This window comes from Apus apus, chromosome 2, assembly GCF_020740795.1.
Source record: "Apus apus isolate bApuApu2 chromosome 2, bApuApu2.pri.cur, whole genome shotgun sequence".
In the NCBI taxonomy this organism is placed as follows: domain Eukaryota; kingdom Metazoa; phylum Chordata; class Aves; order Apodiformes; family Apodidae; genus Apus; species Apus apus.
In genome coordinates this window covers 33,794,182-33,866,270 of record NC_067283.1, presented here as the reverse complement: position 1 = coordinate 33,866,270, position 72,089 = coordinate 33,794,182, and the positions used below count along the sequence as shown (strand labels likewise).

Below are 72,089 nucleotides of genomic sequence, written 5' to 3'. Positions count from 1 at the left end.
CCAGGGGGAAAAAAAACAACATTGGAGATTAAATTCAGATAGGGGAGTAAGAAGCTTGCATTAAAAAAGACATCAGTGGGAGTCTCTGAGTGTAGCTCTCTAAAGGGGAAAAGCAGAGCTGGAAAAATGAACACCTCCTTAATGAATATCAGAAACAGGGGGCAGGAGAAAGACAAATCAGAGGTCATGTGTTGTATCACCTGTGTCAAAAAGAAGCAAGAAAATAAATGAGACTTGCAAGAGTAGACTAAAGCCATTAGGGCAGTGATGGCTAGGGAGGGAGGGTTGAGCACAGGGCTAGAAACTGTCAGTGTGTCTGCAGAAAGAAATGAAGACTGATTTACAAATCTTTGGCAATTACTATAACAGAAGACTTCTGGCAGAAATGGCCTTCATCTGTGTTAGGGGCTCCAGAGTGGGAAGGGGGATTGCACTGTACAGGCAGTGTGGGAATAACAGCAACAGCTGCTCCAGAAAAGTGATGTTACAGGACAGAGGTCTGAAGCCCACTCTCTGCTGGGCATCCCTGCTGGGAAGAATCAGAGGAAATATCCATGGAGAAATCCAGAGGAAGAATACTGTAAATGCTTCAGCCTGACATATTTTGTTTAATATTAAAGGACAAACTTATGCTGACTGTTAAATCGATATCAAATCAAGACTGGAATCTCTTTTATGATCATGGACAGTGAACTCCTTACTACTGGAGTCATAAATGATGTCACATTTCAGCAGTCCTGGGGCTGCCAGTATGTGGGCCAGAAATGCCCATTTTAATTAAAAACTTTAATCTGAAAGGCAAAATGTCTCTTGCTGATAGTAAGAAATACTCTTTCATGTTCCTCATGTGCTTTTGAGGTTCTATGCAGAGCAGAAGCCAGTCTACCTCCTGCTCAGCACCATCCCATCCCTCTGACAAAGTCCTGCCTGAAGACAAACCTACCATTTACACTGTGAAAACAAATCTGATGAGAGAGCTAAGTGCACAGGTCTTGACCTGGCACTTAGGGATGAGGGAATACCACCCACTTGTGTACAGAACAACCTAAAAGTAGCCTGTGCACTTCAAACAGCCTTTGAATCAGATCCCAAAGGATGAATTTTATCAAGGATTTCATACCTTAGAATGATTAAAATCAACAGAGACCCTTGCCACTTTCTTATTTATGTTGCCCCACTTGGTGAATACATGCCAATGACTGGGAAGGCTGCACTACAAGGTCATTTTTTATACCTTTCAAAGTGAAGCATTATTTAGGCACATGTCAAAACTTTCACAGGTCTTAAGGATTAAACATAAGCCACAGGTGTTTTCTCAGGGATGAAAAGGTTTTCTGGCATGGGGGATGTTGAAGCAATGTCTCCCATAAATCCAAAGACTGTCTGGAGGCCCGTGAACAGGAATGTCAGGAACTGACTCCCTCTTGCTGTACTCCAAATCTGTGCTATAGATCCATGAAGACACAGAAACATCAGGACCTCATCACCACCAGGTCAGGATACCCTGCACAGCCTGTGACTGACAGCCAACCGCAGCCAAAATCAACTCATCCTGTTCACTAAAACTTTTCCAGCACAGTAACAAATAACAAGCTCTTCTGCTCGATCAGTCTCCTTAGAGACACAGCAAACTTGGAGGAGATTTCTTCAGACAGAAACAAACTCAAGTCAGAAACTTTGCATTGCTCTTGTCTAGTAAGCCCCTCAAAGTAGCTGAGGATGATTATTTTGCTGTTGTGAAAGGTAGGTGTTTATCCATCAAAGCAGCATGAATAAGGAGGATTTGCCTAGCTCTTTGTCTTCTTCAAACAGACAAAAATTTATGCCTGCTTATAAATTCTAAGGCTAGCTGTCTCCTTTGCTTTTAAATCTGCCCCAGATCTGTCAAAATTGCTTTCCCAAGTGTAGGCTGACATGATGATAATCTAAAAAAGACAGTTTCTAATTGGAGCAGGACGTATGTTACAGTCATGACATTTTACAAGGGGAAACTAATGTTTTCTAGTTCATGTGTTATGATAATTCCCCTTGAGAAATTGCATTGTTTCTCCTAGATCACATCTTTACCTATACGGTGTAGATCTTCTTGCAGTAAAGAACTGGAAATATTCTGGGAATTTCCACAAAAAAGTTTTGTGGAAGAGATTATGGTTTAGCATATTACACATGTTCCACAGAGAGCATTCAACATCTACAGCAAAATGTGTCTGGTGTATAATTAACACCTCATTTCACCTCTGCTTTTCAGTTCAGAAAAAATGATAGAAGTATATTTAGACAATATTAAAATAAATTTTACAGATCTCACAAATAAAAAGTAGAGTTTATTACTGCAAAATTTAATTTGAAAATATCTGCATTTTACTTCAGATAGGGTTGTTTGAGTTTAGTTTTTTTCCTATGGGCAAACTTCTTCCCCCTTTGCCTAAAATAATTTGTACTAGACACTCTTTGACCAAGAACATTGACTAAAATAAGCTGAAAATCCAATGCAGTGTGATCCTCCTTATCAGTAATATAAGAATATTACTTTTAATTGCTTCATTTGAAACTAGCCATAACAGCCTATTAACCTGGAAATTAACTTTGGAGAACTGTTCTTATGAGATAATATATGGATTTGATTTCATTGAAATCTCTGTCTTTATGCGAGCTGCTTTTAGCTAATTTTGTTGGCTGCAAATGGGTCCCCCTATTTCATTTAAATGGGGATAGAAGTAAAAGAAATGGAGTTTCAGAATGAGATCCAGGCCTTTGCCTTTTTTCTCCATGAAAAATCTTTTTCCTCACAGTGTAATGGTTACTCTAAAAATTATGATGTTATTTTTCTCCAGCAAAATTCTTTGCTTTTGCAGCATTAGCTCCCTGGTTATGCCAAGAGCCAAGGGCCAAGAATGGCAGGTGACACCTATACTGATTCAAGCTGGTACTTGCAGATCTGCCCTGTTTTATATGGTATTTGAGTACCTTCAGTAGCAGCAGCCACAGGGTACATGTTGATCCAGCAGTAGCAACACTGCCAGCTTAGCCCTGACCTGATGCTCACTGCACCCTGACTTGTGTCTAGGGATGAAAGTTGCTCCTTACCTTGAAATAAAACACAAAAACTTCAGTGTTTCTTCTACCTGCTGGGTCCCCCAGCTCTGAATTCCTTTATTTCCCCCTGATTTCCATTTAGTCCATCTTTTCTCATTCCTGGTGTCAAGTCAGCTTTAACAACTTGAAAGAGTCATCATCTATTTCCTTTAGGTCTCTCTTGTATGTGCCTATAGGTGGTCCAAACAGGTCCTGGAGGACATACTGCTACACACTGAATACAGTGAGAGTGCACAAGGAGGGCAATGTGACTGCAGCCCTGCTCCTGCTCTCCACATGAGAGTGATAATCCCCATGACAATTACACCATCTAACAATCCAGTGAAGGAAATAATGTTCTATGATCTCCATTCAACAAAATTCTTAAGTACCTGCTTAAGATAGATGCCGTTGTCTCTGGAGGCAGAAAGATTAGTCATGAACTTGCAGTTTAACACATGCAGGAGTACTGAATACGTTTTAATGGTTCTCTATGTTCATTTGTCTGTTAAATGGCTGCAGTCCTGGACGTCCCCACTGGAAACAGGATTAAACTCATACATCAGATGCATTCAGCCCACCAGACTCTGTCCCATGGCTGGAAAGGGGTGCATAAGCAGAGATTTTGTATCATGCAACAACAGGTGATGTATTTTTCTGTAGATCGATATTAAGTACTCATATTTGCTGTTTCTCTGAAAGAATGCTCTGAGGAACTGTTAAGAAAGGGACTAGAGAAAAACCGGGCTGTACTTGAAATGCTCTTTTCCTGCTCTCTCTATGCTGTACAACAGACCACAGATTTGTATGTGGCAACTCACACAAAGTGAGAACCATCAAAATGGGCTTTCACCATATGTTGTAATTTTCAGCTTCTGGACTTTCTATATTCTATAGTTTAATCTATTAAACAATTTTCAAAACATCAGCTATTATTCTGATTTTATTCTGAGATTTACAAAGTGAACAATAAATAGTGTGGTTATCATGGAGCTAAATTAATCCTATTTTACGTAAATGGTCTTTGACTATTATAGTTCACAATCAAAATGTTTATTTCTATTGGAATATTTCTAGCCAGCAGCAGCTTCAAGAATTATCATTCTTTAGGTTATACCAAGTAGAAGACAATGTTATTTCACAGTAAGTTGGTAATTTCAACAGAACACTTATTTAAACAACCTACTGTGTAGTGCAAGAGGTGGCTTCAGCAGTGCATTCATTTAGGGTGGCTGTAGACCTGACTTAACCATCTACTTAAGGTGAGTTTATGACTGCTTTGCATTGCTTAGGCAACACAGGTAGCTAGAACATACCATCTGGTCAGGCCCAGGATATTCTAACATAAAGTGCCATATGGTCATTTGCAGATGTGGATGAAAATTCGACTGAGACTTTAAGCAATTATCTGTTAATGAGATGCCATATCAAGAGTTGTGCAAAGTGTTATTTTTTATTTTAGAAGCATCACCTTGCATAAGACTAGAACAGATTACTGTTTCACTGCACTGCTAATGTCCCTTAAATCTAAGCAGCAAGAAGTCTCTTAGGAAGGAAGATTTGCAGTCCAGTCCACTGGACTCTGATTCAGGTCAAAATATTAATAAATGCACCAGCTGAGCCAATGATTTGAGCCCCGTGTACCCTAAGGTTCCACTCAGAGGATGTCCCAAAGCACATGTACTCATTTAAGAACTGCAAAACATTCTCCTTATATTTGTCAGTGGACTTATTTGCATACTTAAAGTTACATGCATGCTGAAGTACTTTGTTTTAGCTGAAGGCTATCCATGATAGGAACATTCTACTCATTCCTTGTTGTCGTAATTAAACAGCCATCACATAAGACCTCTGCCCTCACCGAGTGAGCTTCAAAGCAAGAAATTAGCACTGACAGACTCTACTTCCAGATACCTGTCCTCATAGCCAGAGAAGCCTCTATTACTTATTTTCTTCATTATCTAATAATACTTGAATGTTTACAGTCTCTGCTCAAAGAAGTGAAGGCTTTCCATGCTGGATTTTTGTCATTGCTCATGCAGGGTTGAATTGTCATTGAATGGCAATGGTAAAGGTCCCATCAACTTCCATAAAGAAGGAGTGGGACCACAAGTCAATCAATGTGTATGAAATTTTTATCTCCTTAGCTTCCTCTTTGCCCTCTCAGTCCCCCAGTATGACATCAGGAGAAACATTTCCCTGTATTTCTCATGTCTGAATGTTATATCACTTAAGCCTGCACAATAATGTTCTAGAAGTGGCTGGTTAATAACTGGCACAGCACAAGGGAGTAGCTTTGATCGATCTTAAATTCCCATCCCTTGACACTTTAATCAAAATAATTTAAAATTCTATTAAGCACAATATGCAGAGTATTAACACTCTGAACCAGTAAGCATTTAAGGGTGTGGACTGAGTGATATGTCTGAATAACAGCCTTGTTAGGAAGGCTATCATGTTTTGCTCCTTGCTGAATCATCAGTGACGACAGTGGCAATACCACTCTTTCATTGTTAGTGTATGGCTCCAAGGATCTGACAAGGAGCTAAACATCTGGTTACCTGGAAGAAGCTGCTTTACTGAAGTGTAAGTAAAATATTCCCTCTTAAGGTGGACTCTGGAGCTGCCTTTCACCCAGGAGTCAGGACAGTAAGCAGCCACTTCAGCTTTACTCCTGCTCCTGTGCAGTCCCTCAGCCTCTTCAGTCTAGCTGCTGCCATCTCATTTAATTCAGATCTGCTGCTCTGTCTTGAGGCTTCTTCTGTTTCTCACTGTTTCTCCATTGTTTTCCTCAACACCACAAAGCCCTATCCAGCATCCCAAAGGAGAGCACGAAGCAGCACACCCACCAATCACTGGGCAGCTGCCACCTCCTTCTTACAATTTCAAAATTGAAACGACTTAACTGCCTTTCAAAGCTTTGTGTTGAGTAAATGTACCCATACTGATCCGATCTGTTTAGAAGTTTGGGGCTTTTTTTGGTGGTAATGCAGCTGTCAATCTGAGTAATGACAAAGGAGGGTAAATGTTTTGGGATGATTTTTGCTGTGTCTCTGTGGCCAAACACATAATGAGAAGTGCACAGAGAAATCACAAATATCCTCACAAGCCCCCTTCCTTTGGACTAGAGCTCTGGTTTTATTTGTGGAATGCCAGAGGCTGGCAGATCTGAGGTAAAGTTCATCTTTCAGAAAATATATGCATATAAAACCTCATTTTTGTCTCCTTCTTTTAAAATAGCATGGGGTAGATTTAGGTGATCTCTCCAGGTACTTTCAGCCCAATTTTCTATAATTCTATGAAACCAGATAAACATGACACCTACCCACAAACACAAGCATGGGTTTCCTATTATGTTATAAGCTGGCCAATACTTGCATATAGATTGAGTCATGGAGGGTGATGGAGAGGAATTTAGATTTAAGAAATTAAGGGAAAATGAGAATTACAATAATTAACTATTTGAGACAGAAACTAGAGTAATATCTCAGTGCTGTTTACGTAATGCAAAGCATCACTTGCTAAAATACTATTGCTTTTACCATCAAATGTCATACTTGGGAAATGCAGTTATTTCAGTCCTGTGTATATAAACATTTTTAAAGAAAAAAAAAGTTAAGAAAAGCTTTGAAACCTTTCTCAAAAAAAAAAAAAATCACAGGAAATGCCAAATTGCAAAATTAGCTCAACTATTACAGTGCAGCTTTGCCACTGGAGTATATAACAGCAATCTCCCACGAATTTTTTTAGTTGCAGAGTTAGATTAGCAATTGTGATTATCAGAATCCAAACCTTTGAACACAGGGAGCTTTTAACATAGCAAGTCAAATAATTACTAATTCCCCACTGTCAAAACATATACCTCAGCATGCCTGTGAGCACAGACTCTCAGGCAGTTTTTTCTTTCCCAGCAAGATTTGGCTAAAAGCTGCTTCACTAGGTTTTAAAGCCCACTGGAGGTACTGTACATTAACTGAGAAGACTGATCAACACATACAGTATTAAAAAGACATTTGTAGACTCATTTAATCAATAACGTACGGTATTAGTGTGCAATTTAGAGGGAGAGAAGACAGCTGTAAGACTATGATACATCAGCTAATGAAAAGGCAAAGAGAGTGATTCACATAAGAAGAGAGGCCAAGAGGCAACTCGTCAGCTGGTGGGAGCAGTGATGGTAGCACCCCTGTGTCTCTGAGCCCATACTTCAGCTGAGGATTTCTCCCAGAGCAAAGGGCTGGGTGAGCTCTCTCTCACACAGCATCTTTTCCATGGGTATAAGAAGGAAGTTTTTGGAACCACAAAGGCACCAGGCTTCTAAAAAAGTCAGGTATGATGATAAATTATCCCTATTTGACCTTGAAATGCTGCAGAAGTTGACAGCGACCCAGGATATGTCTAGATACATATGTGCCAGCCTGATCTGAAATCCTCTCAGATTTCAAGACTCTTTTAAGAAGGATTTCTGTAGGAAAAAGAGCAAGAGGGAGAAGAGGAAATCCTGCGCTGTTCATGTGAATTTTCCTAAAGCAATATAGCAAACTCTTATGGTACCTTTCAGTGCCATCCTACACAAATGGTTACCCAGTCTTAAGGGATGAACTTTCTTCAAGATTTGGCCCTTTTTCCTGCTAGAAAACTCACAGTTCTCTTTAGGTGTGAATTTCCCCCAGTAGGCATCGCTGGCTTCATGCCCTAGGTCCTAAACCAGTTTGGGGTAACAAGCGAGCTGCCACGCAGGGACTGGGAAAATGCAGAGAAACATCCGGGCCCTCATCCCTAATGCATGGGGGTCAGAACCTGCTTTGTGCTGCCTAGGAGTTTCTTCCAGGATTTATTCACAAGCAAATATAGATTTTCATATACATTCCCTACCCAAGTGCTTGCTCCATTAATGAGGCAGGTACATTTCAGCCTGCAAAACATGCCAGGCCCTTGGCGGTGACAACTGCTTCATGGATGCACCATCTGCTGCTCTCTCATTGTGACTGGTTACCTGCTTTTCATGGCACATTTCTTTTTGCTGGCTCACTGACTCCCAAATCCATGAGGTGCTCTTTGAGAAAGCTGTGTAGTCTCCTGATGTAAATACTTAGGCAAACATGTATTTCCATGAGAATAGCCTTGCTCATCTTCATGTTCTCCTATGGAACTGTGATACTTTTCCTGTCTGCAATTTCTCCTAGCTGAAGTCTGCTCCTTTCAGTTGTAGGTAGGCACAGGTAACAGATTATCTTCTACCACCAGTGCTGAAGAAGCTAGCTGGGATTACAAGAGAGGAACTGTTAGAGATGGATATTTGGAAAAATGGGAAGACTTTCCAAATTTTCCTAGTCTCCTGAATAAAAGACCACTTGCCTCTCTGGTGTGCCAAGCATCACAACTCCATGAAAGGCACCTTAAAGGGAGGTGGTGCGGAGGGAAGGTCAGCTGCAAAGATGTTATTTTCTTGAGATGCCCAGGAATTTGCTGCAGATAATGAAGATTTTCCCTGCATGAAAAAGTAGGGATTTGGACTGCTATTAATACAAGCTAAAAATAACTGGGGGGGGGGGGAAAAATCACATTCCTAAAATTTCAAGTTTTCTGACATTTTCTCTAATCACTAATTCTCGGTAATATTCACTGTCTTTACAGTAAAATCACTGCTGATGCAAGTTTAGTTTTATGTAATACTCCATATGGTGGATTCATAAAAACCTTCTACTGGGAATACCACCATAAACTACTATTTTCTGCTATAAAAAATAACCGTTAGAGTCCAGACATGCACAAACAAGGCAATCTGCCATAAATTTTGAAATGGTAAAATGCTACAAATGTAAATGTATTCGACTCCCACTGCAATGCATGTAATTTCCGTAGCTTTATTAGAAATCCTGCAGTTGCAGTGGTTTGGCGATAGGTTATAAATATACTAGGAATGAGTCAGCATGCAAATCCCTCTGTGGAAAACAATTTGAGACATTTTATAGCCGTTTATTATTTTGTAAGAATAGTAATGCAAGTTCATGTTCAAAACCTGCTGAGAGAAGAATTTGCAAAACATCCTATTATGGAACAGGCAGAAAAAAGCGTAAGACCTGTGTAATAGCACTGGGCTAGAACATTTCCACATCCCCCATTTAGCTGCTTTTATTTTTTTTTTTTCTCATGTACTTATTAGGGTCCTTCTGAGATTATCGCTATAACACACTAATAAAATGAGAGCACAGCTAAGACTTGGGATTTCATTTCTCAGTTAATGCAACAGTCCTTAGAACCTGAGACACGCAGAACAAAAAAAGGTTTCTGAAGGTTTGATCCATATAAGAGTTGCAATATATTTGGAAAGATTTTAGTGGCTTGTGTTTGTGTTTTGCAAAACAATTTTCTTTTTTTTGGTGAATAGTAATGAGGTGAGAATATATTTCTGATGATTGCAAACTCCTTTGTAACCAGCTGACTCAAACACTTCTGTTTTACATGATAGATTGCAATGAACAAATTCTATAAACATGACCTAATAATGTTGCCTAGGTATAGCAGCAAGGGCAGAAAGCTATTTACTTTCAAGGCTGCCTCCATTATGTATTTCTCTCCAAAGAGAAACACTTTTGTTGCCAATGAATACACAAAGAGGCAGGTTCTTCAACTTGACTAGGGTTGCCAGTAGAGGCAGAAGGACATTTCTCTGGTGTGAGATCTGCTCAGGTCCTACACATAGTGCAATGCTGGCCCAAGACCATATAGACCATGTAGACTGCAGCCAGGCTGGCGCTGACAAAGCACACGGCTGAGCTGTGTTACACCACGCTCAAGCACGGCGATCTTCGCTACTTGGGGCATGCTGACCTCTGGCAAATCTAGGCAGGGCTTATATGTTCACTAACTTCTGTAGATTAAATAGAGCTGTCAGTGTAGCTATCAGAATTAGTTGTATTTTTTCTTCTTTTTTTTTTTTTTTTTTTTTTTTTTTTTTTTTTTTTTTTTTACCAGAGCCATCATATCAGGACCATAACGTTGCTACTAGAAGTGAGTTTTATCAGTTCACTTGAAATCTGGGAGAAGAAAGACAGAAATCAGGTCCAAATTTTTTTTTTTTTTACATTTTAACAACATTTTGAAAGGAAAATGCAAGCAAAGTGGCAAAGTGTGTAGTTTGGCAAGGGCAGCTTGCATTGAATATTTGGGGCTTTTTTTCAAATCAAAAGAAAACATGCTATTTTTGATCAGTTTAAATTAACGGGGGTTTAGCTGATTGCTACAATGCTTGTGATCAGAGTGGTCATTTGGGTTTTCCATATTCCTGATTGTCTCTGTAGGCTGGACAACGTTGATCTTTCCTTATGCAACCTTGCCACTTGCTGTTTGGCATCAAGGGAGTCAGATGCTCCCAGTATATAATGACAGGTATGGCCTCACTCCTATAAATCTACACAACAGCCCTGAAGAAATGCTAAAGATTTGGAAGGTACCATTCAAGTGGAGTCAGACAAAAACCCCCAACAAATAACCCCCACCTGATCCAATTTGATTTAAAAGAAAAATCAAAATGTTGTTACTCAGGAATACCCATGTTTTATTTTCATCAAATATAGTCTGATTTTTTTACTTTTTTTGGCTATTTTGAACACTTTCTTATTTTGAGTTCTCAGAGTGATTTGGGAGAGATAGTAGAAGTGTTTGTAAACTGGGTGCACAATGAACCATCTAAAATACAATTATTCACCTAGTTGAAATGAAGAATATAACCTAAGAGAGCTAGATAGTGATGAGATACAAGAAATGTCTATTTAGATGAAGACATTGATTTGGAATCCGTGTATGAAGCAGTCATAGTTATAAACCAGTAACTTAGCCAACACTGGAAGACAGTAATTCCTATGGCATATCTGATTTCCACATTATTTTTATGAAAAGCTTTTTTTTTTACTTCAGAACCAGTAAGAAAAGTCTTTTTAAGAGCTTTCAGTTCTGTTTTTTTTTACTGTCTCAGAAGTTTCATAACCATAAATCAAATCTAAATAATAATATCCAAGACTAAAATCAACAAGGGCCACATCTGTAAAATGTATCCAGAATGAAAGGGGCAGGAAGCCTCCATTTTCTATAAGCAGCTAACATTTCCCTTTCTAAATAACCAAAATCATTATTGTAATTTCCTTCTCCAGTTTAAAGGAAAGACATATTTCCATATGTATGCCAGAGTAAGTAGGATTTTTTCTATTAATAAGAATAACAGGTCTTGGGTTATTCCAGTCAAATGCTCATCCCACAATTCATTATCTTACTATTATTTTTCTAAAGAACATACTTTCCCAACAATAGACAGAATTGCGTGAAACTCTATTCTCCCTCGTGGCAGTATGAACGCAGACTAACCCCATCATTTCTAACAGGACAGAGAAAGGTACAATAGGAGCTGAAAGTCACTAAAATAATTGCCACTCAGCTTGCAACTTCAGCCTCAGCTCCCAAATTTAATAACATTTTGCCCCAATCTCAGATCCACTATGCACTTCTGCACTTTGCTTATCACAACCCTGGTATAAATAACCACATAAAGTTCCTGTTCTCAGGTTGCAAAAGACATGAGGACAAAGAGCTGCAGATTAAAACAGCTTTCAGATTACATTGTCCCCCAATTCCGTATTTTCCTCTAGATAGCCAAACCCACAACAGCTCTGTGTAACCAATATTTCTTAGGTCTTTAATTCCTGAATAAAGTCAGGGCATGTTGGTGCTGACAATCAAAACAGTAACTTCCTGAGCACATTTTGAGCTAATTGTTGCCAATATCAAAAGTAGGTTAATAGAATAGCAGAAATTCATTTTTTTTCTCCTCATCAGATATAAAACCACATAAAATTCCTTACTTATATTTCTAGAACCTTTTGAGTGTGTAAAATATTTTTAAAATATAAGGCCTGTGGCCAAATCTTCAATTGCATGCAACTCTACCTTAGAACAGCTCAGGAGGAGAGAAAAGAAGGCAGCTTTGAGCCAGTTTTCATCTTTTTTTTTTTCCTTACAATGTCCTGAACTGTTTTGTATTATGCTGTTGGCAGAACTCCTCAGTGGGACTGCCAGTTTGGTGGAGCCCTAGGAGATGTGTCATGCTCTCATCCTGCTTTTACCCTCAAAAGCCCCACTTCTCATGCACCTCTTGGAACTACTGCCCTGCCTCCCTGCCGAAAGACAGGAAGCAACGAGAGGAGAATTGCCACTGCTGCCCTTCTGCCATCTCAATGTCCTTCTGAACTGGGGACTAGGATGTGAGCTCTTCTTGAAAATTGTATCACAGAGTGTGCATTTGCAGGAAGACCTCCAAAAGTACCCCCATCACTGATACACACACCAGAAAAATACCTAAAAACTAGACACAGGTGTAAGGGAGCAAGACGCCTGAGGACAAGTCTGTTGCATAGGGGTAGGTCAGGTTGCCTAGAGGTCCCCTGCAAATGTGGGAATGCCAAGACACAATCAGAAAGGTATTTGAGAACTCTCCTTTTCAGCTGTGCTGTCAGCCCTGCTACCTATTATTATTTCCACTCCAAGAGACTTAAGTAGAAAGTAAGCATAGACATGAATCTGGCTTTCAAAAATTTTATCTCTGTTCTCTAAGAAGGGCTCCATGAGCCACAACACTATGGCTTCGAAAAAACGGTGTCTGAAATCGGCAGGTTTCCACCAGCAGCTCACATATGTGCAAGGTTTTTTTTCAGGCCTGTTTAACAAAATTTGTGATTTCTCATTTCTTTCCTCTTCCACTGTATCATAATTTAAGATCCATCATTCAAGACTGCCTGATCTTGAGCCATGTCCATATATCAGACAGAACATTAAAACCTGACCTTTATACACAGGATAATAAATACCTCTGAGTCACTCACAAGGTAGTAACTCACTCTCATAGTTCAGTAGAGAGGAAGGGATGAATCTCAACACGAAAACCCTCATTTGTTGCCAAATATGAGGGGGGTTTATAATAATACTTTTACATTGGGAATTCAGTAAGGAAAGCTAAATGTATTTTCATGACAAGACATTAGCAAACAGAAATAGAGATGAGTAGTTGACAAAAAAACTGGAACAACTAGGCTGCTGTAATTTCCACCTGCATAATGCAAGGAATTACTGGACTTGTGCTAGAAGCCAGGAGGATCTTCAGCCAGCTGGGCTGGTCTGACTTCAACACAACAGGCAGTGTGTCAGCAAACAGTCATTTGCGAGCTTCTTCCCTTCTACCTTCTGATTCAGCAGCCTATGCAGGTTTGCAGGAGGACTACTTGTCCCTCAAGCTCTGCTCTTTGACGCTGGAGCTAAACCAGCTCTTCTGAACCAGTGGCTCATGCACGGTTGGTGAGCAGCCAGAGGGAGTCACAGGCAGTCTCAGTATCTGCAGATGTAGCCCTTGGACCAAAAGGAAAGACAAGCCTTGTGTTTTCTTAGGCTTCCATCAGGCAGCTCTCTCTGTGTGGGGCAAGCACAGGCATAACCTTTAAAACACTGTGCAAGAAAAAGTATCGTCATGATTTAAAGGGTTGACATCCAATGGCCAGGTCTCTTGAAACGCTCCTCTGCCTCGTCCTAGCTATAGTTAATATTTACACAGAGAGCTCTTGAATCAAAGAAGGGGAAAGAAAAAGAGAAGCCTTGATGATGTAATTTCAGCAAACAAACACTCAGTGCAATAATATTCTGTGCATTCATCAGCACACAATTTCTGTGTGACATTAATATTCTTCCCTCTGCACATTTAAAGGGACCAAGAAGCAAGAGGGCACAGACAGTGATTCTCTGCTCTCCAATGCATTTTCCCACCTTGGAAACAAGGCAGTGGCAACAATGGGTGTATGTCTTTTGTGCCACTTGAGCCATCATTTTTCTGTCTTGTTCTTGTTCATGCTATGCAAATATGAGCTGAGATCACCAGCTATTCTCCTATAATTTTGACAGGGAAGTGGAAAAGGGGGAGTTACTGCTGCTCGCCTAGCAGTGAATTACAGGCTTTTGCCTCATAATTTATGCTATCCTGAGACGAGACTCAAGAAAAATTAATTTATACAGCCTAGAGAAAAGACCACTAAGGATCCCCTGTCATGGGTCAGGTACTGATTGCATTCACACTGGTGCAAATCCTACATACCATGACGAAAACCAAGGGCATTATGAAAGGCTTATAAGTAAAAGTAGACTTTGGTTCACAGTTCCTAAATACTAGCAGCCAACAAACTTGGAAGGTGAGGAGACCATTATTTTCAGTATCAGAGCAAGAAAAAGGAACAGCACTAAATGAACAGAAGAAATCCTGAAGTGAAATAAAGGGAAATGTTCAATGAGAAGGATCAATGACATATTGGAATGAATTGCTGAGGGAGGACTGGCCAGGGAACCTAGGAGATATTTAAAGAATTCAGTGTTGACTAAGCCCTGTGAGGCAGGCCACAACGCCAGCCTTCTGCTTGACTCACAACAAAACACCTTCTGCCTGCCCACAAGGGCACTGGAGGTCCTTGCTCATAGATGCCACCTGGTTGCTAAGCTGCAGGCAGCATGTCACAGGGACAGCATGCTGGCTCCTCTCACCTATGGTGCCAGGGGTGTTGGGACAGAGACCACAGGAGGGATCCTGTCTCCTCTCAGACTGTAAATCTGCATTGTCTTTGTGCAGAACAAGATGGGCAGAGTCTTCACAAAGAGACTATTTTTTTTCACCCCATACAGTTTCTTTTCCACCAGTAAGGTACAAAATGTACCTTTTCTTCCTGGGGGCTTGAGATGATTATTTCCCACTGTGAGTGCTTTGCCTTCATTTTGTCAACAGAGTGAAAGCCTTTGGTCCAGGCAGGCATAATTTTGAAAAGACAGCCCCTGGCATTAAAGGGTAGAGACATTTTAAAAACTAATGGAGAATTTTGCTTCATTAAGTAGCCCATAACATTAGGAATCACTGAGCACCACGGGGAAGATGGCTGAATTACTCAACATTATAAATGCCTGGTTTCAGAAAGGAGCACATAAAGCTTTTGCTACAGCTCTACCTGCTGATCTGCTGGCAGATATTCCAGGATGTGAACTACTCTTACCTGAGCAGGATCCTCATTCCTTTCAATGCCACAGTAGCAAACCTCTTTGAGTTAGAAAGGGCTTATTCTACATTTCAGTGACAGTGCTGAACTTAGTTATTAAACTCTAATGTAAGAAAGCCTTGGCAGAGCTGCTCTTGGACTCTACCAAGCTGGTGCCTCGCAAGGTACAGAAACTTGTAGGGGAAGCTATGCTTATAATTTCCTGCCTTAATACATTCTATACAGTACAAAAATGTATGTAGTGCAATTTGTTTCTCTCAGAATGAAAACAGGAACACTGTGGAACAGAATCAAACCACGAGTAAGACTATTATGTATATGTTTTTCAGCCTGCAAAAGTCAGTTCTTTCAGTGGTCCCACAGATAGCTCTGCATGATGCTTTCAGCAGCAATGCTGAGGGAGGGACAAATATTTAATTAGGAATAATATTTTGGTCCTTTTCCTTTTGATGTCAAGAGAACTTACAAGGACTTTGCTTTACACCAGTAATTCCACAATAAAAATTTATGGGTCCTAGTCTGCACTGCTGGAACAGATGTGTATTTACATTGTTCCATCCAACGCAGCATAAAATAGCTTTTTTGAAACAACTGCAATATCTATTATTCTTATATGGCACATACTCAGTACTTAAATAAACAAAAAAATCATTACCATTCATAATTCATTCTCTATTTATTCAAGCTCTGTAGCAATCTTGCTGAGCTACCATCTCTTTAGAACAGCTCTTTTGTAAGCTGCTGGCACCCCTGCTTTCTTTTAAGCATCTAATGCAAAATAATAATGATCTTATGAACACAAATAACATTTACAACAGCAGAGAAATAGTTATAAAGCTGTTAAAAGAAAATACAGACATTCTTTTTCTAAGCATGCTAATCCTTTCCTCTTCTTCTCTTCATTTTGTAAATTAACATTTTTTGCAGATAAAAAAGACAAATTCATAAATTACTGCATTTGGCAGTGGAATGTAGCAATGGTGGCAAGGCACAGCTGGAGAGTTTGAAATGTGGCAGCTTTCTTCGAGGCCATCATTTTCCTGCTCCTTTGGGAATCACTGCTAAATGTGGCTACTGCTAATGTAATGAATATGAATCCATGTAAATCTCCGATGCAGGGCTGGGATCTGTCCCCTTGTCGGCAAAAAGGAAATATTTGATTTTTTTTCCTATGCAGACTTTTTGATTGTGTATGTCTGTATAACTCTGACCTTACTTAGGCAGTTCACCTGCTCTTAAGTATCCAGGTATTGTGGAACTTCTCGTTTTTCATCCTGAAGCAAACTAACAATATGCATTCCTTTCCTTTTGAAGATCCCTGGCAGAATAATACACCACCTGTTCAGCTCCCCTTCAGCCCCCCTCCTTACTAATTAAGCTTTGAAACTGTTTCCAAGCAAAATTGGATTTCTTTTCTTCTGCTCTTCTCACCTTCATCCCCTGACTGCACCTTTGTAAACATTTTTGATTGGGAGTGAAAGGCACAGAAACAGCCACAAATAAGAGGACCTGTCACTTCAGCCAAAGCCATTAGTGTTGCTTGGCGAAAGCTGGATGGACTCATACTGAGCAACTGTGTGACATGCCCAGGGACAGAGAGGAAGAGAGAGAGTCCTTAAGCAGTGCCCAGAGGGGTCTGAGAAATGATAGGGTGGACAGGACAGAGCTTCTTGGCTCTTCTGCCCTGCAAAGACTACTGGTTGACTGATTCATTTTTAAAGTAACGCATCTGAATAGCTGACAGACATATTCCAAAGGGGCGGTGGCCGTGTGAGGTGTGCATATTCTGAGTTTGTTTCCACCACAGAACAGGCAGTTGGAATTTCAATCCATGTAACTTTCATCCTTGTGGTCATACAGTGCCTCACACAATGGGTCTTTGTCCGTTGCCAGGGTACTGCTGTAATACATAATATAAATGATAACTGTATTAACAGTTAGAAAGCTAAGATTTTTTTAATGGTCTGTAGAGCTGGAAGTCATTTCTGGGCAACTGACATTTTGAAAATCAGGTAATCTAGTTAGGTTCCTAATTCTGAATGCAGAGTCTTATTTTATCATTTATTTTCTTTAAAACATAAGCCTCCAACTTGGCTCATGTACGTAAACATTAAGTGAGGGGGAAGCAGTGGAACACTTGTCAAAATAAACCAAGAATAATTATTGGATTCCATTCACAAGGTTTTGGAGAGAAAAGATCAGTCCGGCCATCAAATAAGAGCAGTTTCAGCCAAAGTTGCAAGTAGAGGGATATTGTTCCCCTTGACAGTTCTTCACTGAGGTGATTAACAAGCCTGGCTGATGACCCTTTGGGCTCAGATGTACAGTTAGGATATCACACATCAGCTAAGCTATCAGCACACTTCCTATGTGCGTGGCCCTGCAAATATAAAAATATGTGACTTGGCTTCACCTCCTTCACTGGGAATAATCAAAGTCATGTTGCCTTATATTTACTGTCACTAAAACCATTCATGTAGATACTATGGGCTCGGCTGTGGCACTGAAAGGCAATACTGGCAACTATTTAAAGCAACAGATTGATTGCCATTGGGATTCATCTATCCAAAAGCAGAGTTACTCCTGAGACAGCCTGGGTGCCATCCACCTTCTACTAAAGTGTAAGTCTTGATGTCAGAGGAAATGCTCCTGAAAAGTACTCATTTTTCTTTCCTGATTATGGAAGAAGCCAATTAAATCACCTCAGACTGACAACTAGACTGGAAGCAAATAGTGTTAACCTGGTATGAGTCCCATCCCATGTGCCTGAGCTCTCTAGACAATTGGTCTGTCTTCTAACCTTAGATGGACTCCTATACACAGGTTTATATGCAGCAGCACAGCAGCATATATAAAGTGTCGTGGAAGACCTTTGGTTCAGTCCAAAATAAAGGGCTTACTAGGTTCAAACTCTTCCAGGGAACCCCACTCAACTTTTCTTATCTGGAGGAGGGCAAAACTGAACAAGTGACCAAAGGAGAGACCATACAGAGGCCATGTATTACAGTCATCTCCTGTAATGTATTTCACAAGAAATTTGATTAGCCTAGCTATGATCCTGCTCTGCTGCACTTCAAAGCACACTAAATCACAGTTATGCCACATCTTGATTCAGAAACCAATGCAATCAATTTCAGTTAATTATACATCCAACTTGTGATTTTGTACAGGAGTTGTATGGAGCTCATGCCACCAAGTAGAGCTGGACCATTGCTGGAAAGCAGGGCTTTGGGAAGGATATTTTAGGTGTGAAGAGATGGTTTTAAATTTATGAAAATGCACAAAGATAGTTTCAAAGCAGAATTTGCTTTTAATGTTTTTGGGACCTACTTCTGCTTCCACCGAAATTAACAGCAACCTTACCACTGACTTCAGTGGAAGAATGGCCGAGGTCTTTGTTCCACAGAAAATCTAGCAGTAAAATACAAGAAATTCATTTTAGCTATTATATTTTGGAAGGCTTACAACAGCTGCATAAGGAACTGAACCTGCATCTCCCAGGGAGACACATAACACTTAAATCACTAAGCCATTCCCTTTGATATCCATGCTGTATTACAAAATTAATCTTTTGTAGCAATTAATTAGAGTAGTTATGAGGAAAGTCATGCAGACTGAGACTCACATTTATTGCTCAGTGTGGCCTTGTTTGTTTAGTCAGATTCCCTTAAGCCATTAATAGAGCTTTATGTTAATTTCCTTAATGCTTCCGATCAGCATGTTCAGAGTTACAACTCCACTAGGGCTTCACAGATTATCCCAACATATAGTACAAGTAAACAATGGATGCTGCTTCCCTCTGCATGTCAGTCTCTTTGGCTACCCTAATGAGATTATGTCTGTGCCAACCAAAAATTTTAGAGATAAGTAAATAAAACTCCTCGGACTGTGACTGAACTTTCTGACACATTCAACCCTGGAGAGGTTAAAAATAAAAAGATTCTTGGTTTTGTTACTGAAACTGTGAATATGTAAAGAATGCAAGTACATTCTTTAGCTAGATTTCTTTTCTCCAAAGGTATTTCTCTAGAAATATTTGAAAAGCTGGGTAATAAACAGTCCAAATTTTCTTGAAAGGAAGTGAGCAAAGAGTAAATCTGGAAAATGCCAGACCTAAATACTGAACTGGAATTTATTCAAATGCCTTTCATGTCTAATGCATAAAGCCTGGTTATTCCATCAAAGTCTCTTTGAATCAACCTTCGATGCTTAAACATGTGAAAAAAGCCTAAGCTCATGTAGGAGATTTTGAGCTTATGTATGTAACTTAACAACTGCCCCAGATCTCCCATTGGTCTCATATTCCAGTAGTGATATGGAAACAGACAGACACTAGTCTCAGAATGCCAGAAAATTATAACTGCATTTGTTACACTTTCCTAAATAAGTCAGCCAATGGAAAAATTAAACACTACTGTGCTAAAAATAAATTCTTGCACCCCTTAATAACAATGGAACAAACAAAAATCTCAGTGCAAAATGAGCGGCAATCACTACACAGTGGCTGCTTCATGCACTTGATTATGTGTGTTTTCTTCTTCAGATGCTGTAGAGCAGCTACTCACTGCTGCAGAACTGGAGTAAGGAACCTCAAATCCTTCATTTCTGCAACTGTGACTGGTAAAAATGGCAGTCTGAGGCTGTTTCAAAAAGCCAGGAAGCCTTTCGAACAGCACACAGATACCCACTTTCAGGCTTGTAAATCTCACATACAGAGACTGGGTGCTCCACCCCACACTGGGCACATGCTCCTAGTGGGGACAATGGATCAGACCAGGGCAGGCCAAGCCCTCTGAACTACTTCAGGCATGGGACCATGGATCCCAGCATGGGCTAACTGACCTTCTCATCCAAGTATTTAAACACTGGGATCTATGTGTCTCTCCCCATCTCAAAACATGCATGTCACTCGCAGCTGAACAGCCTCAATGTCTACTGACGCATTTGTCACAAACTTGGGCATGTCAGCAGTACTTGTGGGAAGAGGTTTGATTTGGAAATACCTCTTCTTTGCTGAGCAGAGGACCAGCTCTTTCAACAAGCTTCTGTCTTGGACCTGATTAGCAAAAGCAATCCTATTTCAATGTCTCCATTTACATACTGGTGTCTCTTATTATTATTTACAATGTGGGCAGGGGGGAAGCAGGACACACAAAGGGATGGGTCCATCTTGAAAAATTATTTTTACAGCCTCATTTAATTTTTTTCCTTTTTCTTCCCTCCAAACCAGAGTTTCCTACTTACACTCGAACCTTATATGCTGCAGAGATATATGTTCATTGTAGTTTAAAGGCATTGCCTTTCCACCAACTTTTTGGAAGAGGCTGCACTAAAGAAAACTTGTGGAACGCAGAACCTACTATTGAGTAGATCATTGAACTCTGAGATCTTTGCTCTAGAGATGAACCTAGAGAAAAAATATGAGACATTTATTCCCAGAGAAATGGATATGTGCATGTCAGTGTATATCAGTTTCTAATAAATATTAAACATCTAACTGGCAAGATCAATAACAGCTGCAGGGTTATAGCTGTCACATAGTTTCTCAAACATATCGGCCGATAATGATTTTTACTTTGATTTTTTATGTCCAGTGGATGAGGAATCTCTACTTTCATCTTTAATATTTTCAATATTGAAATTCATATATGCCCTCATGATCAGATGCCAAAGCCATGAGTAAGCTTACCCCCTAGCTTAACAGGCAATAAACACACCACAAAGATCCTACACTCTTTCCAAAATGTATTTCTCTAATGTTGAGTTAATGTGGAGTCAGAGACTCTTTTCAGTAATGGAATTGCTCAATAGGTTTTGGTTTGGGGAACTGTCTACCAGCAACCAAAGCAATACTGCAACAGCTCAGCATGATACTTACAGAGGAAGAGTTCTCTATCATATTGTTTCTTGTACCTTAAAGAATAGCTGGCAAATTGTCACTGCCTACAGCTCCTCAAGAATATGACTGCAACATGTTCTGATAGTATGTGATTGAATCACCTGCTTAAGAATCCTTTTCACCTGTTTATCCATCAGGAGGTTTTGACTCCCACCATCTCAGAGGCGAGCAAAACAATTATACTTTCTGGTGAAGTTGTAGCTTTGCTGTAGTTGCAAATGTATAGAAGTGAGCAGAGTCTAAGCAAAGGCATAATATATTTTAATGAGACTAACCACTCTTATAGGAAACGATTTATACACTTATCGGCACATGATTTTTTAAATATGAAGTTACACTGGATAACTGTAATTGTTGGACTGTCTGAGAAAAAAAGTAATTCGTTTCATTGGAAAAGGGATGGATTATGAAGATCCAAGTGTTTTAGCTGTAGGAACTTGCTGACTGTACACCCAGGAAGTTGTAAGTGCTATGTGTTTTTTGCTCTTTACATGTACTATTCCTTGAAGTCTAGGTACAGGAATGTGGAGTAAGGTGCAACCTGATGGAGAAGTGATGAGTGCCCCCAAAGCAGAAAATGAAATTAATGTTACTGTATTTCTTTCCTGTCGCTTCTCTCATTCTGATAATAGTGTAGCTGTGAGGGCTTTGTTCATTCACTATGTGCAGTCTACGTTATTACAGGGGCTTGAGTTAAAGCCCCACAGAGGGGGCTTTATCTCAAGATCTCTTTGCCAAATTATTACCCTCAATATCAACTGTTACACAGTGTAGCAGATAAGACTTCCTTAGTTCTGCTGTGTCCCACCATGAAGGAAGGGCACAGATTTCATTTAAATTAATCACACTAAATTTGGGTTTTAAAATGAGCAAATTTTTTTTGGAGAATAATACTTTAATATGCACACTGCATAACTTATGTACACATGGTAGGAGCAAAGATACTTGCTTATCTTCTTTCAATTCATTACGGGAAAACAGATATGATCATCCCCAATAGCGGGCAAAATCTTAAAAAATTAAGAGCTGAATTTTTAATGGAATCCCTTATCTGTGAATTTTTGTGAAAACCAAAGCTTACAGGGATGTCTGCAAGAGATTGGTTTTGCGCCATTTTGAAAGCCTTTTTCTTTGTTGGCATTCAATGGTTTTACAAGAGAAAATAATGAAAGCAAATAAAACCTGTAACCATCCCCAGCGGGACAGAAGTCAAACGAGAGAAAGCTGATGTCTTTGAGCTGACTGAGCCACAATAGACAGGTCTTAACACAGTAAGGCATTCCAGAGACTGCATTAGGGACTGTCAAACCTACCTCACTAGCACCAATTAACTGGGAGATAGGGGGATCTTAGAGTTTGGATCAAAGCCTTTCTTGTCCAGATGAAAGATCACATCAGCTTTGAAAGAAAGCTCCAGATGTCTATGGAAAAAAAAAAAAATCTCTCTTCCATTCAGCTTGTTTTTCAGCAAATTTTGAATTACTTTGTCAAGAAGAACAAAATAACATCCCAGCTGGAGAATGCGTCAGATGTTTCGTTTAAAAACAATGTGAAGTCAGGAAGGTGGTAGCCAACTTACGAGGGACTGTTTGATCCTTTCCCAAGATTTCATTGCTTTTGAGGAAGAGCACTATTAAATCATTCACTCCAATCAGTTCCCCATTTAAGAACGAGCTATCTTTACAAAAAACCCAACAAACTAAACCAACTAACTGCACTCTCCTCCTTCATATAGGCACGTCATGGCATCCGAGTGTAGTACATGGTACAGGAAACCACATCCAGGAATAGTGACCTCACTGTGCTGTAACTTACTTAGAAGATTACAGTGCTTATCGACCAAATTGGCCTAATAGTGTTCAATAAATAGTTATGTGAATAGTAAATTCAAATACATTTGATGCATTAGAGGATCAGAAAAACTTACTGGAAAACAGTATCTGACACCATGTTCATTGCCTCATCCATTTTAGAGAGCATATAGATGAGCTGATAGCTTTAGAGATTAATACACACAAGTCCTTCATTGCTAGCAAGGAACAGACATATTAGGGAACAGAAAAGAAATAAGTCAAACCTACTACAGACTTTGTTCTGGGGACAGAGAGAGCTGACTTAGTGTCAGTGGTCAATTTATCAGGGTAAGGCTGCGATATGGACTCATCCTCTATTTACTTGTAATTCCTCTCATATGCTTGTGTTTTAATTTTGAATGAGAACACAGTCAAAGGACATGTGAGTTTCTTTGTTATACAAGTGAATCGACAGCCTCGAGTTGTTTCAGCATTTGCTGAGAAGGGTTTTCAGGCAAGCTTTCATAGAGCACTTAAAAACGCAAGATGTCAAGATTAAATTTTTGGAGCAAACAAAATGGATCTAAGCCTAGGCATTGAAAGAAGAAGGTTTTGTAGCTTAGGAAAAAGCACCCAACAGTTGTAGTCTGCTAGTTCAAGTACAAATTCTGCTGTGCTGTACAAACTACACAACATTCAGAAATAGTTTTGCTTCTGCCTGTCACAACTCTAGGCATTATTTAGACTCCTTATGGAAATCCATTTACCACAAAGATGGGTTTATACCAAAGCCAAAGAACAAAGTACTCCACATTTTGGCAAAGTACAGATTGAATTCAGGGATATTTTTCTCAGCTTCTGTCTAAAAGGACAGTGTTCCCTCAGACTTTGAATTCACCTGTATGCAGTAATCTTGTTCAGACAAAGATTGGTATGTCAAAGGCACATGTCAAAAACTGCAGAGTGGAAAGCACACAGTGGCTTGAAATATAAGACCTGGATTTATGGTTCCTTTGAGCTGTGTGAGCATTGAATATTTGGATCAGAAATGTGCACCACAAAATCCTGATTTTCAGTTTATTTTGAAAAGAAATAAGCTTTCAGGTACTGCGTACAGTTGTTTGTATGGTGTTACTGCTGCTCGTTTTTGCTTTGATTTAAAATTACAGAAGCAAAAATATTTCACACTCTAAAATACCAATAAAAGGCATGAATTATCTTAAAAATAAAATGTTCATAAAATAAAAATATTCTGCTGTAAAAAATCTGTTGACTGAGCAAAATAAATTTATAAATTTAGGGGAGAACAACAGCAAAAAACAATGAGCACTCATTCCCTTTGGAAACCAAAGTGGATAAATAGGTTTAGTCATCTCTGTCCCAAGAGACTCTCAAAGCATGCATTTTTTTCAATGTAAAGTGCAAGGAATTGCATTGCATTTTGAATTCCATTTTAGAACTAATTAAAGGTTTGATTGTGCCAGTTTTTCTGTGTTGGAATGCACTTCAATAGGTACTCAGCTTAAGGCATGTGCTCAAGGAGAACTACTCAAGCACTTAACATCATTAACTATGATTTTATGTGCTTTGCTGAATCTGAAATGAAATGTATAAATCATATTACTAATTTTGCAAGTGAGTGACAAAAATTAATGTCAACTAGAAAATTAATGAAATGGATTTACTCCAGATCTAGGCTGCTATATCTCAGGTTATTTAAGTCAGATGTGCAGGATTATATGGAAGATGTCAGATTTTGTTTACAGAGGTACCAAAATAGCATCATAAAAATATATTTAAAGGCCTGGTTAATTAATGGGGATATTGAAAATCTGTTATGATACTCTTTCCTGTCCATGCTGTATTTTTGGTTGATACTATATTTTAGGTTAATGTCATTTGTTTACTAAGTATTTTTTATTGCAAACAAAGAGCTAAAAAAGCAAGTGACAATTCGGACCAAAGATTACCAGTAAGGCTTCCTATCGTCATATATTTCCCAATCATGCGCCTACAAAGCTCTCTTAGATAAATATCTCATGCCCCCATGTGGTTAAACTGAGAGACTGCTGAATAAATCCTTTAGTTGCTTTTCTGTTTCTTTTTATTTGCATACAGTACTGCGTGCCCGAAGGAAGAATGATAACCGAACTGTGTAGCAGTCTAACTTATTTTACCAATAATGAGGGTCTGCACATAAGTAAAATCTAAAAAATGCTGAGCTGTTCTGGGCATTACCATGGTCTAACCTAGGATAGAGAGGACACAAATCTGACAAAAAGTGCTTATACTGAAATTTCAGTACATATTCCATTAACCAGTGCTTTGGAGGTAACTAGCTTGTTTAATATCTTAGGTTTTTAGGTACAGTTTAATTAAAAATACACCCTGAAAATACCAATTTATCATTTAAATCAGTAGATTTAGTGTCAAGAAAGGGGATGTGTAGGCTTTTTTCCTAAACACATATTCAATCTTAGATGTCTTGGCACAACAGATATCAGGATAGACCTTTTTAGGATATTTCTTCACTTTCCAGGCTGAAGAATAAGACAGAATGATTATCATGTATCACATCCTGCATCTGGCTGTTTACAGCAAAAGCAAACAAAATATTCCCCATGTGTGACTGATCCTATGACTGAAATGGCAATCTTCTGGATTAGAATTCAAGATAACCCACTATTCATAAGAAAACTAATTTCCAATAATTTTATTCATCTCAAATCACAGCCCTGCAAACATATCTATTATATACCCACTAGCCTCCATGTGGAGACAGAGGTTCAGCTCCTCTTGGCCACAGACATACTTTTTTACCTGTAGTAAAATCACTGAAAGTGGTACTGAAAGATGTTAGTAAAGACACTGAATTTTTCTAAATGCCAAGGTCAGTGACTTCCATAAAAATCTAAAGCTTCTGGGCATCCCCTACTTCTCTATTTTAATGCTTTTAACTCTCCTAAGTAGCTCCCCAGCACTTCTGTGAAGTTTGTGAAGCCTCCACCCTCAGTGGTTGGGATACAATGGGTAGATTGTCCAACTGAGCTGATTGTTAGGTGTTTATTTCTTTGCACTAAGTAATTGGCACAGTTACCTATGGAGTAGAATAAGGCTGTGACACTACAGCAGCCTGGCACATGACACTTAAATTAAATACCTACCGTGCTCATCCCCTTTTGCTGTGATTATCTGCCCCACCCATAACAAGTCAAATTAACAGTTACATCCATCTGTTCTGAAGCAAAATCTATGGCACAGCATTAGGGTGGGCCCAAGACCTCTCTCTTGCTCAGGCCTGGTGTCTGCCTGTGATTCACCATGCAGACCTCCCCTCAGCCTTCCATTACAATGACATCCTGTGCGAGACGCTGGTGAGATGAACATTAATTGAGAAATTAATATGCAGCAGGGGGGCAAGAAAGATAAAGAAAGTAGGTGAAAGTGGGAGTCATACAGCTGTTTGTCATACAGAGATGTGAAACTCATAGTCATTAAGCCCTCCTGCCTCTGTACAAATAGTTGCTAAATTAAACAGTCTTTAAAGAGAGGCAGATACGGAGCTTCTCCCCTCTCCCCCAGCCTCTGGCAGCCTCCTCCTAAAGAACTACCTTGATTTTTTCTATGAAAACAAATGCAAGAGTATAGGGAAGTATATGATAAGACTAGGTGACTGTTATCAGTATCTCCAGTGATGTACTGTTGTAAATAGAAAAAGAAACAGCTCACTACAGTAAAAAGTTACAGGGCTGTAAACCCACCAGGGGATTGTGGTGATCTCATAAACTGTAAGAGCAAAGCTCTAGTGGCCTTATACAGTCATCACAAACCAGTGATGGAGTTATAGCCCTATAACTCAAAATTTACTTTGTTCTTACACTTTACAGAGCAAGGAACTGAGCTTTAGATTGACACCCTGCACAGACTGTCCAGGTTTGCTTTTCTCATCCTGCTCTTTTCACCACTTACTCTCTTCCATGGCAGGCACCACACACACACCTCTGCTCAGAACATGTCCCTTATTATGCAGCAACTGATACAGGGGACTAAAACACCCTGATTTGGTCTCTAAGAAAATCTGTGCCAGTTTCATGAAAAAGAGTAGCAAACAAACTGACCTGGCATCTAACAAGTATTTTGAGGACCAGTGTCATCTTAAAACTTCTTCCAGTACCTGTTTATCTGATGCCCATCAGGAATTAAAAACCGACTCAGGCCATTGCCAGCCCAACCCAGAAATGTTGGGCACTACTAGAAACTCCTAGGAAGATCAATAACTGTTCCTTACTCATAATTTAAGGACAAACTGTGCAACAGTTTTGAAATGTGAGGTTGCACATAGCTGCTTCAGTATATATGGGTCCCAAATCAGCACAGCAATTAAACTTTTTTTTCCCTCTAGATCCTTTAAGTCGTAAATGGCATGTTCAGTCCTGTACATGTGTCCTCTTGGTGCTGACCTCACAGCCCTGAGCCTGATGCAGGGAGATGCACGCCTGAAATGAGGCAGAAGTCCATTCCACCACTCCTCGTGGTGATGGGATTGGAATCTTTTAAGCCAGGATTGTGAATTACTATTTCTGTGCAAACATAAAAAATAACTCCCAGTCACAGACCATGGCCCCAGGGTGGTGGCTGAGCTGCTTCACACCATCATTTTTCACAATGTAAGGAAATGTTACAGGCCTCATGGCTAGTGCTCAGCTCAAGGTTCAGCAATGGCATAGCCAGTTCCTTCACCAACGTGTGTGTAGTTCAGTACTTTCCAGTTAAATGCTACTCCCCATTCCAGGATACTGCATAACAACACTATTGAAAAACAGCAAGGATGAAAAGAACAGTTTTCCTCTCCCTTTTTCCTTTTAAAAAGTTACACTAAGGGAAAAAAAAAAAAAAAAGAAGAAGAAAAGAAGAGACGCTTTATTTCTCATACGCTGGACCTGCTTCTCCAGCTTTGTCAGTAAAATGCTTGCAGCCTCCTTCTCTCTCCAAGAAACAGGTGTGATTTCCTTTAATTTTTTTTTCCTCTTCTCAATTACTTACATTTTTCCTAAAGTGAAAATCAGATCCTGCAACCCAAAATTCCACTAATAAATAGTGTAATTTTCATGCTCCTCAGTGTTTTTATACAAGGCATGGGGGAACTATTACATGAACAAAACGTCTCTAGAAAAAATATCATTCTGAAAAAGGAGAGAACGAGGCATGAAGGTATCTGTATCTGTAACTAACACAGGATGCAAACTGAAAAAGGGAAGGGGGAACATAGAATAATTAATATATTAAGAGTCCCTTGGTTAACGGTTAACTTGAATAAAAGCTGCTAATTATTTTTTAAAGTCCTGAAGGAGTTTTTAAGAAACAATTTAATGTTGTAGGTTTTTTCTCATGCACTTTCCATTGCTGCCTGTGGACCCTAGATTTAATCAGATTTCACATTCTTTTTAGACTTTATGAAGTCTGTTTGATTTGCAGCCAATCAAAGCACTTTCAATAATGTATGGCAAAAGGGTTTAATTTTTATTAGACAAGAATGAGCTAGAGCTGCTACGCACTGTAGTAGATTGGTAAGAGCAGTATTACACTCTGAAGAGTAGTTAGTAAAAAAGTATGTATTTATATGCCAAATGTTACTGAAAACATGTTCATTTTATTACTAACATGGATGTATAACTGAAGAACTTGTCTGTTTGAGAATTACTGTTCACACCTTATGTACCAGGAAGATAAAATTGTTTGCATCTTGTCACCATAATAACTCAAGCCCTTCATTGTTTTCTGTCTCTCATGCTGTTCTGCTGCTTCAAAAGCTCAAGGAAAAAAAGAAAATATGAAGTTACATATTAATATCCTGGATTCAGCTAATCAAGGGGGAAAATATCTTTCAACACTGAAAATCAATTCATAGGGGTTAACCTTAAAATAAGATTAGTTGTACCTTGATATTTGCATGCATTTGTCCCTTACTACTAACCAGCTAACAGGAAAGCTCAGAGCTACATGTAGATGAAAATCTTTGATTCTGCAAATCAGAGAGGTCTGTCTCACAAGGTTAGTTTTTCCTTATCAAGGTCTAGTACACAAAGGGGACCTTCACAGTAGGGTAAATTTCCCTATTCTTCTGCAAAATCTCAAAAGCTCAGCTAATCCCTCATTAGTAAAGATTAAAATTATCACTGTGCCCACAGTAATTATACAGATGTTGAGGCTGTATACCTGTGGTTTTTCAGTAGAGTAATTTCTGATTTAGTACTGGTTTCCTAATGATATAAGGTAAATCTGTTTCTCTGTGCGTGCGTGCCTATCAGTCACCCTTGATAACTTTCAGGTCCACAAGCCAAGGAAGTTTAGTTGAAATTGGCAGAGAGAAGCCTGGCTGAAATTCCTCTTCATGATAACAGGCATGGCAAGAAAGGATAGACATGCTGCTCACGCAGGGATCCTACAGTAAAGTTAATCCTTACTGGACCTCAGAAAATACACACTGTCATTTATTCTTCAATCACAAAGTCATGGGAAACCAAGCTTCACTGGTTCCCCTGATCACTGAAATATTTATTGTCAGTACAAGGGGGACACCAGGCCTACACCTGTGTACAATGTTAGGATACTGAATGCAGTCAAGGTATGACTATCTGCTTAGAGCTATGTACATTCTGAGCAAATAATCCTTGGATTGTGCACCAGAACTGAAGTGCAACATAGCAAAGCCAGCACAACCCACTGCATTCCATAGGAATGGGTGAAAAATGAACAGAATTGCTTGCCAATGAAAAAGAATTATACATTTTTAAATCTTCTTAATTTGAAATGAGCCACAGAATAGGTCACATAATACATAATGGCAAAATTAATATATTATGAATGATTTATCATTATGGAACTTTGCAGATGCTTATTGCTGGCATGAGTCATATAACATGTAATTTTCACACAATATGTTAATAATGGATAAGGATTTATCAGTATATTCTTACATAAAGAAAGAGCAATATTAAAACTTGTTCTTCCACTGGAATGAAATAACTTACTGTGCATTGAGTTGCTTATGAAACTCAGCTACTCTTGCCATTATGTCAATTTTTTAAAGCAGATATACATCAAGTCACAGCAGCAACTCATCATAGATCAGATCCACCTTACTGTTGTACCACTAAGCCAAAATACTCTTTCTTGTGTCTGCCAACCTACACTGAATGAAGAGAAAAGAAGCAGCACTACTTTGTCCTGGTTTGTATTATGTACCTGGAGGAAAACTCTTAAAATTGGCCCTATCTGTGAGGCTTGCTTCACATGGAGGTGGGAGGGCTCACTCCTGTTTAAGTGAGCAATTTTCAAAATGCAAATTATAGTGAAATCCTCTGAATAGCTTGTCTGATGAGGGATGTAAGACAGCAAGACAAAACAAGCGTGGGACAACAGGCTAGGAGCTCAGAAATTATTTTCAACAATAGTCAGAACCCTATCCCCTTGATATGCCTTAATTAGACCCTTTGTGGATCAAGCTGGAGCAATTAAGAATAGACAGCCCTCTTCCTCACCACTGTTTGTTGGCACGAACAAATGTGTCTTCCCTCTGTACGTAAATAGTTCTAACAGACCATGCCAGGATGCTTTAGCTGCCTCGGTTGAAGTCATCTGAGCCAGCTTATGCTGCTACTGAAGGTGGTCTAAACACAGTAGAATTTGCAGTCACAGTGATGAAGAGTGCTTGCATTATCCATTCTGGTACTTGAGTGCTGGGGTCTGACAGGTTCTTCCTCAGGAAAGATAATGAACAATCATCGTAACTGCTTGACTTGAAATTTCCAAAGAGTTCCTGCTGTAGAGCCATCAAAGGCATATTAATCCATAAGAAAATACAGGGATGTACAACTCTCAGACTGTTTGACATGCAAACCACCTGAAAACTTCACTTTATGTTCATCAGAAAATCAACATACATAGGAGACAAACTGAATGTCAAGAAAGCCTGATGCAGCTTAGACAACAGCAATACATTTTCTTGTTCTGTCTAGGGAAAATGGAATTTGTATTTGTGCCAAACAATGCAGGAGAGTTTTTGGATCTTGCCCATTCCATTTAATTTAGGAAGTAAATATCTTCACACAGTTAATTGAAAGACCATTGATCAAGAGACGTTCATAAATCAGTAGCTAGGTAAAAGGAAAGCCCAATGGTACATGACCACAATAGACAGATATTAATGCATGCATTGCATTCATTATTGTCTTTATTGTTACCATAAAGAAGAGGATCTTGGAAAACCCATCTGTTTCCACAGAGGGAAGCTGCTGACGTGAGGCTCCAGAGAGTCAGGAATCCCCACTTAGCGCTCAGTGAAAAGAGACAATTGCTGCCCCTGACCTGCCAGAGCACTAAGAGGACATGGGCTCCTTTTAGAGGTTTTCTTCATTGCCATCCTCTTTTTATTTCTTCGGTTTTCCAAATAATTAGGCCAAGATTTGCAAATACCAAAATTCTGCCATTTCCCTGCCAAGAATATTTAGTATTTTCAAAAAAGACAAGTCACCTACTTTGAGAGAAGAGCTAATACCAAGGCACTCTGAGGAGAGATTATGCTTTCTTACTTCCTACATACATTTGTTTATATATGTACATACAATCACTCTTCATTAATTGTTACTGGTCCAATATCTTTTACCTCCTCCTCAAACCCATTTAAAAAGAACAACTTGTAGAACAGTCTCAGAGAGTGCAAAGGGGAAGCATCACCCCTTGAGACTATGCAGAACTGTCATTATTTCCATCATACGTCACTTTTTCCAGCAGTTTTCTGGATCTTTGAACACAACTTTTTCTGCTGTCAGACAGGACCAGGACTACACACAGCAAAGAAACAAAAAGGAAATGAATGTAAACACTGTGTTAAACTAGGAAAAGTGGCACACAAAAGGCAGTGGCTGATTAAAATGCATTCTTTTCTCACAGGGGCTCCTAATTAGCTTACTAATACCATTCTCTTCTATTTAATGGTCTCTTGTCATATGAAAAATGAGCAGAGTCTTTCACAACCTCTCCACCTGGGGAAGTTCACCTGAGAGAAACTGTTCCCTTTTCACTTCCAGTGCTGTCAATGGGATTTCCTTCCCTGGGAAGGGAGGAACTTCCCTACACACATTGTGCCAGTACACACCTCAGGTACCAGTAGCAGACCATCCGGGTAGTCACCATCTCCCTCAGCACATAGCTGCACTTCTAGGTGTTACCTCTACACCTGGCTCCCAGGCCAGCACTCTCATCTGGTTGACCCCTTATTCAGAGACCTCTCAGAGGACAGGCTAGCATGGCAAACCAATCCCTTAGCATCCAAAAAGGTAGTGGTCCTTATCTCGGGGATGGGATTGCTCCTGATCCCTGAACTCATCCCACATGGTTCAGAGACTTCATGGAAGAACACCATGTAGCTTCCAAAACACAATTTGTGGTTCTCAGGTGTCCAAAAGGAGATTTGAGTATCTTGTTAGCTTTAATACAAAGACGCTTAAGGCCTTCAGGATCTATGTTTTGGAGAATCTAAGGCATAAAAGCCTCCACGCAATCCACACAGCTTTAAACCCATAAAAACAGCCAACTTAATTCTAAAATGAGGTTACTTGGAAATCCTTCAGCTTCACAGCACAGTAAACACAATACCATACTGTCAACAGATGAAGAGTCCAGACTATCCATGCTACCCACAGCATAAAACATTCTCTCAGCATAGGACAAATTTGCTAGTTCTGTGATGGAACTGACATTTTATAGCCTCCATGTCCAATTGCAAAATAACTTGTCTAGAGCCCAGCTTTCCAGAGTGAGCATTTACCATTAGCAATCAGATTTTCTCCTTATGCAGCTCTTTTAAGTATTAAAATATGAGATTTGGGCAATCATTTCAAGCATTTAAGAATAACAAATGGAAGATCAACACAATATGCTTTTTTTTATGGCAGCCTGGTTCACTAGCCTATCTAGCAACCAATTCAATGTCCACTTCAGGGTACATTCAGTGTGCAGCCTGAAACCCCTTCTGGGACAGAACACACAGGCAGTCCAGTGCTTTCACCCCATGCAGCAAAGTGGCAGATGCCTTTTTAAAACCTGGTGTTGCAAACTTGGCCTTCAGAATATAGATGTAAAAAACCTTTGAAATTTCTAAAAAACTTAGCTGATGGACAGGGTTTTAAAAACACGCTCCTAATTCAGCCTGAATGCAAATTTACATGTTAAATTTAAAGCATAGACACTATGTACGTCAGTAGATGTCATTCATGCATAACGTCTTTTATGATCTGATCAGCAACTTCAATAGAAAGCACTTGATTTCAATGGGCCAAATGTCTTTAGCTGTACATAACTATAAACAAGCATTATTTGGTCCAAAAGGATAATTTAAGCAGAAGAATACACACATTCAGAAAGCTTCCTTTCATAGTCCTTCTGAGGACACTGAAACAAAAGAAAGATACAAGGTGGTTTTGTCTACTGGTGATGGAACATTGTGGCTGTTGTAAGTCCCTACTGTTATGGCTCTCAAATTTAGCTAATTAAGACATATTTCACCAGAATAAAATATTTTTTAAGTCAGCGTGTGCCTAACAAGAAGCCATCCTGATTAATAAGGTTCACAAAAGAAATTCCCAGCATCCTTCAAATATATTGAAATTACTTCCTTAATTAATACTAAGAATTGAAGTTTTTGAGACTGATGTCATTGAGAATGAAATCTTTTTGTTTTCTGATCATATAAAATGATGGCAATTTTCTTTTCTGTACAGATTCTGAGCTCTCTAAGTAAGCTTAATTTGAGGAAAATGAAAATAATTTCATCCAAGAAGTTTATTCTCTTTGCTTTAGCTGCAGTGGTCTTTCTAACATCAAATAGTAAGTGCCTAGGGGAACAGATGAAGTTTGGTCTGCAGAGCAGAGAAGACGATGATGACAAGTATTATGAGGTAAGATCTGTATTACTATGACATTATTTGGGGAACTGTGGGGCAGATCCTGAGCACTTTGAATTTTTTTGGCAAAGCTTCTCCCAAACTCATTGCATTGTATTCTGCATTACAGCATTAACAGTATGAGAAAAGCTTGTTGAAAGAATTTTCAGGAAATTTATTTGCTCAGACATACATACTGTGTAAATCAATTCATCTTCCAATCTTCTTGCAATACTGCCTTGTGATTACATTGAGACTTTTCCTGAAATGTTTCTTACTTACACAATGGGGCCTCAATTAACATTCCTGTCAGGCATTTTATGCACATAATACAACAGATACATTATTAATCCAAAATTAATAAAGGCATGCTTGTAATACCCAAAGAATAATGATAAACAGAGAACATTTTAAATCTCATATAGTTAATGGTCTTAAAATTCTACTCTGGAAATAGACTATAAAAATATATTTACAGGGTTGCGTATTTATTATGTCTCAATAGATGCCAAATTAAATTTGCATAGTTCATCTGTACGATTTTTCTTGTTTGCCCTGCAAATACTCCCTGGGAAATGAGAGCCAGTCTCTCTTTTTAACTCATTATCATTGATGTAATAAAGCTCCTTCAAACCAAAATACAACTTTGATTATGCTAGTGAAACCCTCTGGTCTTCAGCTCACTGTCTTTAATATGCTTCAGAGGGGGTGTGCAGGTGCAATCAGAAGGACAGTTTATTTGATGTTTTAATCCTGGAGTATCAACTTGAATTTTTCATTCCCTTTCTCTCCAAGCAGCTGGAGAAGCTCCTGGGGAAGTCTCCATACAGGGACAAGGAAATGAAATTAGGATTAGTAGCATTTGTGTCTTCAACTGAAATTAAAAAACATATTTGTACATATTTGCTGTTAGGGCTTGGCTATACAAGACTGGCTCATGTTGATATAGCTGGTGTTTTAGGCAGCAGCTGCACTTTACATTATGAGATAGGTAACAGACTATGCTCAGTTCTTCACTGTATGTCAGCATAGACACAGAAAGTAGACTTTGTTCTGGTTATACAAAAATTAGGAGCCCAGGAACTCCAAATGCATCTTGTGTACTAGTGGAGCACTACAGTAACTCAAAGCTCAGGCTGATCTCTACGCTTCAAGGCCAGAACAGGCACAAGGCGGTCTTGACTCAAACACTTTCCATTCATTTCCCTGGCCATTAGCCTGTGAGAATATTGGGTCAAAAGCATCCACTCAATGCTTAGGAAGAAATGAGCTACACCTTTATGTAGCTTGGCCCATCTTCCTGTTCATCCAGACCAGATGAGTAAGAGACTGGTCTGTGTCAAACAACTAAACATAGTGAGCATCCTCCCCTCCAGACAACTTCAGCTGGTGATACTAGCAAATGTGGACTGATCCTGACTCCTGTCCACAGTTAACTGATGGCACAGGTACCAACACCTACGCCCAGAAATATTTCTGACTGGCAGCATTTGAACTTTTGTGGATATTAATATGGAGATGTGCTTTTATGGTCAGTGTACTAAAAAGGTGAGCAGGATAACATCTCCATAGGAAGCAATCCATATGAATTAGTTCATATTATAATGGAGTTTAGCAAATACAGCTAAAAAGCATTATATATCAAAAAAACAGTGTTACTCAGCAGCTTTCTAAGGAGATATGAAAATTAATATCTTGTGTGATTGGTAGCTGAAATAATGACCTATTAAATAATTATATATGTTTTTTTTCTTTTTTTTTTTTTTTTTTTTAGATTAAAGATAGTAGCTTGGAAGAAAAGCAGAGAAGTCTCAATTTTGAAGAAATGAGAGACTGGGGATCAAAAAATATCATTAAAATGAACCCTCCTACAGTAAACAAGATGCCAAATTCAGTCGCTAATTTTCCTCTTAGGTTTGGAAGAAATTATCCAGAAGAAAGAAGCATTAAACCAATTGCTAATTTGCCTCTGAGATTTGGGAGAGCTTTTGGAGACAACATACCTAGGCAAGCTCCAAAGGTATCACGCAGGCTTGGGAGATCTCCACTAGTTAAAAGTTACAGTCAATCACTTCTAAATTTGCCACAGAGATTTGGGAAATCACTGTCTACCAATCTATTTCGAGACATTCAGGATTCTGAACCAGGTAATATTGCACAAGTGTTCAAGCCATATCTTAAAATCCATATTATATCATGGCTTAGCGATGATCAAAGACAACCAGACTTCCTCATGAGGTATTCCCTAAGCATTTCAATATGAGTCTAATTTGCCAAAAGAAAGATTTGGCAAAGTCTCATCACAAGAACTGGTAAAGAATGTCTCTTTGAAATATTTTCTAATTAAAAGATAGCCAGATAGCCAAAGCCAAAGACGTTTGTATGAGAAGATTAGGTTTAAGAACACTTTATTAGATCAGGTTTCATTTTGAAAAGTTTAAAGCTTTGGTGAAAAAGGTTCAGAATTATTAAAACATCCCATTTGAGCACTCTAAAGTGACCAAACAAAATTACCTAATAAATACTCTTCCATTTTCTACATGCATGCAACTTTGAATAATAATATTTTTTTTAAAGGGACAAAATTCCAAGCTGAATTGCAGCATTTTGAAGATGCTGGGCTTTTTCTCATCCAGACTTTATTTTTGTCAGATTGTCTTCTTGAGACAATGTTTGAGTTTTTGATTTTTTATTCCAAGTTTAGATGAAAATATATTTATACAACTCAGAATTATTTCAGATAGGAAAAATATTTCCTGCTCATTTAAACCAGCCCTTCAACAACCATCCTTCTTATCATATCTGCTGCTTTATCTGAACTGTCCATTTGTCTTGGATTCAAGTTTCAGTTGATTATCCCTGATTTGGAACTGACACATGCATAAAGTAGAAGTTCAGGCCAGGAAATATAACTCATATATCAGAAGGCAAAATTCCTTCTTAATTTTATTCCTTTCATTCTTTTCTCTCTGTCTCACCCGATTATAACAGATTTTATTTGTTTGATATTTTTAGGAATATGAATTCTAACAATTACCTTAATGCTGGAATGAAATCTTGAAGACTGCAACTGAAAGACTTGGAAAAGCTGCAATGTGCTTTCAAAACTAAAGGCCATGGAAAGGAAACATAGGAGAACTGAAATGTAAACCTGTCTTTATGTTACGAATAATGTATTTATCCTGTACAAACCCTTGATGTATAAGGCAACGATAATTGCAGTGACTCTTGTAGTAGTTTACTTCGGTGGCAGTGTAGAATAAATTGTATTTACTTCTGTATGACATATGTCCTATTGGTTGTAAAACCTAATATCAGAATAATGGCTGTATAACTGAAAGCATTGTAAGCAAAATTAAAAGAAAAATAGTATGAATAAAGAAGCATGGTACAAATAAAAACAAGTCTACAATGTGAATTACAGAGGCAGGATCAAAATGATTGGTACTTTTGGTACATATATAGCTAAAGAAAATCAAGGAAAATGTAGAGAAAGCACTTTTCCTGTTGTTTACGAGTCTTGTTAGGTACAAATCTGAAAGATGACTTGTCAAGAATTTGCCACAAATAAAACTAAGGTTCTTGGACCCCCACAGAGGAATAGCATCTAACCAAAGTTACATTGTAATGCAATTGTCTAGGGTTTTGGATCTGAGATAATGCACTCCCTAATGTTCTACAAGTGCCCTGTGGGTGTCCTGATTCCTCTCTTAATGTGAATGACAGTACAGCTACCAAAACACACACAGAACGGATTACTCCATTACAAGTCTGCACTTCCATTTCATATTTCTTATGAAAACCTTTCCCTTCTAAGTGGAATTTTGTGTGTTTAGGCTTCCTCTAAAACTAAATTTTCAGTAAGCCTTGAAGAGGAGCTGAATTCACACCTGTTACAGGGATGCCAAATCTGGTGGACTATGGGATCTAAGGGACTCTTTCTTCTGGCCCTCAGATGCTGCATTACCTTGGCACCACACTTGGCCAACGGTGGGGCTAGGCATTCCCAAAAAGACACACCACACATACACACACTATACAGCCACAGCTGACTACCAACAGACAAGAGAGCAGTATATTTACAGTCTCCACATGCACATCAAGACTGACATAAACATACAAATGGGGTGATCCTCTTCTGACTCAGAGGCTAACCAGACCAAAAGCTTGCTAGCAGATCTTCCACCCAAACACATGCAAACAGGTCCCTCCAGTTGTTCTAAATGTGTGGTCTCTCCAGCAGCTGTCTCTCAGACCTTTGGTCCTTCCTCTGTCCCATCGTATGGTCTCTCCAGCAGCTGGCTCCCACACCTCTTCTCCTCCTCACCAGCTAGTCCAGCTTTAACTTCATATTAGAATCATATACAAAAATGGGTCCCTTCATCAGCAGCCATTAGATGTTCACTCTGTTCAACAGCTGTTATCTGAACAATTCACCTTTTCAGTTGCTAGCCCTCAGACATGCAGATCCTTTTGACCCTCAGTCTCTATCCCCAGTTGCACACACTCAAACCACTACTCACCAGCTAGCCTGGCTTGGAATTTGCTAGCAGATCATACACACACACACACATGCGTTCTCCCATAGCAAAATATTCCGTTATTGAGTTTAACAAGAAGGTAAGACACACTGTGATGATCAGACACAGGGTATAGCCTGACAAAAAATACTGACATCAGCTTGGCTGCATGCAGCTGACCTCTTTTATCCTCCTGTTTCTCCATTTTCCCATGCTTTTTCTTCCCCCATGTATCTTGATATCTTTGGCTGTCTCTGATTCTCCCCCAAACATCCCAAAATAAGTTTAGCATTTTCCCACATCCATTAAAACATCCCTTAATAAGTTTTACGTCATCCTAAAAGCCCTCTCAAATATCCCATTTTAAGTTTGCTCTTTCCCATGAGATCCATGATAGCCAGTCACAGAGCTCTGGCTGAACCTCCTCCAGGCATTGAGTGGTTCCTTCAGAGTCCCATCAAACAGTGATCTAAGAGTTCTGCTCTATGTCTTGTTAACTTGTCTTCCTCAGGGTTCTGAGTGTTTGATTTATTACTTCTTCTGTCTCTTGTCTTCCTCTTTTATACTGACTAGCCAGTAATCAGATACCCTTACATTCCACATATCTTTAGAGGAACATGGAAAAAACCCTAATCAAATTGATCCTTTTTATCACATAAATTCACAGTTGGGACAGAGCCTGAGCTGCTGTTCCTCTACAAAGTTAATAATGCTACTTGAAGACAATGCTATTCAACCTGTGGCTGGTGAATCTAATTCAATCCAAAATAGTGATGTCTCAATCCTGAGAATATCTAGTCTCTCTGATCACTCAGCCTTGAAATATCAGAGAGATACAGACATTATAGACAATGAGATTGTACCTTTTGAAAGCAAGAGTTCCAAACCAATCTTTGGGCTTCTCTCTGAGTCTCAGAAAGCACTTTACCTAACAAGTGCTGGTGAAAGACCATTGTACAGCATAACACTTGGACACTGCAGACAAGTCTATGCTGAAGAACACTGGTCAACAAATTCTGGTGGTGGAAAGTTCAAGACCCAACCTACGAAGCAGAAGTCTTGTGACTGCCTGATACCAGAAGAGGATGTCATTCTTTCTTTAGTCAGGAAAACTGTGGAACCTTTAAGGGATTTACAGTCAAATGAACAGCAGAAGGAAATGCCCTGAACTTTGAGTTGTGTTCTAGTCCTGCAAACCTAACTTCACATCATGTGAACCAAGAGCAAACAAGATTTGTGAGAATCCCTGAATAGCAACAGAAGCTGTTTTTTTTAAGGCACATATCACCTAGCAACAGGGAAAGGGTTACACATCCATTTGCATTAATGATGGCTGCTATGGGAGGAAAGCAGAAGCCCAAACATTGGCAAAGCACAAATACAATTAGGTTGCCCTCTTACTGCAAGCTCCATAGCACAGATACAGGAGATGGATGTTGATTTATTTTCCTTCAGCAGAGGAAGAGCTAGGTGAAAAGTACATAAAGAAGGGATTATGCTATGCTTTGCAAAATTTCTGTTTGGCTTTAGAGCATATGAGCCAAGAAAACAATCACTGGATTGTGCAACGGGAGGAGAAGAGGCACAACAGGCATCATACATTGCTATAGCCATTACTCACCAGATTATTTATTATCCATATATATATATATTATTCATGAATTGGGAAAAAGTAAGGAAAGGACTCAAGTAAATCAAGTGACAAACTATCGAGGCTTACCAGCATGAATTCTAGCAGGGCTCAGGAGCTCCCAGCCTTCCTTGCCATGCACATAATATTTATGTCTGTTACTAAAGCCTCCATGCAAAAACAACACCAGGCTTATTTTAGTTTCTGACCCTAGCTTATAGAAAGGACAGCTGACAATCAACTGATTAATTTATAAGTCCAAGTGCTCATCATGTTGTTGATTTCAATATATCATTTGGAAAGATTTAGTGGAACATAAAGAGATACTCTTGTTTTACTCTCAGAAGAAGCCAAAGACTTGGCTATTGGGCATTTGAAATCTGTCGGTCTTAGATTCACTTCAACAGCCTCTGCAACTGCCCTTTGCATTTTCTTCAAAAGATGACAGCTGGGCTAGCCTTAGTCATAACAGACCACTAGAAATTTCCAAACTCTAAACAAGATATTTTGGAAATTACCTCCTCTTGAAGAGTATTCATTAGCAGGAATAGGAAATGTTTTCATTAGTGACACCCACTAAAGCACATCTAGCACAGATGGATGGACACCCATAGATATCCAGCTTGCACTTATGTTGCTCTCCTGATGACATAAGGTGTAGAAAAGCCCCAGTTAGTGCCATCAAGATCTTTTGTAGCACAGAATATGGATGAGAAAATCTGTGCTATTAGGAAGGAAAAGAGAGGCTTAAGGTATCCTATTGTGTATTTCATTTCAAAGAATTATGGAAAGACCATCCTTTTTTTTTTTTTTTCATACCTATGCACACTTCAAAGTGATTAGCCAGATGTTCGGAACTATATCCAACTAAAATTTTTGTGAAAACCAGGGAAAATATTGTTTTCTCTTACAGTTATCATTCCAATTACCCACTTAGACCCCTAGAGTTAACTGGTGGAAGAAATATTCTAGATAAGCCTTCAGAAAAGTCAGATATATTTGTAGGCTACCATTGTAGTTGTATTATAAAAAAAAAGTACATTATTATATCAGTTTTTTAAAAACAGAAAGTACTAACTGCTACTCAAGTTCGTTCCATCTTTTTATGACCATCCTCCAACCTGAAGACAGTGCATGAAGTAAAAGGAAAACCAGAAGGTTATTTCTATTGTTTGCAAGTCTTAAAAAAGGCATCAGCTGATTAAGATAGACATAGGTCAGAAAAAGCTGAAAGGAAAATTAATTTTGCTACATCCAAGATTCTGAGAGGCACCCGAGTACTGTTTTGTGTCTCACAGCAGACAAACCTCACCAGATTACTATTTCTTTTAAGGCCCTGCTTTCAACAGGAGGTTTCACTAGATGATCTTTAAAGGACCCTCCCAACCCAGACTTTTTGTGATTTTACATTTCTTCAAGATCTTCTGGGAGATGCAAAGCTAAGGCAAAACTGTTACTTCACAATGGAATCTTAATTTCTACTTCCTTATAAACCTTTATCACTTTGATCCCAAGTGCCTTAACAAGTGTGGGTCACTTGCTACAGCAGAAGGTTTCCCAGGCAACAGCAGTAATGGTGCAGGTAGGTAGGAGCCTTTAACTGTTCTCACCTTCTGCAACTTGCTGACCCCTTAACTCTTTCCCCCTATTTTGTCATACTTAGGACATCTCTGTTCTGCTTTTGAAGCTTTTCCACTTAATGTATTTATCCCATCTATGAAACTCATAACAATTTATTTCTACAACACTTATCAATTACCATGTTCATTGTCCTTAGTAGGACACCCAGCTCCTTAGTCTCTTGCAACATATTGAAAATTATAGGCACAAGCCAGAAAACAAATAGAAGTCAGCTTATGGTTCAACAAACAGAGTTGACAGCAATTTTCAGAAACTTCCCTCTTCCACTTCTTTCAGAATTCCTGCAATTCATATGGACCTGGAGGGTTGATCTTACATACATAGCTCAAGGCATTCAACAACCAAATAAGGAATATTTTCAATCCTTTCAATTACAGCATCGTATTTTACTTATTGCAAAACATTTATCCTCCCTTCTCCTCACATATATTTGATATCTTATCCATAATGAAAAAAATTATTAAATATTAGAAACACACTGCATTCTGTTAGCACAGATGCACGGACATGCACAATGCCATACACATATTGTAGGGCACATTAGGTCATCATATCTGTTTTTGCATATACTACATTTCTGCAAATACAGGTAAAAATTAATAGATGAGCAGTGGTTCAAAACCAGAGGCAACTATTAAGCATATCCTAACTCAATAGGGTCTTGGGTTTTGACCCTTAGTTCCTAAAGCCACCCCACCTCACATCAAAGAAAACATATTAAATTGGTTTTCATCACTGAGATTCAGAGTGTACTATAAGTTGTCTTCTCTCTCTGAGGAGCTTTATACTAAATTCTTCAGCTGAAAACAAAAAGATTTACAATTTGTGGAGATACTGAAGACAGCCAGTAAGGTCTGCTGAGTTCCCTGTACTGTTTATTCCCAGCAGAGCTTAGCTGGTCCATATGCATGAATTAATGAAGGAAAACAGAGAGTAACTTTTCAAAATCCACTTCTTTTAGCTGCTCGGCTCTGTGGGTACATAAAATACATCTGCATCTCAGGGCAATAAAAGTGTTTAGAATTAATTATATTATATGACCAATATGGAAAATTTTATTTGTAAAAGGATGCAGACAAAGTTTCTTTGAATGCTGCTGTTGAAGAGAGAGGCTCAAGGAAAAAATAAAAGCCTATGTTGGGTACTGTGCTTGTCTTTGAGTGCAGTTACCTTTCTGATAAAGTACATACTTGCCTTTAGAGACCATCATTAATTCTGAGAGCTGCAAGTTTACCTCTCCCTCAAGAGGCATTTCAAATGAAATCGTACAGCCTGATTCAGGAGCTGATTTCTTTTTGCAGCCATGAAAGAAAAGTCAGAAGTTTAATTTAGGTGCCTGTGAAGAAATTAAACCTCAGTGAAAGTACACTGAGATACTTATAGTATGGTTATACTGGGATCACATTTGGCTAATGGAATTTTGAAAGAAGTGTGAGTGCAGGTGATTCTGATTTGCTCTTGAACTTGTGTGGAAAGGGCAGGAGAGGGAGAAAGAGCAGACTGTCTTCATAAGGTACTTGCTGTGCTGGGTCAGCCACCACCATATGCTTCTTGAAGTTCCAAATTTCAAGACCTTTCCTAAAAAATGAGTTCCTGTACCAATTTATACTGCTTATGAATTTATGAATCCTCAGCGGTGGCCTGCAGGATTGCCGAGCCCACCCCCATCTCAAATGTATAACTAGTGATAAATTATTTCTGGGTTTTTTTTCCCTCTCTTGTGAAGTGCAGATGGTGCACAGTTTGGTACTGCCACAACAGCAGTGCAGGCTGTGCCTGTGCAGTGAGGATTTTCCTAGTTGTTCCAGAAATCACAGAGATAAGGATGTGCTGACTTGGGCTGTCTAGGAAAAGGGGCACATAGGAGAAAATATGCAGGTAATGTATAAAGTAATAACTTTCTCCCCCTTGTTTTCCAACATATAACAGCAGAATATTCTCATCAGTTAGTAATATCTTGACACAGAATAATCTATTCTTGTTTTGTATAATACTGTTCTCTTAAATCACTACTGCATTATATGCTCACACACATCTGCTATAAATTTTCTTGTTCAGATCCTCACCAGCTAACAAGCACTAGACATCACTGAGTGTGCATGTATACCTATTCTGTTTCTCTATACTTGATTGTCAGAAAATGTGATAAGCAGCAGCCTTAACTGAAACAATACAACCCTCTATAAGCCTATATTTGATAGCATTATTCATACAAGGGAAAGGTGTTAACCTTTAAACTGTATAAGATCTTTGTAAAATATAAATTGGACTGATCCTGCCATGAGTCTGGGATAAATTTAAAGTAACTCTCCTGGAATCAATGTATTGATTGATTGATTGATTGATTGATTGATTGATTGACATTACGTGGAAACAGAATGCAATTTAACTTACTTATAAGTTAAAGAATCACTGAAGATGTGAAGAAGTTGCTGCATGCAATTATGCAACAGTTGTTATGTGAACAGGCCAAAAGTGAGGCACAGGCCTTTGAACTAAAATTACCATAGTGGCTAGAAAATAAATCATAGTATCACAGCAATAAATAATCCTTACCTGTTTCTTCTAATATGCAAGTCACATCTTCATATTCTAGGTTATGAGGTAAAACGAAGAAAATTGTAAGTAATTCATCTGACAATCTAAACGGTCAGCTGCTGTACTCGAATAAAAGATATACATAAATAGTTCACAGAAAAACTGGCTCGGAGATACAAAATCTTATGTTTATTCTCCAACGGAAAAGCAAGACATTCGAGACTATGGAAATTCAAGTCTCTGAAATCACGTCGTCGCAAAACTGCAGAAGTGGCCTGTGACCACAAGAGGGCAGAAAGAACATTCCTTGTGAAGCTTAATTTTTGGGATGAATCATGTATCCACTGACAGAACCTGGGCTGTAAATTGCTGTAAGAGGCTGCTGGAGAAGCTAGGAAAATGCAGACGACACAGTTAGCCTTACAAAATCTATCTCATGAAATTTCAACATTAACAAAGTCTGATCATACTCAGCTTCTCAACTTTTTGTTCCTAGAACAAGTACATTTTTTTTTTTTTAAAGCAGCATCACAATGGCAGTTGATGTACAGCCTGAAAAGAGCATTTCTTGAAGTGTTCATTAAGCTGTCTATCGATGCTCTCTAACTTTTGCCTTTTAGCAGTGGCTTAAGGATAAGAATATGAATAATTTTTCACTTGAATAAACAGCTTGTCTTGGCTCTTTTTGAGTCCAAATGCACATGCAGTTCTCACAATGTTGTGGCTATCAAAATCAGTGAGAAGTCCAGGGAATTACATCTCAGTCTTTTTCACTGAAATTCTCACATGCTTCTTTTTTCTCCCCCACAATTAGGGGGAAAATATTAATTAGATAAATTACTTTTCATCCCCATAAAATCCTCCTAGAGAAGTTAATGAATTATGGTCTGGATGAAGAGACTGAAAACTTGCTGAATGGCTGGGCTCAGAGGTTAATGATCAGTGGTACAAAGTCTAGTCAGAGTCCAGCAATGACCAATGTACCCCAGGGTCAATACTGGGACCAGTCCCGTTCAGTGTCTTCAGTAATGATCTGGCTGTGGGGCAGAGTGTAACCTCAGCAAGTCTGCTGTTGATAGAAAATCAGGAGGAGTGGCTCATGAGGATCATGATGCCATCCAAAGGGACCTCAGCAGGCTTAAGAAGTTGATAGATAAGGAACCTCATGCAGTTCAACAAAGGGAAGTGCAGTCTTGCACGTGCAGAGGAACAACCACAGGCACCAGTACATGCTGGGGACTGACCAGCTGCAAAGCAGCTTTGCAGAAATTGACCTAGGGTTCCTGGTGGACGCTAAGTTGGACAAGAGCCAACAGTGTGTCCTTCCTGCAAAGAAGGCAAATGGTCTCCTGGGCGGCATGAGGAGGAGTACTGGCAGCAGACCGTGGGAGGCGACCCTTCCCCTCTACTCAGCACTGGTGAAGCCACACCTGGTGTACTGTGTCCAGTTCTGGGCTCCCCACTACAAAGGAGAAATGGACATACCAGTGAGAGTTCAGTGAAGGGCCACAATTATGATGATGAAGGTCTGGAACATCTCTCATTTGAGGAAAGGCTGAGAGAGCTAGGGGTGTTCAGCATAGAGAGGAAAAAGCTCAGAGGAGATCTCATCAACGTGTACAAATACCTGAAGGGGGGGTGCAAAGAAAATGGACTGGGGCTCTTTTCATTAGTGCACAGTGACAGGACCAGAGGCAAAGAGCATCAACTGAAATAAAGGAAGGTCCACCTGAACATAAGGAAGCACTGTGAGGATGAGTGAGCACTGGCTCAGGTTGCCCAGAGAGGCTGGGAAGTCTCCCTCCTTGCAGACATTGTCCTAGGCAACCTGTGCTAGGTGGCTTTTCTTGAGCAGAAGGGTTGGACCAGATGACCTCCAGAAATCCCTTCCATCCTCAGCCATTCTGTGATTCCATGAATTTGTGATATCCATCTTTCACTGACCCCTTTGTCACAGCAGCACAGAACAGCCACAGTAGCCTGGTAAGGGAGATACACAGTGAAGTATCAGGGACCATAGTCCTCCCAATTAATTGTTTCTCAAACAAACTCAGTAACCTGGAGATACAGGTGACAGAGATACATCCAACTCAGATATTAATAGATTTACATGTGTGGTGACCTCTTAATGTGTGAAGTTTTAGAGGGTAGAAGTGATGTGCTAAGCCTTCTTCCTCCAGTCACCACACTCTCTGTAATAACAATTAAGGCAGGTCATTTCCATAGTTTCTTAAAACCACAACTCTAAGTCTTCCTAAGTATTTTTTGGAAGGAAATAACAGAGTTTTTCAACAGTTAAGTAATTAATGAAATGAAGGAAAAGATTTTGCTGAGCCTTTCCATATATTCAGCTCTAGACTAAGATGAAGCATGAATAAGAAACACTGAAAGTATTTTTTTTTCAGAATATACTAAACTTGTGAACTCTGGGAATTACTGATACAGCTCTATCATTTGTACATGGCACAAACATTAAAGTGTAGTTCACTTTCATGTGATGGCCAAGCCATCACTGTTAAAAACAAGCCAGTGGTCCAAAATCATAATAAACCAATTACCAGCTCTACTGGATAATAGTAATAACACAACAGTGCATTCAATAGGTATTCAGAAAAGCTATTTATGTATTATCACTTGCCAAATGACTTACTTCCAGCTTTTTTCACACTGTTTTTCCAAGAAAACTAGGACCTCCTGCTAATTTTGCCCTGTGTGGTGAAAGAAACTACAGAACAAAAACACTCTTTTCAAATACAGCCATTTATTTTTATGCCAATTCAACTCAAACAAAAACCACAATTAGAGAAAAGGTCAGCAGAAGAAAGCAAAACAGATCAAAATCTATCACCATGTCTGTCAAACACAGGAAAGAGAAAAATCCAGCAAGCCAACTGATCAGAATCCAAACTCCACCAGTGGCTAGGTCCAACTGTTTTGAAGGACGGCGTGAAAATCTCAGCAAGATCCAAGGAAGGATATCGATATTTCCGAGAATGGGAATAAGAAGTGACAATTCACAGAAGTCCTGCTGCTGTGCTGCCTGCCTTATTCAAAATGTTCTTGGCTCAGCCAATTTGTCAAGAACTCAACTGACATGCACATGACTTCACTCAATTCTTCCCAAACAATTTTTCTGTAAGGAACTGGGTTTTGACTTGGCTTGTGGCTATGTTCACTGCTTTATTCAGGAGACGTAAAACAGCACATCACCTACTTGTGTCTTGGATCCCAGCTCTCAAGTGTGTCCTACCATCTTCCCCCTCATGCACTAAGTAAACATCTGACAACAGCACTACCTGCCTTACTGTGTCTATCACTCCAAAAGATCCCAAACACCCTCTCACTGTGATGTCAAATATTACCAAATCACAGACCAAAGCATAACTTAAAGTGCACTGCACTGAATGAGAAGTTAGTTCATAGTTCTGCCCTACACAAGTTCCTATTAACCTTCTCTAGTGAAGACAGACAATAAAGTTTGGAATGAAAGGGGCTACTCCACAGATTTTGTCTTCTGTTTTGGAATAATATCTCTTTAGGGTTAGGTAAACACAACATTTGAAAGGTTGTTACATTTAGAAATTAATTTTACTTAGGTATCATTTTCCTATAACTTTCTTCTTTCTCCCACTGCAAGATTTTCTCATCCAAAGGCTTATACTGAGATAATTTGTTCTCTTAGCCATGGATTTATTAAAGTTCCAGGGCTGAAATGTGAATTATCATGTTTCCTGCTTTGGAATGACATCCTCCTGGAAACTAGTGATTTCCTTTGCAGGCAATTTCTGCTGGATCAATAAGGACTTGGGACTTTGGTCCTGCCAGGACCTGGCTCGACCCGACTTCATCACCCTTCTCCTACTGTTATCTTCCCCTGTCTCTTGCCAGCTCTCTAACCTGAGTGCCCTCACTGAGCTCTAACCTCTCTGCCTTCCTCTGCTAAGCAACTGGGCCAGTCATCCAGCAAACAGACCTGGATAAGACAGCAGGTGTTCTTCTGCATGCATTGGACTGTGTCCAGACAGCATTGTTCATAGGCAAGCCTTGACCTTTGTTTAGATCCTGTTGCAAAAGGTAGGTGTCAAGGGCTGGGAACTTTTTCAAAATAAGAAAAATCAGCCATTGGAATAATGTCTGCAGGGAAGTGGTGGATTCCCCAACTCTGAACACTTTTACGACTCAGTTGGAGAGGGTGCTGAGCCATGTTGTCTAGACTGTACTTTTTACAAGAAAGGTTGGACCAGATGATTCTTGAGATCACTTCCAATCTGGTCTGCTATGATTCCTATTAAGCCAGCCACCTGGGAATGTCATGCAATGAACAATATTTCTGGAACTGAAGGCAAGTTTTTGGATTTGTGGCTTTGGACTAGTGCAGCTACAGGGACATGGGATGTATATGTTCAGAACCCTTTTGGTGAGGGACTATTTGCCTGTCAGTGGGGCTGTTGTTGATATGATGGGTAAGACTGCAGATGGGTTTAAGTCTGGCTGTATATTGTGGATTTGGAGCTGAATGCAGTCAGATCATGAGCTGGTGCTACAGATGATGGCTGAAATGCCAGGAGGCTGATAAATTAAAATTGGTGGCATAGATCCCTGCCTCAGTGGGTAGCTGATGTGAAGCTGGAAAAAGAAGCTATGAACTGTGGTATCTCCCTGTATGTGCAACAGGCAGGGCCAAAATGCTACTTGCTAAGCCCCAGCTGTAATTCTGGCAGCCAGAAATACATTTCCAAGAAAGGTTAATAAAGCTGTATGGAGAGGAATTTCCACTAGCGTCTGGATAGGATGGACTCAGGGCTGCATTAAATTACAGAACCACAGCAGTCCTGCTGGAAGGAAAGTCTGGCTTCTGTTTCTTGCCCACTTGCAGACTGTGAATCAACAACTCTGAACAGTTTTCTCTTTCCAAGCCAGTAGTACTTGAATCCAAGTCATTACTATAAGATTCCCATGGTGCTCATGTAGATACCATAGGAGACCACCCAACACTCTAGAAACTGCCAGCAGGACAGAATTCATTTGAACTTTTTTGCATTATCATGCTACATCTGCTTATTTTCTTACAATACATATGGCCCAAACATACATATGACCTACAATAACATATTTCAGATAATTTCAAATTAGTTTCCTATTTTAATAAAGCAAAGCAAAATCTGTTGCATTTCACTGACTTATTCCTGAGAAGAAGAGAGCTTGATCAAAATAATCTTTTTGTCAATGCTTTGCCGAAGTGAGGATTACAAACATGTACCAGTGACATGAATAGATTTTAATCCTTTCTCCTTGAGACTCTTCTCAGACTCCTCTTGCCATTGTAAGATCCATATCCAAAAGGTAGCAGACCATTAAATGCAGAGCAATGCAGAAGTGGCTTAAAAGTACAACTGAAAATGTAAGGCTGTAAAACAAAGGCCTCTCAGTCTTCTGCATGTGATAAGCTATTGGGTTTTAGTCAAAAGAAGCCTTTTCACAGCTTGTGGAGAGCAGTTAATTCAGTTCTTCCCTTTGTAACTGTGAACTTCTACTGAACAGTATTACACATCCCTACTGAGCTTGACAGAGAGCAAACAGGCTCCTTAGGAAAAGCCAGCATTCTCCCAGAAGAAGCAGGGAACACATCCAAAGGAATGCTCTGCAGTCTCCTGGTGGACAGGGGAGGAAGAAGTAGTGCATCTTAACATAGTTCATCTAAGAAGTTGCTCATGTTTTTTGAGAGAAGACTCTAAATGCTGTGAACCAGAGCTTCACTGGGTATAAAGTACAGTGCCCAGTGCTTTTCTCTTGCATAACAGAGTGGCTCAGAACAGAGGCAATTTGTTAATATATAAATGCCTGCGTGGTGTTCCAGAGAGTAGAGGGGTTTATACTGACCTCCTCCTTTGCACCCAGATGCACTAAGAAAACCTTTGATATTTGGTGTTTTACCCCTGTATCTTCCCCTAGAAACTCAAACACAAAACATGATGCTGCTGCATTTTAGTCCAGTGAGGTACTAACTCCACTTCAAATTCCTTCAAATTCCAACTGTCTCACAAGATTGAATCAGCTACTGTAGCCCCTCACAAGGTCAAAATCTAGGACACTGTATTCATACACTGTGGTTTGAGCTCCCCACACAAAACAAATTTGAAGGGAAAAGTGCAACTTTTTAAAAATAAAGGAGGTACTAGTGAATTGATGTTCCGATCCCAGAAAACGTGCTTTTTTGCCTTTTTTTCTTTTTTTTTTCTTTTTTTTTTTCTTTTTTGTCAGAAAAAGAGCCAGAAAGCTGTAAGATGGCTTTCAGAATTCAGAATAAATCTACAATTGTGGAAGTCAGAAATGGCCATAGTCTCTATTAAATCATTGACTATATTGCTGAGATTCTTAAGGACTGTTCATAATAAACTCTAAAACTTTGTTCACCCTAGCCCTCTTGATATTCTGTGGCAGAGACATTGTTTTCTGTGTCCTTGAGATCTTCAGTATCACTGGATCAATATCAGTTATAAATGTTTCATTGTGAGAAAGAGATTTTGAAACATTTTAAGCATAACGAAGTCCTGTTTGGACTGAACAGACAAGCAGATTTTGTGTGCAGTGCTCCTTTTTCTGTCTAAGGCAAAGTGGTTGTTTGGCAACTTAGTAACCTACAGGTGGCAGTCAATAGGAATGATTTATTAATTTTTGCAGTAAGAGTCACCTTAATTAATACAAACAACAAAGCCCTGCAGGTGACTGGGCATCTGACTGCCTACTTGCAGAAAGAGGAAACAAGGCTTTAGGTGGAACATAAGAAATGGACGCTTGAGCTCCTTCAGAAACCTAAAAACAGAAAAGCTTTCTGATAATGTACAGCACCTCAGATTCTTGTTTTGGTTCATCCTACAATAAAAGCATATTGCCCTTTGCACCCTGGCAAAATGAATAAATGAATTTTTCAGGCAGCAATCAGGCAGCAGTAGAACCACAGAAATCAGGTGCTGAACCACGTGGAAGTAACTACATGATAGGAAACCAGACACCAAGAAACCAGAGAGAACAAAACACAGAAGCACTGTCTGTATCCTGTAGTTCATTATCTCTCCCATAGATTCCCCTAAAATCTATTTAGGACTCTGACACAGTTTGCATCTAGATGTACTCTGAGAAAAAGTTTTGTAGCCATTATTTTTTCTTCCTTAAAAGCCTATGCTCATAAGAAAGGTCAGGATTGTAATGCTCATTGAAAAGCTCATAGCCACATAATAACAAGCCTATAACCCCTCACATTTTAGGAGATGTAGGCTCAGAGCTGTTATTCAACCTCTGAAACAATGTCAGATGAAATCAGAATTTGGGGAACTTTACACCTGAAAAATACCATAAGCCTGAATCCAGGTAGTACCTGCAGAGTGGCACTTTTCCCAAGTATAGCTTAATTAAAAAACACTCTCCTGCCACGTCCCAAGTAATGATCAACAGTAGCAAAGGATTTCTTTAGCTGATACACCTCACTCCATCAGAAGTCACACATCCAGAAACCCAGAGCAACAGTATACTTTGAAGGACAGGGCAGGGAAACCGAAGGTAATTGTGAGCAGGTTGGAATATCTGTATGATTCACCGCAGCACAGCGACTACACCCCAGCCAACAAAGGCCCTCCTGCTGGTCTGCAGCCATGTCTAGTGCTTCATTCATCAGTACAGAAACATTCAATATCAGAAGAAGATGGTAGTACAGATGAGGTCTATCTAAAGCAAGAATTTGGGCCACTCAGTGATGGAAACAAACACAGACATGGCTCCTGGTTCCTAACCCAGTCACCGAAACATCACTTTCTCTGATTTCATATGAATGAAATACAATTTAATTGAAGTGAAAAGAGGACTAAAGCACACCCATCCAACATCCCAAGGGTGACCATTGCCATCACATACCACAACAGTTCATTACTTTCTTGATCCAGTTTTCAGAAAATCCTGGACAACTAAGTCAAACTTAAATCACTCACTTTGGCTTTTACAAGAGTCATAGAATTATGGACTATCTCAAGTTGGAAGGGACCCATAAGGATCATCAAGTCCAACTCCATGCTCCTTATCTCCTTAATAAGAAGATGGTTGATTGTGCATTTGTTCTCCTGACTGGAAAATTGCTGCCACTTAAAAGAAAAGGAAGCTTTAAATTTTCTGTGAGTTTGGTGTCCATCTTAACAACACTGTAAACCAAAATTATATGAGATGAACACATCTAAACACATCAAATTGCTTAATTTCAAATGACACAGATGCATGGAAATGTACTGCATATCCTCAGCCAGTAGCACACCCATGTGAAGTGCCTGACACGGCCTGCATTCAGTGTGAATTACAGCTACTAAACAGTAACATTTCTCACCTCTCTCTAGAGATAGAGAGGGGAAGTTTTCAAAGGTACAAATAAAAAATTCTGAAATCAGTGGGAATTAGATGCTAAAGCTTCCAGCATATATTTGCTGTCCATATGCCACTTCCGTATTACTGAAGGGATGGTGCAGGTATCTACATGCTGGCAGCTGAGACTGAATTAAGCTGTAAGACACTCATGCTGCACATATCTATCACCTTCTTTCTTCCTCTCACTGATGAAAACATAATTAGACTTGATTCAGTCTTCACTAAACAATTGCCAATCACCATTGTACTTATTCCTCCTAGTGACAGTTCACCGTAATAGTAACATGTGGAGAGTCCTTAAAGGAATATGGCTGAGTAACTCTGAGCCAAGGAAATAAGGCCAGATTGTCATTGTTTAAAAGATTTCAAGTGACTATCACTGTTGCTGCCATTAAAGGACATTTTTGGGTATTTTTTTATTTCAAATATAAGGTGTTCAGGGAATTCCTTCATACTGCAAGCTTCACTGTGGAGCAGAAAGTATGGAGTAATTGCACTACCTGTACTTCCAGAAGTAGACAACAGGGCAAAATACAAGTCCCCATGCACAACTGTTAAAGGACATCAGCTTTATGGTAGTGGTGTAGACCCTTGGTCAAGTTAGGCTAGGCATATTCTTCTCACAGACAAAATTGTTTAAATCAAGTGGTTTTAACAATAGCAACAGCTAACAGGTTAGACAGCAGTGTAGACTGAGATTTTCAAATATCTGCACTCCAAAAATGGGCAATTTTAGCTTCTACTCTTTTAACAATGACTTAAATATTGGTGAAGGGATGTATTGGTACCCACAAATCTTGACATGGTACTTTGCTGAAACACTTGAAGTCCCAAATTTCCATATTTATTTTTTTGCTCATAATTTGATAATTATTTACTGTAGGCTGTTGTCCCAAACACCCTTCCTGACCTTAAAAATATCACTACTGGCCTAACGTACAACATCCACATATCCCACAGCCATAAGCACAAAAGTCAGTGCTCAACTTCCCTTCTTCAGCCATGCAATTAAGGCCACCCATTCCTTTCAGCAACAGACACTTAATTAGGTGCTTTGGGTGAAGTTCAGCATTAGCAAGGCCAGGTCAGAACAATAAGGCTATTTCTAATACGAGGAAAATCTTACTGATTTTGGCTGATTTTTCCAACTGTGTTTCCTTCATTTTGGCACTCCCATTTGCTGTCTCTTCTGTTGTGTTTTTTTTTGTTTGGTTTGCTTTGGTTTTTCACCTGATGTCCCGTACTAACAACTGCTTTGTTTTCCATTGTTTAAACTCAAGCCAGATATCGTGCCATCTTCAGATTTATTTCAGTAAAAGGGACCATGCAATTTGGCTGGATGCTAGGAACCTTTTGTCATCAGAAGGAGTAGAAAGTGATCCCCATAATAACTCCCTATACATCCAAAACTGAACTTCCATTCATTCAAGGCATTCCCACAGCTCCTACTGAGTGTGAGGAGTGCATGGAGAGGGGCTGGAAGGGCCAGGCTTTCACCAGCAGAAATGCTCAGTGTTCTCAGGAACTTTGGATTCAGGCATGGGTGCTCAGCATGCCTCAAAATCCAGCCCTGCAGGACTTTGATAATGAAACCCAGCATAGATTTCCACACTGGCAGCATCTATGAGTCTTCATATCAAGGGCTGATATCTGAGAAATCAAGACAAATCCATAGCAACTGATTTGGATTTTTATCAGCAAATACAGCATAAGCTTCATACATTTATGCTTTCTCTTGCACAGAAACCTTCCCACTGAGCAATATTATGATGTCACCCAGCTGACAAAAAGTGATGTGCATATGAATGAGGAACTGTAAGCTTAAATGGTACGTTAACTAAATTATGAATTTAGTGAATACAGCAGAAAACTGAATATACATTCCACTCTGGTCATATTATAGACATATGATATGAAGCACAGATATTGTGTGAAATCTGAAGGACCATGTTCTGCAAAGAGGGATTTGCTAGTGACAAAGGAGAGTAAACACATCTGGGAAGGAAGTTCACAATACATCGTTGTGCCCCTTCAGTTTAGTGTCTCTTCAACAAGGGTCTCTGAGTTTGCTTTACAGGTTGCCTATATTTATCAACTTGCAATACTCAAAAATTATTAGCCTTTCTACTTGTTAAGAATCAAGATTAAATTGCAGTAACTGAAGTAACCGTGATATTATGTGCATTTCAGTCCATTTTGTGTGTGTGTGTGTTTGCAGGAGGCTTGGCAAAGATTATTTTCCTCACTGTTGCTGTTCAAGAGACAGCAGATTGAATGAACCTGAATGCTGTTGGAGTTCTGCAATCCAACACTTTGCCACTTGATGGCACCAGCAAAACGCTTAAATTTGATCAAGCTACCGAGATTTCAGAGAAGGTAATTTGAAGGGTAAATGTAAATTCTTCAAAAGCAGAAAATGAACAAGTTATACCTCTTATATTAGCATTGATAACTAGAGAATATTAGAAACCTGAGAATAATTCTGCCACGATTTCTTAGCTATCTTTATAGGGTTGTGAGGCTCCTTGTTTGACCCCACCACTCTCCTGTCAGACTCCCTGTATGCGAGGTACCTCCTCCATTTTGTGTAAACTCAGACACTAGAAGAGCAGTAGAGGTAATTGCAAACAGGCCACAGAAGCTACAAAGGGAAAGCAGCAACCCTGCTCTTTGTAATCCACTGTTTTTTGCAGGCTTCTCTATCGCCTCATTACAGCCTGCAGGACAAACAGAATTGAGTGAGGTTGCCTGTAAGAATGTACAAGCCAAAACTCCTTTTTACTGGGACAGCTTATGGCCTTTGACCAGCAATGGCAAATTAGAGGCATTGGCTGTGCTGCTCCTGCAGAATTTGATTACAAGCTACAAGGAAATAGCAAGTTTCTTCCTATAAGTTGCCTAAGTAATCAGTGATTAGAACTGATCCATGCACTTTTTAAAAGAAATTGGAGCAGTTTAAAAGTTGTTTTAAAACCAACATCCATGCAAAGTGGGCACTCTCATGTTGCATAGTCAAGCTGGGTGGTTCTGGTGGAAACTCCATTGACTGCAGTGGAATGATGTTGGTGAGCAATTTGTTCCATTGCGACCTGCTAGTCAGGTGTCCTGTTCTGTGACATTTCTATTGGTATCCCTCAGTATTTGATAAACTGCACACTGTTATACTTTCTCCATTATTTTGCACTCACATCTTATCCTGAAATATGCTGGGTCTCTAAAAATATTTTATGGACTATCCTTTGTACTAGCTGGAGTGTTTTATTTTCCAGTAAGGTTGTATTTTCTCAGTCTTTCAAAGAGTTTTAAATGGAAGGAAATAATATACCCTTTAAAACAAAAAGTGAAACCCACTCAAAAATAAAAAAAATAAAACCAATAAAAACATTTCTTCCACATTCAAAGTCCAAGACAAAGAGCAAATACCCTTCCTGCTGCCAGGGTGCCAGCCACACGGAACTATGTCAGGAGGGGAGCTGCAGAACTACTGCAGGCCAAGCTTGTGTTTCCATAAAGATACTCTCCCTCCTCTGTGGACTGAATATAAGATAACATATTAATTAGCAACTGTTTATTGTGTGACACTGGCAGACTCCTGCAAAAGTCTACTAGAACTCCAGTGAAAGCACTTTTGGAAAAGCTGCTATTAGTTTCTTCCTTTCCAGACAGAGCTCTACCTTTCTATACTGCCATCAATTCTAGGTAGTTTTGGGATCAATTACCTAGTTTGAGTTTTAAAAATACAAGGAACACTCTAAAAACTATCCAACTTTGAAAATGCAAAGCTTTGCTGGCTATTACAACCTGAGCTAACAAAGCTTCTATAAAGCATGGTACAGTAATGAAAATGTATGTTCATCCTTATTTTATTGCTGCCTGAAGTGCAGAGGTTATAGTGAAAAGTCCTGTACAAAGGTACTTCTGTACTACAAAGTAGTTCTGCCATGCAAAACACAAAGCAGACTGATTGTCCTTATTTTTGCATGTTTGGAATGTGTCCAATGTCAGGAATATGTCCAATCAATGTAATGAAGAATGTAATGATGCACAGTGTAACACAACATTGTTACAGATGTAATATTGTAATATGATGTGAATTGAAAATAAACACTAAGAAGCATCTTCCTTCATGTCTATAGCACCAGTAGGCATACAGCACCAGTTCTAACTGTAGAAATGGATAATCAATTAGAAGTATCTCTGGAATAAACTTTTAAAGGTTGCTGTTCCGTAAGTATGGCTATTTCTGTAAACACACACTGTTTTCAAGACAGACGCAAAGTTTGAATCAGAGTCCCAGGTCATTTTAATTGTAACAATACACAAATGATTGTCAGAATCCAACACTTTGATTTAGTCCTATTATCTTTGTAGCATCACACATTAAAAGTAGATCTTTTGTTCAGCTCAGCTGAGACATGAATTACGCTGTCATGCTAATTTGTGAGATATCACACCTCATATTGATTGCAACACATCCCGTGGCATCACAGCACAGATTTCACAATGAAATGCATGACTTAATGAATGTTGTATCAGAATGTGTGAACAAATTGATCTGGCACTTGAAGTTTATCTTCAAAACACCCACACCAGTGTAGAACAAAATAAGCACATGACTGTATTTAAATTCTTTGAGCAAGGGGGCATATTTCCTCTTTATAATTATGTTACACCTATTTTTACTGACACTAATTCAACGACAGAGTGGCCAAGCTGCAGCTCTTGAGTCTCAGGTGACTTAAACAGAGCTTGGGTGCAGCTCCAATGCCACTGCCATGTCATTAACCAGGCTACTGAGTAATCCCCAGCTGTGGGAGGAAGAGAGTTCCCAGAGGAACTGCTAAGGCTGAAATGATGGAGACCACGTGGAGCTCATTAACACCCCACACCGCTCTGTCCTCAAACAGAGCAAGAGGAGGAGCCCTGAGAAGGAATCACCATCTGCTGTTTAGGAATGAGTCTGGAACCTCCAGACTAAGAAAAATGAGGGCTTTGGTGTAAAGAATTTGATATATGGCTTGTAGAATCAAGAAACTTTGTGTTCACTGTACCAATAATGAAGCTTTAAAAAAAAGACTATTATCAGACAACCTCTCCTACCCATATACAGTAGAGATCCTTTCAAGCAAGACCTGGTAATTAAGCCTTCCTCATGAAATACATGAGATTTTGGAGCTTCAGGTGAACCATTTAGATTAGTCAGGAAAATTGTCTTTCAGTCATTTAATTAATTTTTTTTCATTATACCACAAGGAACCATTAAACAAAGAAATTAATTTGTTAATCTTAGACATTTTTCTGACTTGGTACAATTGCCAAGAGACTCTTAGTTCTAGCCTCAGTGATTAAGTTCTTGCCCTGTAAAGTTAGTGTTTTCTTTTGATTGCTTTTTAAAAAATATTCGAAGCATAAAGTAAGTATCGATGGTAAATTATAAATAATTTATCAGCATGAATGAATAAATACTTTCTCTGCAAGTAGAAAGAGAATATGTTTTCTGTTTTGTATTAGTGATACAATAATTTTTTTACTAGTAACACATACTGCTATTAATTAATATAGAGCTTATTACACAAAAGTGTAAGAGGATAGATTTTTTCCCTCAGTCCTCTTAAAAAGGCATTCTGCACATCACTTGTTCGTGGTGCCTTTTCAGTCCTTGGCACCTGGTAACACAAAACATTCCTCATTTAATGAGTGCTATCAGTAAGAATATTGTCTGCACTGCTTACACATGGATATGTCCCTAAGGTATATTGATTGCACTGATTCAGGTAAAATGTGGGAGGTGCAAATGGATGTGTTACACTTCAGGTAACTTATTTATTTATTATTTTTCTTCCCTAACATAGGCTTCATAAACCACCAGACATTTTGGTTAAGTACATTACATCTCTATTTTATATCCTATCTTTCCTTAATGAAATAAAAAGGCAAGTTGTTCCCCTTACAGCCATAACTGCCCAGTGCATGTTTCTTGGCAATGAGCAGCAAGAATGCTACCAGGCAAAAAACTCTCGAAGGAGGCATGTAATGATAGGTTTAGCAGATTAGCAGTGTTTGCCTTGCACATCCTCTCTCCTAACAAATACTGATCTTGCTGACTTGCCTTTGGGCTAATTGGGTTTTCTTGGCTGTTTTGTTCATGGCCTCTTCACCTAATGTGAATTAAGGTGTTTGGGAGCATCTACCAAGCACAGCTAAGGGATCTAAAGTATGTATAAAGCAGATTTATGAGAGAGAAGCCTCAGAAAAACCCAGCTTGGTAAGACATCTTGATCCATCATGATGGACAGCCCCAGGAATGGAATGAATTTGGCTCCTGCATAAGGTTGTGACTTTGCTTTATATAGCAATTGGGGAAGGGCATTTGTTTTCAGAAAGCTGCTATATGAAGTTGTGGTAGAGTTCAGAAGAGTACAAACAGGATGCTAGGCTTTCTTACTGGAATAAACAGCTGCTTTCATTTCCCTCTGAAGATTTCAGGATTCCCCCAATTTTAGTAACTTCTAAAATTATTCTATCATGGAAAACTGAAAGATGAAAATAACAGCCACAGGAACTCAGGTACTCCATGAAATCTTGGTTTACAGTATTCCATAAAACTCTTCAGTTTAGCTTTATCCTCCTTCCTCCCAGAAATAAATGTATTCTTAAAGGCAAATTTTGATTTCACAAGCACAAACTCAGTTACTATTAGTTGGAGCTGTGCAAGAATCAGGAGTCCACATTTTCATTCCACTAAGCCACATAAAAGTAAACATGAATTGGTGTGACTGATTATGTACAGAAGCTGCAAGGCAATAATCATTGTGAATTCTTTGCAAGGTGCAAGCAAGAGGGGATTACAGGACTAAGATATCATCTTTCTAGTTCTCACACCTCTACCAGCTCTTGCAAAGTGTTATATCAAATCCTAAAACCCTGCAAAATGTGAAATAAGGAAATTTTCTTTCTATCCTTCTTCCTGTCATCAAAACCAACCCAAGACCACTGTGCCTGCCATTTCCCACGCCCCATCCCTACCAGACACATATCTCTAGGTACACCATGCTCCCAAATTTCAGATCACCTGAGGATCAAGACACTGGGATTGATGCAAGCAGTCACAGCCTTTCCATCCCAATACCTCTACCAAAGCTTTTGATGTGATTGTTCAAAGGAACACCATAGGTAAAATTCTGGTTTACCATTTATTCTTGAAACTTACTTTGAAACTCTACTGAAGTTATGACACCCTTCTACTGAAGCTTAACAGAACCAGAATCTGAATATATCAGTGGTCATAAGCATCTTGGCTTAAAATAGAGCTCTGTGTTCTGATAGTTACTGTCTCCATGGAAGACACCTCAGCCCTGAGAATGACAAACCTGACTCAAGTGAACAACTTGTAGCCTCAGAAGCCAACAGAGCTATTAACATAGTGGCTAATCCCCACAAAAGCAAGATGAGTTGTTTAGTGTACATGGTATCTTCTGTTGGACAAATAATTCTTCACAGTACAACAGAGTGGAAGAGAAAGGGAAAAAAAAATGCATCAGTGGGATTAAAGCCTAGCAATTTTGGAGTCAAAGTCATGCCTGTCATAGCTTTGCAAAGGACAACAGAAGTAACCCTGAAATGAGAGCTGAATTAAAATACTTTGTCACTACACAGATGGTAGAACAAGGTCCAGGAAGAAAAAGTAACTCTTCTTATCCCTTACAAAGACTGAGATAAAGCCCTAAACATTCATTATTTACGGAACATGTAAGGCATCATTTGGTGTTTGGTTTTAACCACAGCAGCATTTTACCCTGAGAGCGTTTTACATAATATATTAAAGGAAAAGGGCATGGAATTTTTGTTCTTATTCTGTTTTTCCCTGGAGGCATTCTACTACACTGGGATTTTGACAGGGACTGCATTTTAGAAGACTTTAAATATGACCTGTGTGAATTTAAGAGGAGCCCTTAGCAGCCGCTGACCACACAGTGTTATGGGGAATATGGGACAGGAGAAAGCCAGCACCTCTGCATTCCATGGCAGTGCTTGTCATGACAGGTTTGGCAGTAACTGTGTGAAACAGAAAAAGTGTGCACTGGCATAGATAAGAAGCTTTTCAGCAGAGCAAAAGCTGATAATGTTAAGTAGGAAGTCAACTTGCATTAATTAGCTGCCATTCCCAGTCATCAACACAGCACTGTACAGTTATGTATATAATTGGGCACAAGAGCATTTTTAATGGAGTATTCACCCATCCAGACCCAAAATCTTTCCACAGGATATGTAATGCTAGGAGTAGTCATTTTTAGTCAGTTTTTATTGATCACCGGTCGATTTAAAGAAACACTAATCATCTATAAAGATGGACTTACAAAGCCTATTTTTGCTCAACAGGAGCATCATTGGAGGCTAAGACCTATTTCCAGCAAAGCTTAGCAGGTTCAGAATTACTAACTAATGGGGCAGTTACCACTGGTACTTAGAAAATACTTTAAGTTCATTTGCTGTTCCCTCCGTACCATTTGACTTCCTCTGAGATCAGAACACTTCAGTTCTCATTGACTGAAAGAGAAATCTCTGGTTAAGTAGAGATAACCCCTGGTTAAGTACAGATAACCCACTCTCAGGTGACTTTTACTACTGGAAGGTTGTATTTATTTCTGTATCTCACCTTTAGAAAACTATTACGTAGTTAATGCTGAGAGCATTACTGTGAGGTAGGGTAGGGAAACTGAGGCAGAAAGACTGGAGAGAAAAAGCACTGATAGAACCAGGGTTGGCAATAGAGCTCTTCCAAGTATGCACTGCAGTTTCATTCCTCTGATGGTGACATTATGACTACAGAGCCAGCTTCACAATTCATAAAGCTTTACTGTTTGTCCTTGCTGTTTGTAAAAATCATGCACAGAAAACGTAAGGACCTTCCTTGCCGATGCGTGAATCAATGCAGAGCTCCTGCAAATGGCTATGGGCAGATGGTCTTCTGCAGGGTCAGCTTTTCTGGCATAAGATCCAGCCCTCAGTTGCTTGCCACCACCTCTCTGCCTAAGAAAACTAACTTTGCCTGTCTGGTGGTACAGATAATCACATTGAGTGCTTCCAAAAAGACAGCTAGCTGGGTTGGTTAACTTATGCTGATTAAATGGGTGAGCTGATCTGAACCTGCTTATTTTTTTTACCAAAGTGAAGATGACTTCTGTCTGCAGATCCACGAGGTCAGTCTCCCAAGGTAGAAGAGACATTAGCAGCAGCTCACAGAAAGAACCTCTTCCACCAGCACAGCTGTCTTTATAGTGAGCATACACCTACAGCTTAAACTGCGGATCCATCTGTCATTCTGATCAGTGGTGTTCCACCAGAACACGTTAAATATTTCCCCTGTAGGTAATCCAGGCATGAAGTTGTTAGTATTCCAACTCCCAGAAGGCAGCTGCGCACTGGCAGAGACAGTACATGTGCTTCCAAGTACATAGTTCACGTAGAAAAGAGCAAAATGCCTTTTTCTTAAAAAAAAAACCAAAATAAACAAAAAAAACCCCAAAACAAACAAACAAAAAACCCCAAAACTTTTATGCATCTCTCTCATGGGAGACATTTTTACACAGAGAGCTCCTGTACTGTCCCAAACACTTGCAGGCCATTAATTAGGCATCACGCATACAAAAAGTGAAAACCTTTAGACAGTTTTCAGCCACCTCAGCACTCTATTAATATACAGCAGTCCATTTTAAGGCAGTCTATAATTGTGACTACAGAAGAAAGCTTATATAGCATGCAGTGTTCTGCCTAGGTGTGGCTACCATGGAGAATTTGCTTTCAACTTATCTGAACTGAGTTCAGCTGAACTATGTACCTATTGAATCTTCCACTTCAGTAATAATACTGTACTGAATATATTTTTCCACTGCATTTTTCCTTTTATTAGCATTTACTAAATGGATACTTGGAGGGAGGAGGTTGTGAAATGTTATTTCAAACCTTTAAAATAGTCTTTTCCATCCAGGATGCATATTTGCTTTATACCTTCCCTATTTTTTCTTATCCTTCAGTTTCCTACATTTGCTGAAGAGAAGGGTCAAATATACTATCCAAATCCAACAAAGATAGTGGATTAGCCTCCAGTTCCACTTTTAAAGAGCTAGGACATAACATCTCTCCAAGAACAACCAATATGCTACAAAATAGTGAGAGGGCTCTGGGCATCACAACACACAGCTGGGACTTTACAGGTAAGCATTTTTAATTAAAATTATTTACTTGGGATAGCAATGAAAGACCACAAAGTGCTAGCCCCTAATTTTTTTTTTTTAATTAATTTTTTGTCATTTAGTAACAAAGGCCACATAAACTGTAAATTATCTGAGGTTTTTCAGGGGGACTGCACCTTAATCCTGATTTTTCTAACCAATAAAAATGTGTGACAATAAAATATGTCTCCTTTAAGGAAGAGGTCCTATGAAACCCCTTATCCTGGATTACTATTACTTGACAGCAGTTGGCAGATTAGCTTGAGAACTAGGTGAAGACATGGAACTAGTAAGTACTGCATTTACTAAGAATCTCATGCTTCCAGTGGAAGCAATACTGGCAAGAGTATTACTAGATTCAGCTAACAGAATTAAGCCTTCCCTTTGATAATACTTAAGTGCAGGGCAAGGCTCACTCTAAAACAGAGGCAGAAGTTCAGTTTATCAAATCAGTCCTGACACAGCTGGTTGACAGAACTTCTGTAATGGACTAATAACTTGTTCACGGTTTGCAGAGGGGAAAGTTATTGGGATTACCTGCTTATTTTTTATCTTATCATTTAACATTGCCACTAACACATGACAGCAATTCAAACGACCTTTTGCTTTCAGAAGTATGAGTAACAGTCTCCATAAAATGAGTTGGCAGCTCTCATGTGAATGGTGCAGCACTGCAGAGACTGAAACATTGGCTAGATGTTCAGCTGAAACTGATCAGGACAACTCCACATCAACTTACTGTCTTTATTGCTTTGATAAGTGACTTAGTATCATTGCAGACTATTCTCTCCTTACTAACTAGATCCGTTCAGTTCAGTGGAGTTTCTATGATTCACCTTCCTCCACCTATATGACTGATTTGCCTTTCTTCCTAAGGGTGCATCAGTAACATTAGCAGATTCTATTTTACTGCAGACATTTACTCTAGAGAATGTATAAAAATACATTGGAAAACTCCCCGTTTATCGTCTTTAACAATTCTTACATTCTATGTGGCCTGTATAAAAGTGAAAAGATAGTATTTGTATTAAATGCTACTCATGCAAATGAAGCATAACATGGTATATAAGCATAGCAAATAAAGTTGAGCTGCTTTTTGCCAATGCATCATTACCCATAACAACTTAAGCCATTCAGTGACACCTGCACATTGCCATGCAGAGTACATACACGAGTCTAATTTATTCTAACTGACTAAGCAATTTTACAGGTAAATCAGAAGGAACGGATTCCTACTCACCCTTCCACAACACCGCCAGCTTTACAGCACTTGCAGGTTCAAACTGTGAAGACATAAAAAAGTATGGCAACAAAGTAAGGAATTAAAATGCAATCATTTTCTTATAGTGCAAAAATGGCCATAAAAGTCCACAAATTGTTCTGTTATTTTTCTATTGGATTAAAGATAAATAAATAAATTAATTAAGAATCCAAGTCAGGAAATCCCCTTTGAAATGGCACTTAAAAGTTTCTGATAATTGAATCCCTGTATCTGAAATTGAAAAGCTTTTTCTCCAGTGTGATGAAGAAACAAATGTTTCACTTTATGGTGATTTCAGTAGATGGTCTCTGGAAATGAATATCCAAACTGGCAGTTTACATTAATGCAAAACTAAGCAGGTTTATTGCCCTCTGGCTTCCAAAGTGTGATTGGAAGGGGCCTACCCTGGACCATGCTCATTTATCTCAGCAACATTATTCCACTTAAAACACATATATGTTAAACAACAAACACTCAAAGATTGTTCAGCACAGTAACAGCTGAAGTCCATTGAGTCACAGGACTCAAATGTATTTTACATTTCAACACTGCCTATACAATGTGGCTTTGACTCTGCTCCAGTGTCCGAAGCCTCAACAGTACAAATTATTAAAACAGGGCAACAGTATTCAAGCAGTGGGTCAAACTGTGGCTCATAAAGTTAAAAAGCCACATGACAGTGAGCATTGTCAGTCCCACTTGCAAGAGCTCCTAAAAGAATTTGAAACCACATGCATGCAGGTCGCCATTTATACTCTCATATTGCTTATGAAACCGCAAATGGGAGACAGATTCTTATAGAAAAAAGAAGAGAACACAAGACATCTATACCCATTTCTTCCTTGAGGTGGAGCAGAATATTTTCTTTTCCAAAGCATAAAGATTGACTCTAAGCTCCCTAAAGTGGCAAGACAGTAATGAATGTCTGGGCTGTTTCCATTTGCCTGGGTGACCCCTAACTGAGCCATGTCTCTAGTCTCAGGCAACTGTCTGCTAAAATAAGCAGTCCTTGCTAAAATAAGAAACATTTCTGCCTAGCCTCTCCCAAGTGAGAACTCTTGGAGGGCACACTGCACATTTACTTCGAGGTTGGTGTCCCCATGGGTCAATTCTGCAAGAACAGTATTCCTCCAGTGTTGAGATGCCTCTGCCTTTATGCAAGTTCCTACTGTTATAGCTAGCTACTCAGACATGCTGCTGAGTAAAATAAAAACAGTATCTCCTCTAGGTCAGCAGCATAAAGTAACAGAAAGCACCGACCAGAAATGGGGACATGAGCCAAGAGCAGGCCACTCTGTCTCAAACATGCTACCAGAAAGTTAAGTATCTGGACACAAGGCTGCCAATAAACAAACAAGGCCTGAACTTGAATCCCTTCCAAAATCTGCATGTTCCCTTTCCAAAGAAGACTTCAAGCCCAGATATTTGGATTTACATACAGTATAGGAAAATCGAGCTAGTCTGAGTAAGCCAGGCTTACCACTGCTAAGGAGTGAGGAAAGTAGAATTTTGTTGCATGACCTTTGGAATCAAGAAGCATGTCAGCCTGCATGAAGACCAGAGGACGGGCCATGAAGGACAGCACCACCTGAATGGATCCCTACCTGTGAGGTTCCTGAGTGCCAAACAGCACTGCTGCAGCTGCAGCTTTTCTTCTCTAAGAGAGCAACCCAAAAATGTTGTCATGATTCCATAAGAGGAGAGACAAAAGACCTCAGAGATAATAAGTGAAAGACACAAATTTTATGGTTTTCATGTTTTTTATTTAACTGACACATTCCTTGGTCCTTTAAAAATAGATTAACAAATTAAAAGTTCCTCTATACAAACTATCTGTTCTTTCCTCAAGAAGTCATAAATTCAAACAGTAAAGGGAAGACCAGCTAGGGTAGTCCAGGACATGTGAAGCCTATTGGAGAAGAGAAAACTTGAAGAGCTTATTTTGGTCTAGAGGCTGTGAAAATACGACTTTGTGAGAAACATAATAATGAGATAAATACTGGTTAGGAAAAAATATGGTTCACTAAAGGCCAAATTGGTTCACAAATGAGCACTACAGTCTGACTGGGAATAAACTTGGGCTGGGAATCACAAAATGGTTTTTAATGGTCACAGCAGAGAGGTTGGGGATTGGCTCTTCAATAGAGGAGGAGAGGATTAGCAAACATGCTGCTTCAGAATAGACCTGACCATTTTATGAAAGCAGGTATGGCAGGGTTGCTAGCAACAGCTGGGAATTATAGTCAGTGACCAAACAAGGCCCTTAGCTTAAACCTTCACAGGCAATAAGCTTCTAGGTCAAAAGAACCCTCTGCTACTCTGCAGGGAGTCAAATGCCAACAAAGTCAGCACTGCTGTGCATACACAGGGACAGGCACAACGCTTGTGAGCTACAGAGTCCCTTTGTGCACAGTACCTTTCCAAAGCCTCTATGCTCTAAGGTTGGAGCATGACCTCTCCAAGCAAATATTCCTATGTCAGACCTTCTGGGGCTTGTATTTCAGACTCTTCTCTCTCCTTTTTTACTCATTATCTAAGACAGCAATGTTTAAGAGAAGAAAGGCCAAAGAGCCTGTAAACTGCAACAAAGGCTGGTAGAGGAAGCATGGGAGTTGGCATTCCCTGCAGGGCTCTGAAGGAGCTTTAGCATGAAGCATATAAACTACAGTAAACATGTAATCTGTTATTGGGAGTTACCCCTAGGTGGCTGCAAGTGGTCAATATAATAGCAAAGGATTAACAGCAGGTATTAAGTTAGTGGTTATAAAAATGGGTAAGTTCAAGGAATACAGACAGAAGAGCTCTGCTGCCATGTTGTGCTTATTGAGCTGTTTAGGATTCCTGAAAAATGTGAACCAAACAAAAGAGTCCCCCAAAGCAATTTATTTAAGCATCTTCAATAATTTTTGTAAAGCCTTTTGAAAATAAGAAGCAGCAAAGGAAACTTCAGTGGATTAGCAACTGGCTTTGCAAAGAGAATTCAAAAAAATAAACTTAAATTGCTATTTTCTGTGTGCTGACAGATTAATATTGCTGCTACCCAGAATTCAGATAATAGCTAATATTAGTTCAACGAATACCTTAAGGAGCTGCAGCCAAGTGGGGATTAGAGAAGCACAGTGGGCACTTGTTATTTTTTTTAACTCCTTAATTAAATGAGGGATTATTAATTTGGGGAGGGACTGTTTCCCAGAGAAGATCTGAAGAGGGAGCAAGACGCCACTGTATTTTTTATTGAATTTTTTTCATTGCCATCTTTTAAGCTGTCCCATTAAGAGATCAGACTCCTTTCTCCCCTCAAGCAAATCACCAGAGCTCGGGGGACTGCCAGGATCATACACTGAATACACGGCTCAAACAGAACCATGCTTCCAGCTAGTCATTATCCACTGGAATTTCCTTTACAGGAAAAGGTACTAGCAAAGAACCATGGCAGAAATGTAAATCCCTGATTACTTTATTCATGTGTGAAATCTTCAGAAGGCCAGTCAGGAGGACACAGTGTTCCAGCACTTTCCAGTGCAAGTATTCAAAGGGCTCAGAGGCTACCAATAGGATATAAGGAAAATGATGTGACAGGAGTTAGAGAGCTTCCTTTCCATCAGGAGAGGACACCTACTTTCTATACCACCTTTACACATCTCAGAAACAATCATACTTTTGGTTCTTAAAACAGAGATGACTAATGCATTTATTAGGACACATGAAGAGTACAGGAGAGTGTCTAAAGGATTTAGTACAAATGTAACTGAGCAGCACAAAATTAGATGGAATTAAATTATGAAGAAGCATATTGCAAAGAACTGTTGAAGACAAGTCAGACACAAATGGGTTTTAAAATAATTGTTACCTCCTGGAGGAATGATTTCAAAACAAATGCAGACTCCTGTCTTTTGCTCTGCCTCTAGCACCATTCAGGAGAGAATAATGTCAACCTGCAGAGAAGACAAAATATTATGTTGCTTCATAATCTTCGTGTATCTTGCAATTAGTTTTGTTCAGCACATTTCATAAGTAACAAAAAGCAAAAAGGTCTGGAAAAGCACAGGAATTAGTAAGGGGATTAGTTATACCCCAAGAAAGGTATGTGAGAACTTAACTTGTTCTTTCTGGGGAAAAATAACAAACAAAAAAACCCCCACAAATCACCATGCAAACAACAACAAAAAGCAACCAAACCAAACAAAAAAAAACCAAAACAAAACACCCCAAGACTCTAAGCTAGAACTTTGCAATGAGTACATAACACATTTACTGCAGAAGTTTCATTGGTCATTTGTGTCATGTAAGCCTGTGAATGAAAATGCTCTGGGACTTTTTGTTTGGTGAAATTCATCAGACAAAAGAAGCAAACTGGAAAATTACTCTCTACTCTACTTGCTTAATTTTCTGTTTGGAATATGATGACAGCAAAGAGCTTAATATACTTTAAAAAAAAAAAAAAAGGCTTAGAGAGATATCCTAGGAGCATAAGAGAAGCATCCTTAATGCCAGTAGTTTGGATTAAGTGTCAGTGCCTTGAGACTTCATGCTTTAGGATAATAAACTCACCCTGGGCAGTTTTTAGTGTCTGCAAAGCATCTAGCATTGATCATTGTCAGAAATGGTGCTAAACCACTGAACTGCTCTGACATAGCACTTGAAATGTTCCTAAAGTTATACATAAAAACAAGCAGACAATGAAGCTGGGATAGTAAAACCTGATTTTAAAATACCAACCAGGTGATTACTTGGCTACAAGTCTTCAGACCTTGACACAACAGGCAGCAAAACTAGCATAATATCTCTACAGGGAGGAATCCCACCTCTCCACTGCAGGAAACATCCCCTGGGTGCTACCATCCGCAGCAGGGACTTCCTCTCAATCAAGAAGACAGCCTGTAGATCTGTGAATCATGAACCTGTTGTCTTGTGATTTGGTCAAGCTTCACATTCAACAGCCCCTACTGCTGCCATACACAGAGCCCTCATATCTCTACAGAGAACTGGGTATACACGTAGAAGCATTAAGCCTGCCTTTGCACGCTACTTTTATTTCTATGGGAGAACAGAGGTAATTTCACCACTTTACAGCCTTATTTACTTCTACTGGTGTTATAAATGGTTTCTCCTTTGAAAATCCTAAAGTAAGGTCTCATCTGAATCCTGGGGCCCTGCTAGCGCTCTTATTTCATGAAAAGAATGGTACAGACTTAAGCAGATGACATTAGATCTTCATTACATAAGGAGACCCAACCGTACAGATGTCTTTACAAAAGGAGTCTTAATTTGAAGCTTTTCCTAGGGCTAAGTTGCAGCTTTGGAGACCAGTTGCACAGTATCTTCATTTAAGCTGCTGCAGAAGTACTTCTTACTCTACAGCTTCAAAAGGTAACGTCCCAACTGATCGTGTACATGCAAGGACAGTAAACTAAGGCTCTCACAGATACACAAAGCAAATGTATCATCAGTGTAGGCAGTTGCTACCTCTCTAAACAGGATATGGCTGAAATTGTTCCATTGGTTTGATTCATTAGAAAGAAAAACAATTTTAAATTAATTTGAAAATGTGGTAGCCTCCTCCTTCCCAGCAGTGTAGGGGGATGAGAAATGGGGGTTTTGGTCAGTTCATCACACATTATCTCTACCTCCTTCCTCCTCAGAGGGAGGACTCTTCACACTTTTCCTCTGCTCCAGCACGGGGTCCCTCCACAGGAGACAATCCTTCACAAATTTCTTCAATATGGGTCCTTCTGACAGGCTGTTTCTTCACAAACTGCTCCAGGGGGGATCCCTTCCAGGGGTTGCAATCCTTCAGGAACAGATTGGTTCAGTGTGGTTCTCCCACAGGGTCACAAGTCCTGCCAGCAAACCTGCTCCAGGGTGGGCTCCTCTCTCCACATGTCCACAGGTCTTGCCAGGAGCCTGAGTCCTCTGGGGTCACAGCCTCCTTCAGGCATCCACCTGCTCTGGCATGGGCTCCTCCAAGGGCTGCAGGTGCATATCTGCTCCACTGTTAATCTCCATGAGCTGCAGGTGGACAGCCTCCCTCCCCATGGTCTTCACCACAGGCTACAGGGTAATCTCTGCTCTGGCATCTGGAGCACCTCCTCGCTTTCCTTCCTCAATGACCTTGGTGTCTGCAGAGTTATTTCTCTCACATATTCTCACTCCTCTCTCTGGCTGTGGTTGCTGTGGTTGCTGTTGCACAGTTTTTCTCCCAATTCTTAAATATGTTGTCCCAGAGGTGCTGTCACCATCACTGATGGGCTTGGCCTTGGTCAGCCGCGGGTCAGTCTTAGAGCCAGCTGGCTCTATCAGACAGGGGGGAAGGTTCTAGCAGCTTCTCACAGAAGCCACCCCTGTAGCTCCCCCACTACTAAACCCTTGCAAAGCAAATCAAATACAGCACACCATTCATCAGGGATTTTCCTTCAGTTCATAATATTTTCCTATATTTTCTGTGTTCCTCACCTTTTTGGTAAATAGGCTCCTGTCTTCCACCCAAATGCCCTGTAAAAGACACCACAAACATAAGGCCATCGGTATATTCCAAATGACAGGACTTGCACCCTAACAGTGCTGGAAAGTACCCCTCAAAGCAGATGTTGACCACTGCAGAATATTAGTTAAGGATCCTAGCATCAAGAATTTTTCAGACACAGCCCAGAATTGCTCTTTCATGTTGATAAACCAAACCCTGAAAAAAAATATGGAGAGATATACCTTTTTCCTGAGCAATTTCAAAGACAAAGATAAAAAGTAATTTTTAAAAAGCAGGTAAAGCAGGTCCTCTGAACTTCATTACAATTCAGAAATCATAATGGCCCACTTCCATATGGTAATGGCAGGAAAGGAGGCCAAGCTACTCAAGTACTTAACCCCTGATGATTTCAACACAAGAAATGGGTTCTAAGGTATTTATCAAAGATCAAACAAGACGTTTATCACAGAACCGAGAAAGAAAAACAAACGTGTTCTCCTGAGTTCCAGTGCAGGCCCATAAGGCCATCTCTCTTCTACCTGCAGTGTACCTCTCAAAGAGAACTTGTTGGCTCTTTTGCCATGTTTCCTTTAGTATTGGATTTCAGCAGATACTTGGTTTAGCTTTCCTTCGTTCAGGACAGAATTACATAGCAGTAATTCCTACTGCAAAAGAACTATTGTTTTAGTGTTTAATGGTCTGAGGTAGTGAAAAGACAATGGTATTTCAACTGTAACCACAGTGATTAACTGGAAGACCAAAACACAAACCTTCTAGGCAAACCACATCAAGGCAAACATTCTAATGAATGTTAATACATGTAGGAAAGTAATAGTGCCCTGAAAATGCACTGAGTCAGTTTAGTTTATTCCAGCAATGCAAACCCACAAAGCTACAAAAGTCCTGACTTTGTCTTCAGCGTTGCCTCTGCAGTCCCACATAATATGTGCTGTCCTACAGAGGAAGTAATAGAAAACGTGGTATTCACACACAGCACACACTACAGATGATATATATAACAGAGAAGGGTAAAATTCCACTCTCCTGTTGCAGATTGTTTCAAAACACCGGACACCTTGAACAATCCCCCTTCCTGAACCGTCTGCTTTATGTACAGACCAGTTCTTGCCACTGTTTGCTCCAGATTCACACCTGGTGACACACCGAAATGGGCTTAAATGCATTAAGTCCTCTCCATCCAAGACACCTCCTCTTACTGGTGAAAATACATCTTCTAAACTGGTATATGTTGATACTAGATAGAACCTCTGCTTCCGCTAACAATACAGTATGCAAAGCCACAAATACTCCATTTATACAATTTACACGTTCACAAAAGGGTATTGCACCGTGACTGCTGGCAGTCACTCACCCTGCAGACAGCTGCATGGCCACGCGTAAGGCAGAGAAGACAACAACAGTTCACTTTACAGACTGATCTTTAGTACATTAATCTGTAGTGCTGAAAAGCTCACAGGTATAGCATTTGTCCCTGAGAGCATTATTTCAAAAGTTCCACAAAAAACGATTCAACTCTCTTGAACCAAGGTGCAGCTGTTTCCAAAGCCAGCTTCCCAGCGTTGCTGCACTGCCCCTGCACATGCATCAGAAGGG

General features: G+C 39.4%; 2 protein-coding genes across 2 annotated transcripts; both read left to right on the top strand.

Annotated features, from left to right (window-relative positions):
• Positions 1–33,638: 33,638 nt before the first annotated feature.
• On the top strand, positions 33,639–37,167 carry NPVF (neuropeptide VF precursor). The gene is made up of 3 exons (XM_051610852.1): positions 33,639–33,799; positions 35,559–35,931; positions 36,800–37,167. The coding sequence occupies exons 1-3, from the start codon at positions 33,659–33,661 to the stop codon at positions 36,805–36,807; spliced, it is 522 nt and encodes a 173-aa protein (XP_051466812.1). The 5' UTR covers positions 33,639–33,658; the 3' UTR covers positions 36,808–37,167.
• A 14,595-nt stretch (positions 37,168–51,762) lies between these two features.
• Positions 51,763–65,743, top strand: C2H7orf31 (chromosome 2 C7orf31 homolog). Its single transcript, XM_051610225.1, is given in 13 exon segments — positions 51,763–51,815; positions 52,952–53,118; positions 53,294–53,297; positions 54,263–54,334; positions 58,372–58,401; positions 59,509–59,624; positions 59,627–59,692; positions 61,711–61,733; positions 62,554–62,616; positions 62,619–62,733; positions 62,949–63,044; positions 65,035–65,169; positions 65,337–65,743. Coding segments are annotated over 13 exon segments (1,347 nt in total).
• Positions 65,744–72,089: the final 6,346 nt, after the last annotated feature.

Excerpts from the sequence above, each read along its gene's own strand:
- NPVF (XM_051610852.1), top strand. The coding sequence starts at position 33,659 with ATGAAAATAATTTCATCCAAGAAGTTTATTCTCTTTGCTTTAGCTGCA. Across the intron at positions 33,800-35,558 it reads ATGATGACAAGTATTATGAG|ATTAAAGATAGTAGCTTGGA; the intron begins GTAAGATCTGTA and ends TTTTTTTTTTAG.